The following is a 72089-nucleotide window of genomic DNA, read 5'->3' as shown; positions in this document are numbered from 1 at the left end:
AGTGCAATTTTCAACAGTTCCTGGGGGAGGTAAGTTTTGGTTTGATTTTGCAGGTAAGTAAAACACTTACAGGGTTCAAAGTTGGGTCCAAGGTAGCCCACCGTTGGGGGTTCAGGGCAACCCCAAAGTTACCACACCAGCAGCTCAGGGCCGATCAGATGCAGAGGTCAAAGTGGTGCCCAAAACGCATAGGCTTCAATGGAGAAGTGGGTGCCCCGGTTCCAGTCTGCCAGCAGGTAAGTACCCGTGACTTCGGAGGGCAGACCAGGGGGGTTTTGTAGGGCACCGGGGGGGACACAAGTCAGCACAAAAAGTACACCCTCAGCGGCACAGGGCGGCCGGGTGCAGAGTGCAAACAGGCGTCGGGTTTGCACTTGGTTTCAATGGGAGACCCAGGGGTCTCTTCAGTGAAGCAGGCAGGCAAGGGGGGGGCTCCTTGGGGTAGCCACCACCTGGGCAAGGGAGAGGGCCACCTGGGGGTTGCTTCTGCACTGGAGGTCGGATCCTTCGGGTCCTGGGGGCTGCGGGTGCAGTGTCTTTACCAAGCGCCGGGTTCTTTGAAGCGGGCAGTCGCGGTCAGGGGGAGCCTCTGGATTCCCTCTGCAGGTGTCGCTGTGGGGGCTCAGGGGGGTCAACTCTGGCTACTCACAGGGTTGCAGTCGCCGGGGAGTCCTCCCTGTAGTGTTGTTTCTCCTCAGGTCGAGCCGGGGGCGTCGGGTGTAGAGTGGAAAGTCTCACGCTTCCGGCGGGAAACATGGAGTCCTTTTAAAGTTGTTTCTTTGTTGCAAGTTTCAGTCTTTGTGGAACAGGGCCGCTGTCCTCTGGTGTTCTTGGTCCTTTTAGATGCAGGGTAGTCCTCTGAGGCTTCAGAGGTCGCTGGACCCTGGGGGATGCGTCACTGTTGCAGTTTTTCTCAAAGTGGGGAGACAGGCCGGTAGGTTTGGGGCCAAAGCAGTTGGTGTCTCTGTCTTCTCTGCAGGGCTTGAGGTCAGCAGTCCTTCTTCGTCTTCAGGTTGCAGGAATCTGATTTCCTGGGTTCTGGGGAGCCCCTAAATACTGAATTTAGGGGTGTGTTTAGGTCTGGGAGGGCAGTAGCCAATGGCTACTGTCCTTGAGGGTGGCTACATCCTCTTTGTGCCTCCTCCCTGTGGGGAGGGGGGCACATCCCTAATCCTATTGGGGGAATCCTCCTTCTACAAGATGGAGGATTTCTAAAAGTAAGAGTCACCTCAGCTCAGGACACCTTAGGGGCTGTCCTGACTGGGGGGTGACTCCTCCTTGTTTTTCTCATTATCTCCCCTGGACTTGCCGCCAAAAGTGGGGTCTGTGTCCAGGGGGCGGGCATCTCCACTAGCTGGAGTGCCCTGGGGCATTGTAACACGAATCCTGAGCCTTTGAGGCTCACTGCGAAGTGTTACAGTTCCTGCAGGGGGAGGTGTGAAGCACCTCCACCCAGAGCAGGCTTTTGTTTCTGTCCTCAGAGAGCACAAAGGCCCTCACCACATGGGGTCAGAAACTCGTCTCTCAGCAGCAGGCTGGCACAGACCAGTCAGTCCTGCACTGAACAATTTGGTAAAATACAGGGGGCATCTCTAAGATGCCCTCTGTGTGCATTTTTTATAAATCCAAAACTGGCATCAGTGTGGGTTTATTATTCTGAGAAGTTTGCTACCAAACTTCCCACTATTCAGTGTAGCCATTATGGAGCTGTGGAATTCGTTTTCGACAAACACCCACCATATACTTAATATGGCCACACTGTACTTACAATGTCTAAGAATAGACTTAGGGCCTGATTCTAACTTTGGAGGACGGTGTTAAACCGTCCCAAAAGTGGCGGATATACCACCTACCGTATTACGAGTTCCATAGGATATAATGGACTCGTAATACGGTAAGTGGTATATCCGCCACTTTTGGGACGGTTTAACACCGTCCTCCAATGTTAGAATCAGGCCCTTAGACACTATAGTGGCATATTGCTCATGCAGCTATGCCCTCACCTGTGGTATAGTGCACCCTGCCTTAGGGCTGTAAGGCCTGCTAGAGGGGTGACTTACCTATGCCACAGGCAGCATTTTGTGTGCATGGCATCCTGAGGGGGATGCCATGTCGAGTTTGCCTTTTTCTCCCCACCAACACACACAATCTGCAATGGCAGTGTGCATGTGTTAGGTGAGGGGTCCCTTAGGGTGGCACAACATATGTGGCAGCCCTTAGGGACCTTCCCTCGTCATAGGACCCTGGGTACCACTGGTACCTTTTACAAGGGACTTATCTGTGTGCCAGGGGTGTGCCAATTGTGGAAACAATGGTACATTTTAGGTTAAAGAACACTGGTGCTGGGGCCTGGTTAGCAAGGTCCCAGCACACTTCTCAGTCAAGTCAGCATCAGTATGAAGCAAAAAGTGGGGGGTAACTGCAACAGGGAGCCATTTCCTTACAGACATGCAATGTACACAGCATCCTCAGATGACACATGCAGTCCACCACACACTCCACAACATTGACTGACTCCAAATCCTTAACTATTTCCTACCAGCCATCTACGGTATCATGTACATGTCACTGGGATAACAGCTATCCATTGTTGACCATCAGAGCCCAGAGGTGAGTGGACTACTGCATCCTTGCTCAACATTTGTGTGAACAAACTAGTGAGGATCAAGTGTCCCAACACGTCTAGATACCCTGTGCCGTTGTGAATATGCAGCGCTTTGTATGCAATCCACCACTTTGACACACCTGGTGCTACATCAAGCCTTGCCCAGACATCATGGATGGAAGGTGGGGGTCATCTAATAGGGAGGTGGGAAACTTCCCACTGGCAATACTAACGTTAAGTAAAGCTTCATTCATGTGTCCTGGGCTAAGACCTGCTCTGAGCACGTTACAAGGGGGCACACCATTGCTCATGCTGTGCCCACATTTACAATTAATGCAAAGTACCCATATAGATTGGGCAAACCCTGAACAGCACATCAGAGTTGTCTACAGAATTCGTAACTATTGCCCCCTACCCACAAATTTGAGAAGGGCACAGTTCAGTTGTATTTAAAGGGAGGTAAATCCTTTAGCCAATGGTTGTCGTTGCCCGGTAAGGTTTGAGTCTTTGTTTCTAAATCCAGGATTCGGGTTCCAACCGAGTTAACATCAGCCTGAAGGGAGACGAAGTGGGCATTAATTTCTTATTTAATGGATTCAAGAGAAGCTTTGATATTGGCTTCAAGTTCCTCCCTGAGCTCACTCTTAAACTCCCTGAGAGATGACAAGAGTCCTTTTTTGTTAATGCCATAGTTGCACCTGGTGATGGCACTGTAGTATCTTCTCTGCTCCCTACCGGTGTGAAATAGCTTGACAGTCTATTTAGCTGGGCTTCTTGTGCAACACAGGGGCCTATACAATATGTCCCATATAATTTTGGTGGCTGTGTGCAGTTCCCAGTGGGCCATGAGCGCTGACCCCTCATGTGCAAGGCGAAGGTTCTGGTGCCCCTCTGGTAGCTTTTTCCCCTCGCATCAATCTGCTTTATGCCCAGGGCCCCTCAAGTCTTGAACCAGCGTATTCCATGTAGTGAGTATCGATGATTTCCCCTTCGGGGGCTCCAGCTCCAGTTGGTACTGGAGTACTGCTGCTCCTGATATTAAGCTGCAGAGTGATCTCACAGTTCTATATGGAACTGAACAGAAATGTGTTCATACGGGAGCTTATTCCGTTTGTGCTTCCATTAAGTAATGTATTTAGAAACATCCTCCAGTTTCCATATTAATGGGCACCATCTTAGGGTCAGGCATCTCTGGGATCTCTGCTCATGCATATCTTCTGGGCCCCCACACTTGCACTGATCCACCCCTCCAGGCTCGTCAATTGGAGCTAACCAGGTAGGTGTCCTGGTCTCACCTTCATTTGCGGATGTCATTTGTTCCTCCGAGCATCAGCTGGGTCCGCACCTCTACTGCTTCTAAGGCCTCAACTCCCCAGGCCGACCGCCACACTAGTGGTGGAGGGCTCTGATATGCTTGGCATCCTGGTAACACTATCTATATCTCAGGTGGGCAGCTGTACACCAGAGCTGATTGCTGCTCCTGCCTGGTTCCTGCCTGGCGTGGAGAAGGTTTAGCTTTTCTGCCGTGAAGCATTGGTGTATCGGCCATCTTGCCCTAGCCCTCCGCCATCACAATTGTCACCAGATTTTAAATTCTTTGTACAGGGGTCTCTACAAGGATGTCTTTGGCACCACCTTCTGTTCTGTAAGCAATTGTAGCTGTTGGGCCGTGGATGGCATCCGATGGGTGTATTTTGCCAGGTAAATTAGCGGAGCCTCTGTAGATCACGTCCACGCAGCCATGCTGGCTGGCCATACCCCAGAGAAATATTTGTATTTCTCCTCGTTTTTTCCTCTTTCTATGTGTGCTGCTAAATTCAACACACATAGAAAGAAGACAACACCTCTAAGGACAGTTTTTGTGCAGGAAGGAGCCCCTTCCTCCACAAAAACAATCCTGCATGCAACACAGGCACCCTTGCACCATGGTGAACTGGTGCCTACATTGGTGCTAGGCTGCCGAAACCATGCCAGCACAGAGGGAAAGGACAGAAATACTGCGTATTGCATAAATATGGTGCATTCCTGCTCTTTCACTGTGGCGTAGGGCAATGCTGAACAGCGACTCGCAACGCTGCTCTACGCCAAAACCTCGTAAATAACGGCCAGAGTAATCTGGGAGACGACTCCTAAAGAATGTTTGCCTCTCCATGTGAAGTAGAGGCAGAAAAAAGTTGTACAAAGTTGCCAAGGTTTATCTTCAGTAAACAGTGGGAGGAAAATGTCACTAAAAGTAGGTTTGCAGTAGATGTCGGCCAAAAGCCACGAGAGACTTCCCCTGTAGAAATGTCTTTGGCAGAAAATGCTGTATTGAGTTCAAAAGTATGCAAAATATTTTCCTAACAACAAAAGTGGGTGAAGTTTGAACATACTGGCTTACGCCACAGAAAATGCAAACATACATGGATGAGTAGCCGTGCTTTACAAATACTGATTAATTGATTTATTGATTGAAGGTGAGCCAACATCTCCTAAGAGTGCAGAAAGAAAACTGTTCACCAAAACTGAAGTGAGTAGGAATGGCAAAAGCATGAACAGTATGAGTTCATACCCAGCTGGTGCAGGCTAGGAATTTGTGAGCAAGAGCCTTTAAGTGGCCAACATTAAAGCAACATCCTCCATCTTGAGGGAAGCTCAGGTAGTCACTGACCGGCTTGAAGCCTAAATATCTGAGGCAAAGCTATTTCTGTGATTAATTAGACTATATATTAGTCACATATAGAAAGGGTATTAATGATACCAATCATTTACTGGTGGCGCCACACTAAATTTAAGAATTGTGTTATTAGGTAAGGTGATTTCAGCCCATGCAAAATGCTTATTGTTTGCTGAGATCCTACGAACTACATTTGAGAGAAAATAATTTTAGGGACCACCACCACCAAAAGCCTGGCGGAAACACATCACATAAAAGGAGACACTCACCTCCAGGGACACAGAGGAGACGGCAGCTCCAATTGGAGCCCGAACTGGAAGTCCTGCCGATGCTGTACCATGCAATGGCAGTCCAGGAGCATCAACGCCAAAGAAGATGGTAACGGTGAGTACAGCCACCTAGCACACAAGGGATGGAGGGGAGAGTGATACACACACATGCACAACACACACCAAACACACATACCACACACCGAGAACAATCTGCAGAGTAAATTAACATCAACATAACCCAGGAGCAAAGAAAGCTAGGACACATACCTCTGGTCCAACCACTGTAATAATGTGGGAACAGTGACCTCAAATTAAAATAAATAAATATATACATATGTACAAATATACAGCAAGGGCCATAGGCCAGTCCACAATCAATAAATGGCCACAGGGCAACGTCCAAGGCCCAACTCGACTCCTGACCGCCCAGTCACTCCACTGGGCAGGAGCATCATGGTGATGTTAGGCAGGCCCCTCAGGGGTGGGGGGTTAGGGGTGTTTCTTATTGGGAGCCAGGTCCTTGGGCTTGGGTTTGGGAGGGGTGGGTTTTTACCCTTCTATTTAGGGGGTGGAGGAGTGGGCTTGGGGCCGGGGCCGGAGTGCTACTCTTGTGCCCCTTAGTGGCAGGTGTAGTTTTAGGGGGAGGAACAGGAGTCGACTGGGAGCTGGAGGTAATGGGCTGGGAGGAGGGATCTTTCTCTTACGGGCAGGACGGGGTGAGGGAAGAAGTCAAGGCAGGAAAGAAAAAGCTTCTTAGGACCAATGGGGCGGGTTGTGGGAGGAGGATTGGGAGTGGAGGTATAGGGAGTGGTTGTAGGAGGAGTAGGTGTGCTGGACCTGGGTGCAGGTGCATGGACAGTGTGCGTGTGTGAGGTGGATGGCTGTTGAGTATCTGAGTGGGAGCGTTTATGTGTTATTGGTGGGGGGCCGACAGGGTGGGAGAGGACAAACAGGACATGTGAATGTATGTTGTTGTGGTGTCTGCAAGTGAGGTGAGTGTGCTGCATGAGGTGGTGATAACGGTGATGGTGACTGCGCATGTGGTGTGTGGGGTGCATGTCTGCGTGTCTGCTGTTGTGTTGAGTGTGGGCAAGGCTATACAGGTGGCAGGATCTGGGACTGATGATGCAGTGCATGCAGGTGTGATTATTGATGTGACTGTGAGGGAGGAAGAGGAGGGGGAGACCGTGGAGGTAGTGGCTGTTGTAGTATGTGCATCTGTGTGTTGGCTGTGTGTGTGCTTGTGGAGTGAAGTGTGGTGCCTCTGTTTGTTTGTGCGAGTCCTGTCTGTTGTTTTGGATGCATGCTTGTCAGATTGTGTGCATGGGATGGGTTGTTGGAGAGGGCTTTGGGACTGGGAACAGGTAGTTGGAGGGGGGACGGAAGACCCATGGACACTGGCTACCATCAAAGAATAGGCCAGAGCCTGAAACGATCTCTGTAGGGCCACCAAGCCACCGTGGATGCCATCCAGATAGGCATTTCATTGCTGCATCTGGGATGAGAGCCCCTAGATGGCATTCACTATGGTTGACTACCCTACAGAGATGGATCTCAGGAGGTCAATAGCCTTCTCAGTGAGGACAGCAGGGCTGACTGGGGCAGGGCCTGAGGTGCCTGGGGCGAAGAAGACGCCCAGCCTCCTGGGTGAGCGGGCACTGGCAACTAGGTGGGGGGCTACTGGGAGGGAATCAGAGCCTGTAGTCGTTGCTCCTGTCACCCCTGTGGTGCTCCCCTCACCCTCAAACCCACTGGTCCCCTCCTCCTGGGTCCCATGGGCTGCAGCTCCCCCACTCGCCGGTACCCCTGCTCCTTTGCCAGATGATGCTATTTCACATAAGGACAGGGTGAGAAAAGGAGAGAGGGTGGAGGAGAAAGAAAGGGAGCACAGGGTCAATCACAGCAACAACTGCACATATGGCATACACATCACAGTCACTCACTGGAACCAACACTGTGCAGTATGGACCACAATGACAAACCATTACCTGGGTACAACAGCAGTAAAGAACCCAAACACTACCATCTGCACACCTACTGGGACTCACTATGCCCTGTCTGCCATGGTATGCTAGCTACTTACCAATACCAAATATACATACCACCCTACATATCTAAGCAGGACCACATAGGAAAAGCTAAACCGGCATATTGGGGCATCCACTGACTAGAACCTGGCACCCAAACCCCGTGGCAGACAACTAATATATAATACCACACAGACTGTACTCACCCCCTTGTGGCTGCTGTGCTGCTCTCAAGCACCCATCTAACTCAGAATTCGCCACTGCCGTTATGCGGGCCATTAGGGGGGTCGGGCTTCATCAGGCACCCCTCCCTCATTGGGAGACCGTCCCCAACTGGGCCTCCACGGTCTTCCGGGTTCAGCATCTCAGGTCCTCCCACCTCCCACTGTTTCCTGCAGTGGGTGCTCCGCTGGCTATGGGCCCCCATGGTCCGCACGTCCTTGGCGATGGCCCGCCACAACCCTTTCTTTTGATGGGCACCGACCTGCAGAGGAGACACAGACAGAAGGACACCATGAACTCAACAATCCATTCTGTAACACAAATGGCTTACATACTGCATGTGACCCACATTAAGCACACACGTACCTCTGAATACAGATTGCATTCAGCCAACACCCCCCAAATGACACACTGCTGACCCACACATACATCTTCATGCAGCCATGTTGCATCCAACGTACCCATGATGTACTCACCTGTTGGTCTGGAGGCCCATACAACTGCCCATACAGGGGTAGGACCCCATCCACAAGCTTCTCCAACTCCTCGGATATGAAGGCTGGGGCCCTTTCCCCTGTAGCACAGGCCATCGCAGGTTCCAGACACAATTCACAGCGGCAACCCAGTGGAGATGTTGAACTGTAGAGAGTCAGGAATCAAGTGAAGTGGCACAGAGAAAATGGCGGTCACGTCCACGGCGGTAAACAACGTCACTGCGGCTGTTAATCATCATTGGTTCCTGTACTCCATAGAGCTCCATGTTAGCCAATGAGGTGTTGCACGGCGGTGCAGACCGCATTCCGCCATGACGACAAACGCCGGCAGAGTAAGGTAATTTCCATCTGTCCCTGGCTACAGGACAGGAGGTTGCCATTTCCTAATGTTAATACTCATGATGGACATTTTTATGTGTCATTGGTATCGATTGTACACACCTAGACAATTCCAGTCTTCTACATACATACATGCTCCGAGTACTGTGATATTGTGTGTCCATACTTCCTGTAGTCACTCACATCTAATTGTTGGCTCACCTAGATACCAACCACTGTGGAGGAGGAGGCAAGCATCCGGGTACAGACCCCTAGTGAACTTGGCTACACTGGAGGACCGGTACATCATACTCACCTATTGTCTGGACAGGGCCACAATTACTGAGCTGTGTCAACAATTGGAGCCAGATCTAATTCCTGTTATCCGTAGCACTACAGCAATTCCCCCTGTAGTACAGGTACTCTCACTGCTCCACTTCCTGGTAAGTGGTTCCTTCCTGGTGACAGTGGGTTTGGCTGCAGGAATGTCACAGCCAATGTTTTCGGTTCTGCTTGGAAGGATTTTGGCTGCCTTGCTCAAACACATGAGCAGCAACATCTCATTCCCCCAGAGTGAAGATTTGCCCACTGTGAAGGCTGGATTCTACGCCATGGGACACATATCACATGAGATTGGGGCCATTGACGGGACCCATATTGCCTTGGTCCCTCCCAGGGCAAGTGAGCAGGTCTACAGGAACAGGAAGAGTTTCCACTCAATAAATGTCCAGATGGTGTGCCTTTCTGATCAATACATTTCCCACATCACTGCCAAGTTTCCTGGATCTGTGCATGATGTCTATGTATTGAGGAATAGCAGCGTCCCACAGGTGATGGCAGGACTACAGAGGCACAGAGTGTGGCTCAGAGGTGAGCTTGAGTCTTCACACAGTGTATGTCGGTGTATGCCAACTGGAGTTGTACTCCATGCCATTGTACATGGGTAATGTGTGTCCCTCACTACTTCCAGGTGACTCCGGCTACCCAAACCTGTCCTGGCTGTTGACCGCTGAGAGGAATCCGATAACAGGGGCTGAAAATTGGCCGTACCAGGAGGGTTGTAGAACGCACATTTGGTCTACTGAAAGCCAGGTTCAGTTGCCTCCATTTAACAGGTGGGTCCCTATGCTACACCCCTAAGAAGGTCTGCCAGATTGTGGTGGCCTGCTGCATGCTGCATACTTTGGCCCTCAGATGCCATGTGTCCTACCTGCAGGAAGAGGGGGGAGACAATGCACCTGTGGCAGCAGTGGACACTGAAGACAGTGAGGAGGAGGAGGAGGAGGATGTGGACAACAGGACACATATCATACAGCAGTACTTCCAATGACACTCAGGTGAGACTGTGAATCTGATTATATCTCCTTTTCAGTTAAGTGCTGTGTGCCAACTGTTTTGTGCCAATCACTGCCTTTACATTTCAATTGACTGTCACTTCTGCCTTCCCTTTTTGAGGATGTTGGTGTGGTCACAACTGTGTACTGATGTGATGGCTACAGACTGCTTAAACACATTTGTTGGATGGATTCACACATTACAAGACATTTGCACAGGAAATCCAGTTCAATACATTGCCCATTTCTGTCTGATAAAGCACTAATACTCCAGTTGTGTTCAAGGCTGCTTAGGGATAGTGCAATAGAGTGGGGTGATGGTTGAGGAAAACGTCAGTGTAGTGGCCCAGTTGGTTTGTAGCACAGGCCCAGTGTCCATGGGGCCATGGTAAGGTGAGCAATGGCAGTCCAAAGTGAACAAGGTGACTCAGTGGCACACAAGGGGGACAATCTGGAGAGACTCATTTTCTGGCAGTGGTCTTGGCAACAGTCTCTATTGTCTGTCTGGGTTGCAGGGAATGTTTGTGGGGTGCTTCACCTTCTGCAGGGGGAGGGGTGCTGTTGCCAGTGTTTGGTATTGCAGGTCCTCCTGTCCACTAGCTGCAGCAGATGTTGATGGCCGGTGAGTGGACTGGCTAGAGGAAGTGGGCCGCTGGTGTGCTCTGTTCTCCCGCATAGTGTTGGCCATGTCAACCAGCACCCCTACAATGGAAGCCACATTGGCATTCAGGCCCTGCAACTGCCGCATGACCTCCTGGTGGTGTACCCCCTGCAGCCACTGGTTTTCCTGCATGATGGTGATCACCTGGCCCATCCTGTCCTGGGATTTTTGCTATGCCCCAAGACTTGTGTGAGTGCCTCCTGGGCAGTCGGTTCCCTGGGCCTGGCCTCCCCCTGGGACACAGTAGACCTCCCACTGCCTCTGGCCCCCTGTGCCTGTGTCCCCTGAATGGTGTGCCCACTCCTACTTACACCAGGATCTTCACCGTCTTGCCTGTGTGGTGTTGACTCGGATCCCTGTACAGGTGGGCACACTATTGATCGATGTGTCCTGTGGCCAGGGGTCTGGGGATGTTGACTGGCTGCTGTGGTGTTGGAGTCAGAGGAGGGGGCCTGTGGTGGACTGACTGTGGGATGTGGAAGCCGACTGACCTGTGATCCCATCCAACTCGGGACATCCAGAGTTGCTGTCATCAGTGAGGGCATCTTCTGCTGGAGGACTGGGTTGTCCTGGCAACTCCTCACCGCTTACATTGGCTGGGGCACATGTGAGGATGTAAGTGATTTGTTAGGGTCATTGTCTGTCACATTTTCCGCATTTCTACCCTTCACTATGGGTTTGGTGTTCTCCCACCTTTGGTAGTGTATGGAGATGGATTGTGGGATTGGTAGTTCTATATGCTGTCCATGCATTGCTGGTGGGTGTGCATTCACAGCTGGGAGGGGTGTGCTTGCAGTGGATAGGGTATGCAGGGGTACACATTTAAGTGTGGTCATTAGGGTGGTGCACTGTGTGGTATGGAGTGGGGTGTAGGGAGTCGGGGTAAGGGGGTGACATGCCATCCAGGTATCCGTGAAGGTAGGTTAGTAATGGTGACTTACCAGTGTCCAGCCCTCCAGTGACTTCCTCTTTTCCAATAGCCTTTTCCCTGCCGCTGCCTTTGCCTGCGCCCAACCCCCCAGCCTTCCCATTCGACCAGCCCTCCCTCCTCCTAGCTGCCACTCCCACCCTCCCCTCCTTTTATGGCAGCCGTGGCGCGGTAACGAGGAGCAACCCTTGACTCTGCTTCTGCAGGCAGGTCGCTCCACGCTCCGCCGCCCGCGCCACCTCCTCACCGTCTTTTCCATTTTCCAGTAGCCTTTTTCACGCCACTACGTCTCCTGCAGCCCCTCCCGCCTCCCCCCTCCTCCTCACCATTTTTCCAATAGCCTTTTCCCCGCCACTGCCTTCCCCTGCGGCCCCTCCCACCTCCCCCTCCTCCTCACCGTCTTTTCCAATAGCCATTTCCCCGCTGCTGCCTTCCCCTGCGGCCCCACCCCCCCAGCCTTCCCATTCGACCAGCCCTCCCTCCTCCCAGCTGCCACTCCCACGCTCAGCTCCTTTTATGGCAGCCACTGCGCTGTAACGTAGGAGCAACCCTTGACCCTGCTTCTGCAGGCAGGTCGCTTTCCGCTCCGCCGCCCGCGCCACCTCACCACCGTCCTTTCCATTTTCCAGTAGCCTTTTGTTCCCGCTGCTCCCTTCCCCTGTGGCCCCTCCCGCCTCCCCCCTCCTCCCCACCGTCTTTTCCAATAGCCTTTTCCCCGCCGCTGCCTTCCCCTGCGGCCCCTCCCGCCGCCCCTTCCTCCCCACCGTCTTTTCCAATAGCCTTTTCCCCGCCGCTGCCTTCCCCTGCGGCCCCAGCCTTCCCATTCGACCAGCCCTCCCTCCTCCCAGCTGCCACTCCCACCCTCCCCTTCTTTTATGGCAGCCGCGGCGCGGTAACGAGGAGCAACCCTTGACTCTGCTTCTGCAGACAGGTCGCTCCCCGCTCCACCGCCCGCGCCACCTCCTCACCATCTTTTCCATTTTCCAGTAGCCTCTTTCCTGCCACTGCGTCCCCTGCGACCACTTCCGCCTCCCCCCTCCTCCTCACCGGTTTTTCCAATAGCCTTTTTCCTGCCGCTGCCTTCCCCTGCGGCCCCACCCCCCCAGCCTTCCCATTTGACCAGACCTCCCTCCTCCTAGCTGCCACTCCCACCCTCCCCTCCTTTTATGACAGCCACGGCGCGGTAACGAGGAGCAACCCTTGACCCTGCTTCTGCAGGCAGGTCGCTTCCCGCTCCACCGCCCGCGCCACCTCTCCACCATCTTTTCCATTTTCCAGTAGCCTTTTTTCCCGCCGTTGCCTTCCCCTGCAGCCCCTCCCGCCTCACCCTTCCTCCTCACCGTCTTTTCCAATAGCCTTTTCCCCGCCGCTGCCTTCCCCTGCGGCACCTCCCGCCCCCCTTCCTCCTCACCGTCTTTTCCAATAGCCTTTTCCCCGCCGCTGCCTTCCCCTGCGGCCCCTACCGCCTCCCCTCTCTTCCTCACCGTTTTTTCCAATAGCCTTTTCCCTGCCGCTGCCTTCCTCTGCGGCCCCACCCCCAGACTTCCCATTCGACCAGCCCTCCCTCCTCCTAGCTGCCACTCCCACCCTCCCCTCCTTTTATGGCAGCCGCGGCACAGCCTTGCCGCTGGCGCGCCAAAGGCAAGCCCGTCTGTGCCCGTCCGCACCAAGACCGCGCCCAGCGCCAGTCCCCCTGGCCCTCTCAGACAAACCTACTCCTCCCTTACCCTCCACTCACTCAACCCAGGCCCCCGCCCCACGTGCACCCCTTCCAGCCCCACACACACTCATGCCCCCTTCACCTGCCACACCTGTCATTTCTCTTGCTCCACATCCCTCATACCACACACCAACCATAGCGACCCCCCCTTCAACAAACACAAAACCCCCATCGCAATACTCACCTGCTCTGCCCCCACCCCTACCTACCAACCCCGCCGCACACCAGCCCACAACCAGAACACACCCCGCAACAACACCCTTATGCACCACACCAATACCACCCACACAACCACCTCAACTGTCTGCTCCTCAAAACCCGCTCCCTTCACAAACATGCCATAGAACTCTGGGACCTCATCACACTCACCTGACATCGCCTTCCTCACGGAAACCTGGACCAACCCCTCCTCAGAACTCGACATAGCCATCACCACCCCCAAGGGATGCAAAATCCAACGCAAAGACCGCCTCAACAGGCCAGGTGGTGGCATCGCCATCCTACACAGGGACACCATAAAAGTCACCACCAGCTCCCAAGACACTATCGACAACACAGAACACATGCACTTCCTGATCCACATTAACAACAACTCTCAGAGGTACATTAATCTACAGACCACCAGGACCACGCCTCACCTTCTGCGACACCATCGCCGACACCATCAGCTCGCACGCCCTCACCTCCACAGACTACATCCTCCTCGGTGATTTCAACTTTCACTTGGAAAACCTACAAGAACACAACTCTACCTCCCTCATAGACAACCTCACCAACCTCGGACTCAAACAACTGGTCGCCGCACCCACCCACTCAGCAGGACACACGCTCTACACAATTTTCACCTCAAGCCAACACATAGACTACACCCACACCACCGAACTCCTCTGGACTGACCATCACTGCGCCCACTTATCCTTCACCAAACCCCCCACACACCACCATCAACACACCACACCCTACCACATGTGGGACAAGATTCCCACAGAACGACTAAACTCCCAACTGGCTCACAACCCCCCCCACGCCAACGACCCCAACACAGGAGCACACAACCTCTCCAAATGGATCACCACCTGCGCAGACACACTAGCCCCCCTCAGAAAACACATCACCACCCACAACATAAAGAACGCCCCTTGGTTCACCCCGAACTCCAAGCGCAAATGCCGCCAAGCGGAGAAAATATGGCGACTAGAACCCTCCACAACCAACTTCTCCACCCTCAAAACCACCATTCGCACCCATCACCAACTCATACGCACCACCAAAGAGATCACTACAAGACACGCCTTGACAACAACTCGCAAAACAGCAAAGAACTCATCACCATCATTAATGAACTTGCCAAACCCAAAGCCAGCAACATAGACCCCTCACACACACAGCCCTATGTGACGCCCTCTCCAACCACTTCCACCACAAAATCCTGGACATCCACAACAGCTTCATACCACACACACCCACCGCACACACCCCTCACTCACCCAACCCAACCCCCACTCATGACCCCTCCACCACAGTCACCACCTGGGCCCCCACCATGCACGAAGAAACTGAAAAAAACATGAACTCCATCCACTCCGGATCCCCCTCTGACCCCTGCCCAGACCCCATCTACAACAAAGCCAGCCCAACCATCTCCCCCATACTCCGCAACATAATCAATTCCTCTTTCGACTCCGCCACCTACCCAGACCCCTGGAAGCACGCGGAAATCACTGCTCTCCTAAAAAAAAAACAAAGCCGACCCTGAGATCCTCTCCAACTATTGCCCCATCTCCCTCCTCCCTTTCCCCACCAAGGTTGCCGAGAAACTAGTCAGTGCCCGCCCATACTACTTCCTCAAAGCAAACAACACTCTTGACCCCTCACAATCCGAGTTCCGGGAGAACCGCAGCACGGAAACCGCCCTCATCGCATGCACTTACGACATCAGGACCAAAGTCGACAAAGGGGAGACCGTCGCGCTCATCCTCCTAGACCTCTCCACAGCCTTTGACACCGTCTGCCACCACACACTCCGCGGACGCCTCCACAACATAGGAATTCCCCACAAAGCCTTAGACTGGCTCACCTCCTTCCTCACCAACCGGACCCAGAGAGTCCGCCTTCCACCTTTCCACTCCACCACTACCAAGATCATCTGCGGAGTCCCCCAAGGGTCCTCCCTCAGCCCCACACGCTTCAACATCTACATGATCCCCCTAGCCAACATCCTCTGAGCACACGGAATCCCTATACTCTCCTATGCTGATGACACCCAACTCATCCTCTCCCTCACCGCAACCCCACTACCGCCAAAACCAACCTACATGTTGCTCTCCTCGACACCGCCAACTGGATGACTACTAACCACCTCAAGCTTAACTCCAACAAAACCGAGATCATCATCTTTGGCCCCAACAAAACCACATGGGACTACTCCTGGTGGCCCACCACCCTAGGCCCCGCACCCCCCCTGCAAACCACACACGTAACCTCAGCATCATCCTGGACCCCTTCCTCTCCATAACAAAGCAAATAAATGCCCTAACGTCCTCCTGCTTCCACACACTCCGCACTCTAAAATAATCCTTCAAATGGATTCCTCCAGACACCAGAAAGACAGTCACCCATGCACTCATCAGCAGCAGACTAGACTACGGTAACGCCCTCTACGCCGGCACCACACTCAAACTGAAACGCAAACTCCAGAGAATCCAGAACGCAGCCGCACGCCTCGTCCTTGGCCTCCCCTGCCACAAACGCATCTCACCACACCTCATATCCCTTCACTGGCTACCCATAGACAAGAGAATCACATTCAAGATCCTCATCCACGCTCACAACACCGGCCCAGCCTACCTCAATGAAAGAGTGAACTTCCACACTCCCACATGCAACCTCCGATCAGCCGACCTCGCCCTAGCCACAGTCCCCCTCATCCAACGCACCACCACAGGAGGCAGGTCCTTCTCCTACCTCACCCAAAAACCTGGAACTCCCTCCCCACCAACCTTTGCAAAACCAAAGACCTCCTGCTCTTCAGAAAGAACCTCAAGACATGGTTGTTCGAACAGTGACCCTCCCTGCCCCTCCCTTGTTCCCCCCCCCCAGCGCCTTGAGACCCTCACGGGTGAGTAGCGTGCTCTATAAATTCTTTTATGAATTGATTGATTGAGTGACTCCAGTGAGGCCCTCAGGATGCATGATTGCCAAGACTTGCTCCTCCCATGCTGTCCACTGCGGGGGAGGAGGTGGGGGCCCACCGCCAGTCCTCATGATGGCAACCTGGTGCCTTGATGCAATGGAACGCACCTTCCCCCGTAGGTCGTTCCACCTCTTTCGGATGTCATCCCTTGTGCGTGGATATTGTCCCACAGAGTTCACCCTGTCCACAATCCTGCGCCATAGCTCCACCCTCCTGGCAATGGAGATCTGCTAGACCTGTGCACCAAACAGCTGTGGCTCTACCCTGATGATTTCCTCCACCATCACCCGCAACTCCTCATCTGTGAAACGGGGGTGTTTTGTGGGGACATGCCTATTGTGCGTTGTGTGTGTTGTGCAAAGGGTGTTCAGTGTTGAGGTAGGGTGTGTGGTGTGTGATGCGTGACAGATATATAGGTAGATGTGGGGTGTGTGAACAGTTCTCTAAGGGATTGGCCTGGCAAGGTATAACAGTCTTTTTATGTTTGCAAAGGATTGTGGGTTATGTGGGGGGGGGGTTTATAGTGCGTGTAGGGTGTGTGTATATGTGTCAGGTGTGGGTTTTTTGTTCTGGTCAATGTTGGCTTCAAGTGGTGTTGGGTGCCCAATTCTGCTGCAGCGGTGTGCACCACCAATGGCTGACTGCTGTTGAATGTCCGCTGTGGTGATTCGTGGGCCATAATTTGGGGGGCGGTGTATTGCTGGCATAGCGGTGAGGGTGGTGAGTCCGACAGTTTTTCACCTTCTTTGGGTCTGGCAGACTTGAGGTTGTAGCTGGTTTCTGTCTGTTTTGTGTTTGAGTGTCATTATCTGGTGGGCGGATTACCGCCTCAACAGCGGTCTGTTGGTAACTGTCTCCCCGGCGGTCTTTGGAATTGACCACCAATGTCATAATGACCACCTATGTGTACAAAAAGTGATTGATGGAATGCTAGTTAATCTCAGCCACTAGTATTCACCCAGGATACATACAATCCATGATTATTTTGCACACCATGCCATCTCAATTTGGACCCAGCTGTATGCAAATCAGTCTTGACCCTGCTCCAATGGAAACAGTGGAACCATTATGCCCAGATGTTGTGTATGCAGCACACAAACCAATTTAGAAAACTAAAGTATATTTGAATAAATTATTTGATACCAAAAAGTCACAAGTTCAGGCCAGATGCGATGGAGAGCAGGTTCGCTACAGTAACCAGATTAGACCTGCTAACGTTTTACCTTCTCAAATACGTGCCAAGAATCCTGTTGGCAGTGGATTGGGTTGCGAGGAGCAGGGAGAACATCACAGGAGGATGTCAGAGTAGCATGACAAGCAGGCTGGGCATTGCCGACAGGCTTTGCTGGCACTTTGCACTGATAGCCCCCATGTTCAGTTGATGCTGTAGTGCGAAGTGTCAGGGTGTCTGAACTTTGTGTTGATTCAAGGTGCGAGCAGAGAGGTCTTGATTCAAAAGGGCCCGTTAACGGTCACAAAGAGCCCAAGAGCTTGAATACGGCTCTCTGAGCCACACCAATGGTTCAGGATCTGAGGGCATCACTTGGGGGGCAGGAACTCACTTCAGCTGGGTCAAGGTGCTGGTGTGGGATATTGGGAAGCATTTTATGTCCCCGAGGTTCAGATCAGGAGGCTAGCAGACAAGCTCTTGAAGTCACTCTGATATCCTTGAGTTCAAGATGAAGTTGCACATCAGGTCCTTCTTCCCCAGGGAAGGGGGCAGCGGGGAAGAACGGTTGCAATTCAGCAAGACAGCAGCAGGTCAGCAGGTTAGCAGTCCAGCAGAGTGGCAGTCATTTCAACAGCACAACAGTTCTTTTTCCTGGAAGAGGATCCACAGGTTCAGAACTAAAGAGTTGTGGTTTGAGGTCCCCTATTTATGCCTAGTTGCTTTGGTTCTGAAAGGTGGGTGAAGCTTCTAGATGTGTCTTTGAAGTGCATTGAGTTTCTTGTCTCCCCTGCTCTGGCTAAAAGCTGGCTGCGATGACAATGTGGGGTTGTTAGGCCCTTTGTGTGAACGTAGAGCGTGGACTATTCGGTTCAAAGTGGGACTGAGCTCAGCTCCGCAACCCCATCCTTCCAGCAGATGGCCCGTTCAGGCACACCTAATCCTTCTATTGTGTGACTATCTGGTAGGAATTAACAAAGTCTAACTGTCGTCAGTTACAACCAGCCATGTGGCCCAGGCCAGGTTTCTGGGACAAAAGGGCTAATTGCAAGAAAATGCTAACTTTCTGAAAATGGCATTTTTAAAACTGTAATCAAAAACCCGACTTTACCATTAAACAGTGTTTATCATTACAATATCATAAACACCAAGCATGACAGAGCCGCCTGCTCCCAATTGGAAATTACAGCTTATTAAGTGTAATAGGAATCCCAAATGTAATCATATTGGAGGGATAGGCCTTCAAGTAGTGAAAAACAAATCTTGAAATATTTCACCACCAGGACATGTAAAACCCCAACATACATGTTCAATCTTTTAATTACACAGCATTCTTCCCGGTGGCTACCTAGAGTTTACCATAGGGGTGACATATGCAATAGAAGGACAGTTTAAAACTTGGCAAGAGGGTTTCAATGCTAAGTCGACATGGCAGGTTAATACTGTAATAAGGTTGCGGTGGCAGGCATGGGACTTGTTTTAAAGTACTAATGAGTGGGTAGCACAATAACTGCTGCAGGCTCACTAGTAGCATTTAATTTATAGGCCATGTGTATATGGTATACCACTTCAAAAGGGACTTACAGGTCAATTAAATATGCAAATTGGGTATAATCCAATTTAACAATGTTTTGCGGGGAGAGCACAATAATTTTAACACTGGTTAGGAGTGGTAAAGTGCACAGAGCCCTAAGGCCAACCAAAATTAATTCAGCAAAATGTGGAGGGAAAAAGTCAAAAGGCAAAAGGTTTGAGGGTGACTCTGCACAGACAGCCAGGTACAACATTTATAATAATAATTTTGATTAAAAAAATACTGAGGACAAGTAGACACCTACACAAACTGTGAGCCCTACATTTTGCTAGTTGTTAGGTAATTATTGCAGGAGACTTCAATTTTAAAATGGACTTGGAGCAGTTTGAGTAAGATTACTAACCTCACATGCACCTTTCCAGAAGCTTTCCAATCATCTCTGGCTGAAAGGAGTCAGCTGTTTTAAGCATGTTGTTAAGTGCAATCTTGCAGATGATTATGGACTTATGTTTAGTGCTTTTAAGGCAAACCCTACATTTATTGGGCAGGATCATCCAGCTGTGATTAATTACATTTTTGTGTAAAGCAATCTTTTAGAGATGTGAAATATATGCCTTCCAATGACCACAATCCAATGCTGTTGTTGTTGCAACTATCTGTTGGCTCTGCCTATATATTTGATTTAGTACCACTGGAAGTGGAAATCCAAGATGGTGGCTGCTCAATAAAATGGGACAAGATTCATCCTAATGTAACATTATATATTGTAATTCCGTCTAATAAAAAAGATTTTTAGAATTGTCTGGATTTTATTGAACCCACAGATGTCTTGGTGCTTGACTCTTATAACTGGATCACCAGCCCAATCCACTCTTTGTTAACCAGTATACCTGGCTTAATCATTGAGCCCAAGGGTAATAGATGGTTTGCTGCTGCATGCTCAAAGGGAAACAGAAGCCCAAGAGTAGATCCTCTTAAGTTCCCATGAGATGGAGCTGAAGTGGATGCCTGCAGGAAACCATATAAAGAAGCAATTTGGGCCTCAAAAAACTAATTAAAAGATAAAAATGGTAAGAGGTACTTCAGGCTGCAGATTAAAAAACATGAGCACCTTCTGGAAACTTATCACTTCATCTTTTTTTTTTAACCCAAATAAGTGTCAGCAACAGAATCTGACAATTATGCCAGATGCCTGTATAAAGCATTTCTCGAAAAAGTATGAGGAGGGTGACTAAGTACCAATGCATAGTCCACAAGTGCAGTACCCACTCACTCAAGTACTGAAAAGATATTTAACTACTTAGAAGTGAGAAATGTTATTAACAATAGCCCTACCATGAAGGCAACAGGTCCACATGGTGGCTCCATGGATTTATTTAACTCCTTTGGTGCTCATGAGCGAACCATTCCGTCATGAGCACCGGTGGGCATGTGCTGAGGAAGGAACCATTTCTTCCTCTCACCCCCCTACGGGAGCGATTCTGCTGCCACCCCCATCGGCAATCTGATGACATAGGCATGCTCTTGACATGCCGCCGAGCGTGCCGATTACATCACATGCAGCCGGGGAAGCGCTGGAAGCCATTTGCTTCCAACGTGTCCAGGGAGAGGACGCATTTTGGTAAGTCCTTCTCCCAGGGTTTTGTTTTTTGAGGTTTTACAGAGGCAGGGGGAAAGAACTTTCCCCCTCTGCTCCTGGAAAGAGTTAATTCCTGCTTCACGATCGCTGGTGGTGCCGTGATCGTGGAGCAGGAATACACATCACTGTGCCACTAGGGATTTCTTTGGTGATTGTTGAGGGAGCGACCCCTTAGGCAAGGGTTGTTCACCGTGGGCCATAAAGTGTCTGTGTTTCAGCCCTCCCTAGGGACTGATTCAGCTGATTGTAGGTTGATCATCCCCCTCCCCGGTGGGGTTGAAATCCACTAGAAGCCAGGGAATTTTTATTAGTAATTATTGTGGTGAGCGACCCTTTGGGCAAGGGTCGCTTTCCCTGGGGGGGCATTTTTTATGTATTCCTGCTCCCCCCAGAGGGCAGATCAGCCATTTTTGGATCATCTGCCATCTGTCGTTGGGGAACGGGGGTGGCCAGTAGCCACCAGGGATTTCCTTCTTGTATATTGGGGAGTGCCCCCTTGGACAAGGGTCACTCTCTTTTATTGGGAAAATGTTTTGGTCATTTTCTTCCCCCCACCGGGGAAGATTGGCCATATTTTAGGCCCATCTGCACCATGGGGCGAGAAAGCCAGTAGACATCAGGTATTTATTTTATTTATATGTTGGGGAGTGGCCTTTTGGCAAGGGTTGCTACCTTTGCTTGAGGCATGTATTTTCACTGCTTCAGCCACGTTTGGGGACAGATTGGTCATTTTTACGGGGGGGCAGAAAGCCACTTCACCAGGGAAATTTTCTGTGTGTGTGTGAATTGGAGTACGGCTGATTGTCTGTGTGTGTGGGCTAGCGCTTGGCTGGCAGTGTGCATGGACTGGCGCTTAGCTAGCGGTGTGCGTGGACTGGTGCTAAGCGTGGACTGACGTTTGGCTGACGATGTGTGTGGCTGCCTCTGAATGGTGATGGGCAGACTTCATTTTGTTTTATATTGTTAACTGTTTTGTTTTCATTCATCATTTGTGATCATAATATTTTAGTTCTCCTTTTTTCCATTTCAAAGCTTGTTTTCTTTTGCTGTGACTCCTGCTTGCGGTTTCGGCACTGGTTGATCTGAAGTTGTATGTGTGTGGCAAGAAAACATTTTTTGTATTGTTTAACTCCTTCGCTGCCAGGCCTTTTCCCCTCCTGTGCAGAGCCTTTTTTTGGCTATTTGGGGCAGTTCGCGCTTAGGCCCTCATAACGTTTTGTCCACATAAACTATCCATGCCAAATTTGCGTCCTTTTTTTTCAACATCCTAGGAATTCTAGGGGTACCCAGAGTTTGTGGGTTCCCCTGGAGGAGACCAAGAAATTAGCCAAAATAAAGCAAACATTTAGGGCCAGATGTATCAAGCGATTTTGCATTCGCAAACGGTGCGAATCGCAAAATTCGGCCGTTTGCGAATGCAAAAATGCCTTTCAGACTGTATGAAAGGCATTCGCAGTGCAATTTTAAGGAATCGCTAAAATAGCGATTCCTTAAAATTGCGACCCCATTTAGAGAATCGCAAATTGCGATTCTCTAAATAGGAAATCGCAGATAAGGAATCCTTATTTGCGATTTCTTAAGCACATGTATCAAGCATTTCCTAAATGCGAATTGGGCATTTAGGAAATGCAATTACCACCAACAAAAGTTTGGTGGTAACCATGTGCAAATTTAAAAAATGCATTTTAAATGCATTTTTAAAATTGACATGTAGCGCACACATGCCCCTAAGGCATGTGTGTGCTTCACATGTCCGTAAAAATATTTTTGGGGTGCAGCAGAGGGGGCCTTAGGCCCCCAGCACCCTGGGATTTGCATTTCCTAAATTGCGAATTCCTAACTGGAATTCACAATTTAGGAAATGCAAAATCATTCGCAGCAGGCCCATAGGTGCAAATGGAGTTGGATTCTCTATTTGCGATTCGGTAATAGCATTTGTAAATTTTAAGAAATCGCTATTACCGAATCGCAAAAAATCATACATACCATTTTGTATTTCTTAAATAGCGATTTCTTAAAATTCGCTATTTCAGAAATGCAATTTGTTTTTTTGATGCATCTGGCCCTTAGTTTTTTTCAGAAAATGGGAAAAAAGGGCTGCAGAAGAAGGCTTGTGGTTTTTTCCCTGAAAATGGCATCAACAAAAGGTTTGCAGTGCTAAAATCACCATCTTCCCAGCTTTCAGGAAGAGGCAGATTTGAATCAGAAAACCACACTTTTCAACACAATTTTGGCATTTTATGGGGACATACCCCACTTTTACTATTTTTTGCGCTTTCAGCCTCCTTCCAGTTAGTGACAGAAATGGGTGTGAAACCAATGCTGGATCCCGGAAAGCTAAACATTTTTGAAAAATAATCAAAATTATGAATTCAGCAAGGGGTCATTTATGTAGATCCTACAAAGTTTTCCTACACAAAATAACAACTGAAATAAAACAATAATGAAATTGAGGTGAAAAAAACTGCAATTTTTCTCCACGTTTTACTCTGTAACGTTTTCCTGTGATGTCAGATTTTTAAAAGCAATATACTGTTACGTCTGCTGGACTCTTCTGGTTGTGGGGATATATAGGGCTTGTAGGTTTATCAAGGACCCTAGGTACCCAGAACCAATAAAGTAGCTGCACCTTGCAATGGGTTTTCATTCTATACCGGGTATACGCAATTCATTTGCTGAAATGTAAAGAGTGAAAAATAGGTTTCAAGAAAACCTTTGTATTTCCAAAATGGGCACAAGATAAGGTGTTGAGAAGTAGTGGTTATTTGCACATCTCTGAATTCCGGGGTGCCCATACTAGCATGTGGATTACAGTGCATTTCGCAAATAGTCGTCCTTTTTACACAACGTCTTACATTTGGAAGGAAAAAATTTAGAGAAAGGCAAAGGGCAATAACACTTGTTCTACTATTCTGTGTTCCCCCAAGCCTCTCGATAAAAATGGTACCCCACCTGCGTGAGTAGGCCTAATGCCTGCGACAGGAAATACAACATTGACACATCACATTTTCCCAAAGAAAACTAATGTGTTTTTTCGAAAGTGCCTACCTGTGGATTTTGGCCTCTAGCTCAGGCGGCACCTAAGAAAACCTACCAAACCAGTGCATTTTTAAAAACTAGACACCTAGGGGAATCGAAGATGGGGTGACTTGTGGGGCTCTCACGAGGTTCTGTTACCCAGAATCCTTTGCAAACTTCAAAATGTGGCCCAAAAAACACTTTTTCCTCATATTTCGGGGACAGAAAGTTCTGGAATCTGAGAGGAGCCACAAATTTCCTTCCACCCAGCATTCCCCCAAGTCTCCCGATAAAAATGGTACCTCGCTTGTGTGGGTAGGCCTAGCGGCCGCGACAGCAATTGCCCCAAAACACAACGTGGACACATCACATATTCCCAAAGACAACAGACTTATTTTTTGGAAAGTGCCAAGCTGTGGATTTTGGCCTCTAGCTCAGCTGGCACCTAGGGAAACCTACCAAACCTGTGCATTTTTTTAAACTAGACGCCTAGGGAAATCTAGGATGGGGTGACTTGTGGGGCTCTCGTCAGGTTATGTTACCCATAATCCTCTGCAAACCTCAAAATTTGGCCAAAAACACTTTTTCCTCACATTTCGGTGACAGAAAGTTTTGGAATCTGAGAGGAGCCACATATTTCCTTCCATCCAGCGTTCCCCCAAGTCTCCCAATAAAAATGGTACCTCACTTGTGTGGGTAGGCCTAGTGCTCGTGCCAGGTAATGCCCCATAATATAACATGGACACATCACATTTTCCCAAAGAAAACAGAGCTGTTTTTTTAGAAAGTGCCAAGCTGTGGATTTTGGCCTCTAGCTCAGCCGGCACCTAGGGAAACCTACCAAATCTGTGCATTTTTAGAACTAGACACCTAAGGGAATCCAGGATGGGGTGACTTGTGGGGCTCTCACCAGGTTCTGTTACCCAGAATCCTTTACAAACCTCAAAATTTGGCCAAAAAAAACTTTTTCCTCACATTTCGGTGACAGAAAGTTCTGGAATCTGAGAGGAGCCACAATTTCCTTCTACCCAGCGTCCCCCCAAGTCTCCCAATAAAAATGGTACCTCACTTGTGTGGGTAGGGCTAGTGCCCGTGCCAGGTAATGCCCCAAAATACAACATGGACACATCACATTTTCCCAAAGAAAACAGCAGTTTTTTGCAAAGTGCCAAGCTGTGGATTTTGCCCTCTAGCTCAGCCGGCACCTAGGGAAACCTACCAAACCTGCACATTTTGTAAAACTAGACACCTAGGGGAATCCTTGATAGGGTGACTTGTGGGGCTCTCACCAGGTTCTCTTACCCAGAATCCTTTGCAAACCTCAAAATGTGGCCAAAAAACACTTTTTCCTTACATTTTGGTGACAGAAAGTTCTGAAATCTGAGAGGAGCCACAAATTTCGTTACACCTAGCATTCCCCCAAATCTCCCGGTAAAAATGGTACCTCTTTTGTTCAGTAGGCCTAGCGCCCGTGACAAGAAATGGCCCAAAACACTATGTGGAAATATCAAAATGATCAAGTACTAAACTACCTGTTTTGGAGGGGGTGGGGACCTGCATTTTTGGTCCTGGGCTCAGCAGCCATATAGGGAAACCTACCAAACCCAAACATTTCAGAAAACTAGACACCCGAGGGAATCAAGGGAGGTGTGACTTGCATGGATCCCCCAGTTTTTTCTGACCCAGAATCCTCAGCAGCCCTCAAATTTGGCTAAAAAATCACATTATTCCCACATTTTTTTGTGGGATCACCGCACCGGGATGAATTTCCTGCCACCCAACGTTCTCCTTAGTCTCCCGGTAAAAATGATACCTCACTTGTGTAGGTGGGTCAAGTGCCTGTGACAGGGAAGAGCCAAAAACATGTCAAAATTGAGGGGGAACCAAAGTGGGTGCAAAAGGGTAGTTTGAAAAAAAAAAAGTTTAGGCTGACAAGTGCAGCAGAATTTTTATCGGTGATGATGAGACAATACTGGGTGGTAGGAATTTTGTGGATTCCTGCAGATACCGGAAGGTTCCATCACAAAATGTAAGAAAAATGTGTGATTTCCAGCAAAGTTGGAGGTTTGCAAGGCCTTGTGGGTAAGAAAATGGTGCAGGGTGCATGTGAAGCACACCACCCTGGAATCACCCAGATGTTTAGTTTTCAGATGTGTCCAGGACTTGTGGATTTTAATACATGGCAGCGTCCCAAAGTCCAAAAAGTGCAGCCCTCACTCACGATTCCAAGTGGGACGATTTTGAGAGTTAGCCAAGCTGCCATGGCCCAAATGTAAAACCAAAACCCCAAATAATCAAAAGTCCTCTTGCTTGCCGTGGGATAATATGTTTTAGTGTGTGGGGAGAGCTAAAAGACTGTTACCCCCTTCAGTTGGGGTGGGGGCACAACCAGGCCCATACTGGTTGGTAGCCACCAGCCCACTATTTGTTTTTTCCCTGGCATCTAGTAGACTTTCTGAAGGGTGTGGATTGGGGGTAATTGCCCCTTTTGCCCACTGGTGGGCAGAACAACTTTTGCCCCATTTATGTGGGGTCAGGGTATGGCTGGGTATGGGGTCAGCCTGTGTGATTGCTGTGTCAGGCATGTGGGCGTATGAAAGTGATGGGCCCTTGAATGGCACTTTCTGCTGATGTGAGTGCTGTAATGTGCTAGGTCTGTGGCTGGAGGCGTGAATGTCACGTATGAAAGGTGTGTGAATGGACTGCAAAGCGGTTGGTGCCTTGACGCAGCCTTACAGCTCATGAGCTGTGAGTCATTAGTTCAGTTTTTTGACCTTTGTCCTACCCACACAAGTAAGGTGCCATTTTTATCAGGGGACTTGGGGGAATGCTGGGTGAAAGGAAGTTTGTGGCTCCCCTCAGATTCCTGAACCTTCCATCATACAAATATGAGGACAATGCTTTTTCTTAGACAACATTTGAGGTTTGGAAGGGATTCTGGGTACAAAAATGAGTTCAGAGCCACACAAGTCATGACATCTTGGATTCCCCTAGGTGTCTAGTGTTAACAAATGTACAGGTTTGCTAGGTTTTCCTGGGTGCCAACTGAGGTAGAACCCAAAATCCACAGCTAGGCACATTGTAAAAAATTGAATAGTTTTCAGTGGAAAAATGTGATGTGTCCATGTTGCGTTTTGGGCCGTTTCCTGTTGTGGACACTAAGCCTACCCACACAAGTGAGGTACCATTTTTATCTGGAGACTAGGGGAAATGCTAGGTGAAAGGAAGTTTGTGGCTCCCCTCAGATTCCAGAAGTTTGCATCACAGAAATGTGAAGAAAATGTGCTTTGAGACATATTTTGAAGTTTGCTAGGGATTCTGGATATAAAATGTGGTCAGAGACACACAAGTCACCCCATCCTGGATTTCCTTACATGTCTAGTTTTAAAAAATGTACAGTTTTGCTAGTTTTCCCTAGGTGTCGGCTGAGCTAGAGCCCAAAATTGACAGCTAGGCACATTGTAAAAAAGGGTCCGTTTTTAGTGGAAAAATGTGATGTGTTCAAGTTACATTTTGGCCTGTTTCCTGTTGCGGACGCTAGGCCTACCCACACAAGTGAGGTACCATTTTTATCGGGAGACTTGGGGGAACACAGAAAAGTAGTACAAGTATTATTACCAATTTTCTTTCTCTGCATTTACGCCTTCCAAATGTAATACAGTGTGTAAGAAAGAAGTCTTTCTGAGAAATGCCCTCTAATTCACATGCTTGTATGTGTACCCACAAATTCTGAGATGTGCAAATAACCACTGTGTCTAAACTCCATATTCTGTGCCCATTTCAGAAAAACAGAGGTTTCCTTGATACCTGTTTTTCACTCTTTATATTTTACCCAATGAATTGCTGGGTTCTTGGTGAACCTACAAGCTCTATATACATATCCCTGCAACCTGCAAGTGTCCAGTGGATTAACAGTATATTGCTTTTGAACTTCTGCCATAGCTGGAAAATGTTACAGATGAAAATGTAGATAGAAATGTTTGTTTTTTTCTACTCAATTTTAATATTTTTTTTATTTCAGCTGTTTACAAAAACCTTGAAGGATCTATACAAATGACCACTGGCTGAATTCCCAAATTCAGACTTTTGTGCACTTTACAGAAATGTACAGCTTTCCAGGATCCTCTATTGTTTTCACACCCATTTCTGTCACTGACCGGAACAAGGTTGAAAGCACAAAAAATAGGAAACTGCGGTATGTCCCAGTAAAATGCCAAAACTGTATTGTAAAATTTGTTTTTCTGATTCAAGTCTGCCTTTTCCTGAAGGCTGGGAATGTGGTGATGTTAGCACCACAAACTCTTCATTGATGCCATTTGCAGGGGAAAAACCAGGTGCTTTCTTCTGCAGCACTCTTTTTAAATTTTTCCCCAAAAAACAACATTTCTCCGTCTTCTCAGGGGAATTCACAAACCCTGGGTACCAGGATGTTGAAAAGAAGGATGAAAATGTGGTGGGGATAGCTTATGTGGATATAGTATTATAGGGTCCTAAGCGCAAACTACCCCAAATAGCCAAAAAAAGGCTTAGCATGTGGGGGAGGCCTAGCAGTGAAAGGGGTTAAACAAAATATTGAGATCTGGGAGCCATTATTAGCCCAGGTGCTGAATTTTGCCTGTGCCAATGGGATTCTGGATTCCTGGATGGAACCATTCATTGTTCCAGTATTTAAAAAGAGGAACATAGAAGGTCCATGCTGCTATCACCCAATTTCACTGATTGACTCTGCTGCATAATTGCGGGTAGGGTGATACTGGAACGAGGAGAAGGGAGTGTTTACCTGAAGCTCTCAATGCTTTAACCTTCATCTTTTAGTTGAGAAGTACACGGTTGTTAGAAGGACCTCATTACAACTAGCTTTTATGGACCTCACTTTGGGCTCCAACTGTGTCATTAAGCCGAAGCTGTGGTCCATAGTCACTGATATAGGAGTGGATTTGGGCATAATATCCTTTTACATTATGATTTGATGGCAAAAGTCAGACACAACACCAAGGATAATTGTACCAATTCATTCAAATGAGCTCAGGGAGTCAAACAAGGGTAGGTTTTAGCCCCATATTTTATTCATCTTTTATGTAAATGACTTAAAATTTCACTTACCAGGGGGATACAAAGATGAATCTCAAAGTGATGGTCGTCCCTTTTCAATTTTATTGTATGCAGATGATGCCATCCTGTTGGGAAGGAGGGTCAAAGTTCTTAATGAGCTCTTTGATGGAATTGTATCCAAGATGGACTAAAGGGATCTTACCCTTACAACTATTAACAAGACATTCATCATGGTGTGTGGGAATAAATTGGCAAAGTCTAGAGATTTTAAGTTAAAGGATCCTAGACTTGAATAGATTAAGCTTTTCTAACTAGGCCTGGCATTCGATAGCCGCTCATCATGGAAGGAGCTGTTAAGCAGTAAAAAGAGATCCTTTGCCCATTCCCTTTCAGTGGTCCTTATTTTTGCCCAAACATTGGGAAAACATGTTCCATCATGCTCACTCTTTATCAATCGAAATGTTTTCCTCTTTTTTGTTATGGAGCAGTGGGGTATCCTAATTCCAGCCTTCTACGAATAGAAAAAATTAAGTTTTGCAGACATCTTTCGACTGTGCCCCAGTCCTGCTCACACTATTCTTGGCATGAAGAGTTAGGGATGTCCTACCTGATTGATAGAATCCAACTTGCACCTATTTTATTGTGGATTTCCATCTGGTGCAATACAAGTGCATCTTTGAACAGATTAATAGTTACAGGTCTCTAACTATGGAGGAGAATGGAATGTCCAAATGGCTCAGATATATTGAATCTTTAAGTATTTATTTAGGTGGACCTCACTTATCTAACTCACCAGAAGTACTAACCAAAGTACGAAGACAGGACAAAGAAATCTATGAGTACATTAAATCTATGGTCAAGTCACACAGTGTCAAAAACGACTTGTATCTTAGAACCATATTTGTCAAGTGTGTATGACAAATGGGGCAGGTATTTGCTTACACGGTTCACGTTTGGGACACTACTGTTTGTCCTTCCTTCTAGGCTGAGGCTTTACGGATAGTTCGTGTCGCTGTGATAATGCATCATGACAATGTGCTATGCACTTTAAGGCCCATATTTATACATTTTTAGCGCCGCGTTTGCGTCATATTTTGACGAAAAAACGGCGCAAACTTGCAAAATACATTTCTATTTTGTAAGTTTGCAACGTTTTTGCATGAAAAAGCGGCGCAAATGCGGCGCTAAAAAGGTATAAATATGGGCCTACATTTTTATGTGATATTTGTACAGCACCACAAAGAAAGTATCTTATCCCAATTTTAGAAAGAGTCAGCTTTGTGCAACGTAGACAGCATTATTATGTCTATAGATGCTTGACTCCCCTCTGGTGTGTTTTTGGGGGAGCCGATTTTTATCTTTAGCTATTAGAATTCGGAAAAAAATATATTTTGCTAGTTTATACTTTTTACGTGCACATAGCATTTTATTTGTATCCTTTTGTAAGGTTGCAGAAGGGTTCCAGGACAAATTATTTATGTATTTACCGATTTCAATGCTCCTCGGGTGTAGAGTAATTTACAGAGGTGCATTGCGATGAATTGTGTATATGCTATTTTATGGCCTTACTTTTATTGCTTTTATAACTGAATAAAGATGAATTATGATGATGATGATGTGAGGGAGGAAGGTGCTGAGCAGCTGCCTACAGACCGCAGGGTCCTATGTTCTAGGTAGGCTCACCCAGCTGGTCAGTGGAATTGTTGCCTCCGTCTTCTCCACTGCTCCACTTTTGCTGGTGAGAGGCTGGGCTTCGGGCTGTTACAGAAGCATCTTCTTCTTGGGCCTATGCACACAGAGGCAGCACACTGACCAATCACTGGCAAGCTTACTAGAACCCCCTTGGAGACTGGCCAATGTAGTGCAGGCCCTGAACTGTCAATCACGCTGATATGTGAACAGGCTGGACCTGTTGTGGGTGCACCTACAAACATGCTACAAGGCTGGCAGATTGGTCAACACAGGTGTAAATATGTACATATTGTGTGCTACAGGGCTAGCTGATCAGGACAGTGTTTAACTCGACTGCTTTCATGCACTTGTGGCAGTATGACAGCCTCCAGCCATGAAGGCAGCCAACCAACACCTCAGCCTACCAATCTCCAAGCATCATGGCGATCTGGTGCTTACCACCAGGTGAAGCTGTCGATGAGTGACCAGATAGGCCTTCGCACAACACTGGTCCAGCCTGGAAGCACATGAAGAGATTCTTCTGAGAGGGCATTTGGGCTAGGGAGGAGTCAGTAGCATGTGAGAAACTCTGCCTATGCCCTACTGTGTTCTGATTTTGGGAAGCCATATTATTTCCCAATATGCAAGTCTAGAAGTTTGGTTCTCCTCAGCAGCAGTTGGAAGACTGACTGACCCAGAGGCCTCCCCCCACCTCACCTTTCCTCTCTCCTTATCTCTTGTTGCCTCTATTCTCTTCTGACATTTCTCCAGGTTAAGCCTTGAGTTTAAGTTGTTTGCATTATGCAAGGTCTATGTATTCAATTGCCATAATTGTTGGCATTAAGAGGGTGGACGCCCATGCAAAGCTCATGATATGCATTGCGGTAGAGTTTATCAGTCTCCCAACCCACAGGTAAACCTCACCTCTCCTAGAAACATTTCAGTAAAATGATATTTCCTTAGCTGTAGTTCTACATGAAAGTATGGATGATGTGTGCCCAAGTGTCTCAATGAACATTAAAAATGAAGAACTCATGGGTTTCGTATTTTTCCTGCTTTATTACTCATAGTTTAGCTGTCTTCCTCTTTTAAATGAATTGAATTGAAATGTGTTCTACAAAGAAGATGCCTTAGGTTTTCTAAAGGATCACACCCAGATACATTTTCAGGAAAGTCATACCAAGTGGCACGTTTACTAAATAGTTGTCCTACCAAAGTTTGCTGTCTGTGTTCAGAAAAAGGGAGAAAGCGCAGAGTCATATTTACTGAAAATGGCCTGCTGCCGCTCTCTTTCCAGCGCTGGTGCACTAACAGGCTCTTCAAGGAGTACAGTGCCCTATTAAAGTTACCCTCCCAAGTATCTTTGTCCTTATGATAGATTTTGACTACTAAACATTGAAGTACAAGTGACCCCCACTGTATGCTCTGCATGGTGACTACCCATGGGATTGTTTGTATGACCTTAAAAACCAAGAAGACACTGGTCTCCTCCCAGTTTGTGCAGAGGCTGGTTAACTCTAACAGCAGTCACAGCATCTAGGTGCTCCAGGTCACCTCCCACATCCCAATCCATAACTAATTTGCACACAAATGTCATCTCAGCTTGGAAGCAGCTATATGCAAATCATTCTTGACTCTGCTCCAATGGAAACAATCCAGCCTGGACTACCAGGCCAGGTCCTCCCTGAACTGGAACACAAGCAAATCAGGACCAGTTTCGCCCTTGTTTTAGTATCATTTGTCAGGTATAGCTTGGTTCCAGTGACAGAGAATGCACAGGACCCACATCTGAGCATACCTAACCCATTTAGGGCGACATAATAAAGTATATAAAAAGTGATTAATGGAATGTTTGAATTAATCTCAACCTCTGTTATTTACTCAGGCGGCATTCAAATCCCTAGTTATTTTACATGCCATGTCACGTTAGTTTGGGCTCAGCTATATGCAAATCAGTCTTGACCCTGCTCCAATGGGAACAGTGGGATGGATTTGCCCAGATGTGGGTCCTGTGGATGTGTCACTGGAACTAAGCTGTGATATTTATGCAGCACCTCAAAGTAGCTTATTCCAATTTTTAAAAAAGAGTCAGTTTTGTGAAATGTTGACAGAATTATTATATCTAAAGATGCTTGACTCCCCCTGGTCTGTTTGTGAGCAAGCCCATTTTTATTTTGAGCTGTTAGTATTCAGAGAAAATGTTATTTTCCTAATTATAATTTTTATGTGCACATTATTGTATGCTGTTGTAAGTTGAAATTGTTGCCTCCACCTCCTTCTCTGCTCCCCAGTTGTTGGTGAGAGGCTGGAATTCAGGCTGTTACAGAAGCATATTCTTCCTGGGGCAATGTACACAGAGGCAGCACACTGACCAATCACTGTGCAGCTTACTGGAAGCCTCATGGAGACTGACCAATGTGCTTCAAGTACACTGTCAGTCACGCTGATGTGTGAACAGACTGTACCTGCTGTGGGTACTACCACAAACATGCTACAAGGCTGGCAGATTACTCAGCACAGGCATAAATATGGACATAGCTTGTGCTACAGGACTCCCTGATCAGGACAGTGTTTCGCTTGCTGCTTTCATGCACTTCTGGCAATAGGACAGCTTCCAGCCATGCAGGAAGCCAACCAATACCTCACCCTACAAATCTCGAAGCATCATGGCGATCTGGTGCTTAACACCAAGTGAAGCTGTCAATGAGTGACCTGACAGGCCTTCGTACAGCGCTGGTCCCGCCAGGAAGAAAATGTAGAGATTCCTCTGAGTGTCTGTTAGGTCTGGGGTGGAATCAGCCATATTTTACATTACATCGCATGTGACAAACTCTGCCCAAGCCCTATTGTCTTCTGGTTTTGGGAAGTCCTGATATTTCACAATACAAGAGTCCACAAGTTTGACTCACCAATAAAGCAGCTGGAGAACTGACTGACCCACAGGCCTCCCTCCATCTCAGCTTCCCTCTCTCCTTATCTCTCTTTGCCTCTCTTCTCTTTTGATATTTTCTAGGTCAACACTTGAGTTTAAATTGTTTGCATTATGCAAGTGCTATTAATTCAATTGCCATGATTGTTGGCTTTAAGAGGGTGGACGCCTATGCAAAGTTCATGATATGTATTGTGGTAGAGTTTATCAGTTTCCCAACCCACGGGTAAACCACCACTCCTAGAAACATTGCATTAGAATAATATTTGTTTAACTGCAGTTCTACATGGAAGTATGTATGATGTGTGGCTAACTCTATCAATGAACAGAAAAAAATGCAAGGGTTTTGTCTTTTTCATGTTTTATTACTCATATTTTAACTGGGTTTCTCTTTCAAATGAATTGAATTAAAATGTGTTCGCCAAAGAAGATGCCACAGTTTTTCCAAAGGGCGACATCTGGAGAAATGTTCTGGAAAGTCATGCCAAGGGGCAGATTTTCAAAATATGTGTTAAACCAAAGTTGCTACTCTGAGTTCAGCAAGGGGGAGGAAACGCTGAGCCATATTTATTGAAAATGGCCTGCTGCTGCTCTCTTTCCAATGCTGGTGCACTGAGAGACTGCCTGGTGCAATGCACACACCTTGCCCAATTGTGCAAAGGTGTGTACTTGGGCTCAGGTTTACCATGCAAAGCCACTTTGGTCCTGAATTATACTTTTTGACGCAAACCAGCGTTAGTGCAGGTTTGCGTCAAATAGTTTATCGCAGGCTAGTGCCATTCCTGGACACCAGCAGGGCGTCATATTTAAGGAATGACGCTAGCTGGCGGTATGGCCCGATTAGTGTCAAAATAAATGACGCTAACCAGTTGGGGGAGGTGTAGGAGAAACAAGAGGTTGTGCATCAAAGAATGGCGCTAGTCAGGTTAGAGTCAAAAAAGTGACTCTAACCTGACTAGCGTCATTTTTTTTTGATGCACAAACCGCCCCGGACATGACTCCTGTCTTAGTAAAGACAGGAGTCATGCCCCGCAGCCCAATGGTCATGCCCAGGGGACTTGTGTCCCCTGGGCATGGACCTTTGGGCACAGTGCCATGCATGGGGGCCCAAGTTCGGCCTCCCTATGGCACTGTGAAAGAAAAATTTAAAATACCTACCTGGTCCCCCAATCCTTAGGTGTCCTCCAGGTGTGGGTGGGGTTTGTGTACCTGGGGGCAGGGAAGGGCAGCTGTGGGCTTCTTCCATGGTCTCCGATCATGGAAATGAGCCCACAGGTCCCCTGGCGCCTGCCCTGACCCAAGCGTTAAATAATGGCGTGAAGCAAACTTAGCACCATTATTTAAGGATCTCCTCCTCCCGAGTGTGATTTTTGCATGGGAGGATAAATAAGGCGCAAAGGCCTTAGAGTAATTTTTTTCCCGGCAACGCCTACCCTGCGTCTCATTAACGCAAGGTAGTTTCCTGCAGGCAAAAGATGACGTTAGCTCCAATATTTTGACGCTAGACAGGACTAGCATCAAAATATAAATATGGAGTTAAGTTTGTGCTGGATTTGCGTTAAAAAATAATGACTCAAATCCGGCACAAACAGAGTATAAATATGCCCCTTTGTGTGGTTTAGTAAATACAAATTTACACAACAAAGTGAATACACTGCCTTGCATTACACTGCGTGGTTTGGGCGTTACATGGGGGGAGCATGGGCCTTCCAATGCATTTACCCATGTATTCTGATGCAAACCCAGATTTACAAAGACTTGTAAGCCTGAGTGTTTGCCAGAATGGTTCACCTACCCAACAGAGGCGTAACAGAGAGAAAGATGTTCAGTTCTTCTCAATTCCTCTTTCCATGTGTGCTGCATTATGCAACACATATTCGTGTATGCTGTATTATGCAGCACTATGCAGCACACATGGAAAAAGGAATATGCCTCTAAAGATTGATTTTGTACAGGAAGGTATCACTTCATGCACAAAAACAATCCTGCTCATAATGCAGGCATCCTTGTTCTATGGTTTCTGCGATGGCACTGGGCAGCACAGCATGCTAGTGCAGAGACAGAGCAGAACCATATCTATGTAAACATGGAGCATTTCTGCTCTCTCCTTTTTCGCATAACGCAGCACAGTGCAGCAAGTTTATTTGCTGAGCCACGTTGTGTGAAATGATAGTAAATGTCCCCCTTAAAGTCTTGCATAGGTTTTGTATACCCTTCCAGCAAAACATCCTGTGCCCACACACTTTTTATAACATCCCACTCATTTTATGTGTGCTGTACGGTACAGCACACATACCATATGTGAAATGTTAGACGAAATAAAAACTTTTCTCAACTTTTGCACCTGTTTCATTGAGGCATTATGGCCCAGATTTATACTCTGTTTGCACAGAATGTGCTTCATTTTTTTGATGCAAATTTGGCACAAACCTTACTCCATATTTATACTTTGGCACTAGACCCATCTAGCACCAAAGTTTTGGAGTTAGCGTCATATTGTGCTTGGGGGAAACTACCTTGCATCAGTGAGATGCAAGGTAGGCGTTCCAGTGCAAAAAATGACGATATGGCCTTAGCGCCATATTTGTCCCCAATGATAATTCACGCATGGGGAAAGAGGGACTTAAATAATGGTGCTAAGCTTGCTTAGCACCATTATTTAATGCCTGGGTCAGGGAAGGTGTTAGGGGACCTGTGGGCCTATTTCCATGGTCAGAGACCATGGAATGGGCCCCCAGGTGCCCTTTCCTAGCCCCAGGGATACCCCCACCCACACCAGAGGGGCACCAGAGGATGGAGGGACCCCATCCCAGGTAAGTAAGGTAAGTACAGGTAAGTATTTTCAATTTTTTTTTTAAATGCCATAGGGGGGCCTAAATTGGACCCCCCTACATGGCACTGGGCCCAGGGGACATATGTCCCCTGGGCATGGCCGTTAGGGTGGTAGGCATGACTCCTGTCTTTACTAAGACAGGAGTCATGTCCATGGGGGTTGTACGTCAAAAAATGATGCTAGTCGGAGGCATTTTTATGCCTCTAACCAGACTAGTGTCATCCTTTGACGCACAACCTCCTGTTCTCCCTACGCCTCCCGCACCCAGCTAGCCTTTTTCATGATGCTAGCTGGGCCTTACCACCGGCTACTGTCATTCCTTAAATATGACTCCCGGCCTGTGCCTTGGAATGGCGCTAGCCGGCAGTAAAAAAATTTACGCAAAACTGCGCTAGCGCAGTCTTGAGTGAAAAAGTATAATTCTGGCTCTAGTTTTTGATGCAAAGCCGAGTGTGAAGATTTTAGTAGATTTGCATCAAGAACTAATGGTGCTTGCGCTAATCCTCCCATCTTCAACCCATGAATATTTTATTTTCTTCCATGTCAGCAATATGTAAACTAGTGTCCAGAGGGCTCTGAAAGCTGAAGCAGAGCTTATACATGGCCGGCTGCAAAGGGAACTTGGAGCCGCGGCTGACGCAACCGCTTGCTGTATTTGTTTGAACAGATTCTTAAACTTCTCTGTACATGTGCACCTTTTGTTCATGCTCAGTAGCCATTCCATGATGTGCGTTTTACCCACCAAATACATGACACATTTCCAAAAATAACCAAAAAAGACAAAAAGGTAAGCACTTCCTGCCTGAGAAGGGAGGGGTCTTGTCTGATGGCTCCTCCCTAGGTCTCCATTGGTCTAGTCAAGGGCATGCCTGCACATCATCATGAGACATTTTAAGATATACACTACACCCTTGGCAAACCTGATCTGTTCCTGTGGCTTTTCTGTAATGGCCTATGCCGACGACACGCAGATTGTAGTTTCAATCGTGTGTGACATCGATGAGGTAGCTAAATGGTTCAACAAATGCATGGTGCAGATTGTTGGCTGGATGAAAAATAAGAGGTTCTCCTGTTTGGAAATGATACTTCTTTCTGGACCTCCACCTGGTGGTTTCTAGATCTAGGTCCTCTCCTGTAAAAGAAGTAAAGAACATGGGTGTTCTTTTTGATGGAGAGTTCAACTTTTTCCGACCAAACAATCAGGACACATCTTCATGCTTTTTTTGCCTAAGAACATCAAGATATATCTTCCCCTTTATCCCATTTGACCTTCAAAAGACGGTTATCATCGCTCTAATTAGCTCTAGGATCGACTACTGCAATGTTCATTATGTGGGCATTCAACAACTCTTGCTGAACAAATTGCAGATTCTTCAGAATGCGGCAGCTCAACTTCTGAGGAAAATTCCCAAATTTAAGCCAGTATCCCAAAACATCTACGACCCACAATGACTTACCTTCCGCAAGCGTGTCAGGTTCAAAGCCCTCTGTCTAGACCTCAAAACCCTTCATTTTTTTAAAACTTCATTTATTACTGGTTCTATATACCATACAAAGACAGAAATGTTCTCCCATAATAGGGGTAAAATGGCTTGCGGTTTCATAAGATACACGACAAGAACAAAAATATAACAAGCGTTACTGTATCACCACATCTGTGGTATAATGATAGAGCATGGCAGAGCCTGCAGATTCCTGGGGGTCTGATAACATCAGGTAGTCTCAAAGAGGCTGCCAAGTGTCTTTCAGTCTGGAAGTGGGTGGTTGCAGAGTTGCAAATAATTCACTGTTAGTGTCACAGTATATTAGACTTGTGATCCATGCTGTTGTTGTAGGAGAGTGCTTGCTGCCCTAGTGGATAGCTATTTCTCGTTTGGCTAGGAGTAATGTGATCGCAACATACCAACGCAGTGATCTGGGTATGTCTTGGACGTAACCTAACAGGGCTAGCAATCAGGTGGGTTCAAGTGCAATATGTGTTGTCAGTGTCAGTTTATCAAACACTTCCCTCCAGTATGGCTCAATAGCATTGGAAGTCCATGACATATGGGCAAAGTCAGCAGTCATCGCTCAACAGTTCGGGCACTCAGTGGATCGAGTAGGGTCTATGCGAGCCAGTGCTGTGAAGTATGCCCTGCGCAGGAATTTATAGTGAATGAGCCTATGACAATGATTGAATGATACAAGACATGTCTGTGCACAACAGGGGTACCAAACTCTGCCAGTCAAGAGGTGACTCAGGTCATTTTCCCAGATGGCTTGGAGCCTGGAGTCCCAAGCCAGTAGGAGATCCAGACAAGTGTGATATACTTTGGAGATTAATCTATCTCCCTTGCTGTTGGTGATAATTAATGTCACAGGGATGAACTTGTCGGAGGCCAGTGGGTACAACCGAGTCTGAGCCCCTAGCACATGCTGAAGGCGGCGGAGTACAAATTGATCCATATGGTTGAGGTCTCGGAATCTATCATCCTCTGAGAGGGAAAACACATGCCCACCAGGGAAGAGGTTTCAGATAGTGTATAGGGCAAATTTCGTCAGCATGCATTCGACCGGTCTTTCCTGAGTGATGGGGAGCCAGGGATTGCTCGCCAGTGAGATTGGAGGGGAGTATAATGTCCGTTCACCTAGCATCCATGCCAGTTTCCTCCAGGCCCAACTGGTAGTGGTCAATGGTTGTATGTCCCTTGGATCTAATGGAAGGCCTGCCGGAAGTAAAGCTTTCAGTGGTGTTAGGTCTGCAACATATTTTCCAGGTTTGGAGTAAGGTATACGCACATTGGCATAGAACCAATGACGAGGAAAGTGACATTGTGCAACCAGATAGTACAAATGGAAGTTGGGGACTCCAAACCCCCATACCTTTATGATAGTACCAGGTTGTCCCAGCCTACTTCAGGCTGTTTCCCCGCCCACGTAAGTCACAAGAAAAGTATTGGTAAATGGGATAGGGATGTTTTGAAAAAGGTAAAAAAAACACAAGGGAGCACTATCATTTCGACAAGAGCAATACGTCCCGCCAAGGATAAAGGGAGGTGGATTCAGAGCTCTACCTGGGTAGTTAGCTGATTGTTTGCTGGGCCATAGTTTGAACATATTACCTGTTCCCTGTCCCGGTTACTATGAATGACCAAATACCACACTGGACCATTGCACCAAGACAGGAGAAAGTCAGAATGTACCTGGTTAGTGGCATCTGTGAGGGGAAATAACTCAGATTTAGTTCAATGAATATGTAGGTCAGATTGCAGTCCATACTGAACTATCTCGCAGAGTATCCAATATATGTTTTCATCAGGGTGTCATTCACATATAGTAAAATCAATAGCGGGCCTGGTTTGAATTGTAAGCCCCTGTTTAGATGTTTTGCCTGCAAGTGGCACACTCATGGGTCCATTGTTATTATAAACAGCAGTGGTGAGAGAGGGCAGCCTTAACGCGTCCCCTTGGTGACCGCAAATGAGGATGATAGTGCATCGTTGATCCTAATCTGAGCTGTCGGTTGCATGCATAGTAGAGTGATTAAGAAGGGAAAGTAGTGGGGGAAGCACATTTTGCGGAGTATAGCATGTTGAAATGGCCATTCTAGTGAATCAAAAGTTCTCTCCGCTTTCAACAGTAAAACCTCAGGAGGGGCTGAGTGGGATATTCTATTAAGTCCTGAAAAGTCTGTTCGTAAGTTGAGGGCTGTTGAGCGGTGTGTGACAAAGCCCAATTGGGCCAGGGAGAAGATCTGTTAAATTATGAGTGCAAGTCAGGTTGCCAGTACCTTAGCCAAAATGTTATTGTCAAAATTCAGGAGAGATAGCGGCTGGTAAGATCCACGTTGCTGGAGTCTTTACTTGCTTTCAGGAGTAGTGTAAGCACTGCTTCACATGGTGTGGGTTGAAGCACACCGGCCTCCAGGGTCTCCAAATACATATCAAGGAGGTGCAATGCTAGTAGATGTTTATAGGCCTTAGAAAAAGTGCCTGTGCAGCTATTGAGGCCAGGCACCGTAGAGCTATCCTTTGAATCAATCGCTGCAATGATTTCCTCCGCAGAAATAGGTTCACTAAGGAACTGTTGGTGTGCAGTAGTGAGCCAGACCGTTGAGATATGTCGCCCTTCCAGTGGGACCTTCATTTAGTTGTGTTGAGTAGAGGTTAGGGTAATAGGTAAACAATTTGGTCTGTTTTCCCATGGTGTCCTTAATGCCAGTGCCATGTGTGTATTATAATTGTGAGATAAAGGATGTTCCCCTGGGTGGCTGTAACAGCCTCACTAGTGTTTGTCATGGCCTTTCCCCCTCACCATAGCAAAATGCTTCAGCAGACTTCCCCAAGTACTTGGCTTCTCGTTCCACGAGATCTTGGAACTCAGTTAGTAGAGTAGCTTGGTGATGGGAGTTAGCCCCTATGGATTGGTGGCCTTCTGTGTGATCAAGGTCTCCCAGAGCCTCCTCGACGCTAGACATGCTTCTGCGTATATCATAAAGCACCCCCGAATGTTTAGTCAAACATATGCCCCTGATATAGGCCTTGAAGGCCTCCCACAGTGTAGCCTGGGACCAAATAGAGTCTTTGTTGAGTTCAAAATATTCGATCATGGCAACACAGAGTTCTGTGCAAAACAGTTCATTATGAAGAGCCATGCTAGGGAATTAACACTGGTGTTCAAGACACCCTGCAGCAGGAATGCGCAAAGACATTGTTACCAGGGCGTAGTCCGACAGTGTCTATGGGAGGTGTATAATGGAGTAAAGCAATAGCATGAGCATGACTGATATCAACCAGTAGTCAATTCAAGTCCATATGTTGTGAGGCAATGAGTGGAAGGTATAGGTAGATGTGTTGGTGTGTGGCAGACACCAGGGATCCTTGAGCAGATATGTGTCACAGATATCATGAAGTATGCATAAGGAGTGAGGTTACCCTGCAGGATTCTGAGCTGTAGTATCTATTATGGGGTCTAGAAGCATACTAAAATCTACCCCCAATATAATGTGGTCCATGTCCATGTGGTCTATTTGGGCCTGTAGTATTTAAAAAAATTCCAGGCCATCAGTGTTATGGGCGTAAAAAAAAATAAGCCAGTGATACATGGTGCCCTGCTAAGTGGCCTGCAACCGATACATATCTGCCTTCCTCATTGGCATGAGTGACATAAGGTTGAAAGGGTACACTTTTGTTAACCAATCTGTATACCCCCGTGAATAAGTACTGTAGCTAGAAAAGAATCGCTGGGTGCCCCTTGCATTTGCAAACCTGTGAGAGGGACTAGGTTATAGGCCTAGGTGGGTCTCCTGTAGGAAAGCAATAATAACTTTGTGGAGATGCAGATATTGCAGTACTTGTTTGCACTTATGAGGGTTGTTGAGGCCTCGGATATTCCCAGAAAGAAAGGTGGCATCTGTGAACGGGTGTACACCATTACGTATAGACATGCACAAAAATCATAAATGTACTGAGGTGCATCATGTATGGCATACATGCTTTGTGGTGCATTAATGCAGATAAACAATAACAATCAAACAATCAACCCAATGAAAAGTGTCCCTCCCACCCACACCTGGTGGAGTCATGGCAAGTGAATCCCAATAAACTCCAAAAACAAAAAAAAAACATTTTCTCCAGTTCAACTATGTTATAAAATTGCAGGGTAGTGCAAAGGCCACAGCAGTTGTGCCTTGTTGATAGTGAGAATATGCACATTAATGGGATCAGAGATCAGTCAATGCAATCGTGTTTGTTAGAAGCATCTTTGGTATAGTTACAACAGGAACATGTGGCACTGGGGCACAAGGAGTGCCAAGAACCTAGTCCGTCTTGAAGCAGGCATGCACAGCAGTGACATGTTTCAGTCTGACAGGAAAAGTTCCATGCTGGCGGGGAGTTGTGAGTTGGAAGGGGAACGATCTGATGGTATGTGCTTGGGGAATGTGCAGTTCTGTGCTCGTTGCTTACAGAACGCCAGTGCATCTGTTGAAAAAACTGGCCTTTCCATCAACATCCACACGGGACTGAGCAGGGTACAGGGTACGTCAAGCCTCCTGGAGTGCCATGGTAAAATCAGGAAACAAGGAGACTGCATCACTCTGATACTGGAACGGGCCCAGTTCTCACGTCTGTCGAAGCACCACATCCCGGTCTCTGAAGTTGAGAAGCCTAGAGGCGATTGGTCAAGGTGGCGCCTCAGCACAGGGTGAGGGCCAAGGGAGCGATACACATTCTCTATGACAAATGTAAGAGTATAGTTCTGGTATCTCAGAAGATCGGAGAGCACCTTCTCGACAAATAGGTCAAGGCGGCAGTGTCCGTTGACTCCGCAACCCCCATAATGCGGATATTATTACAGCACCCTCTGACCTCTAAGTCTTCATTCTTGATTGCCACTGCTCTGAGCTGGATTTCCAGCCTTTCCAATCTCTTATTTGCTGTGGCGGTGGTGTCTTCTAGGCCAGGAATGCGTTCTTGAGCTCCCACTATGCGCATGTCCTACAAGTCTAAGCGCGCTGCTATTTGATCCAGGTGATTCGTGGTAGTATCAAAGCGAGAGTTAATAGCCCGAAGCCTGCTCTAAGTTCAGTCATGAAGGCATCCATGCTGGCCGACTACAATGAGTTGCCGGGTCTTCAGTGGGCTTGGATTTTTTCGAAAGGTAGCTTGCATTGTTTTGGGTCGCTGCGGACAATCTCCGCAGCAAGTGAGATCATGTCTCCCAAATGCAAACAGAAGCAGTTGGTGGAAATAAGGTCCAGAGGGCTGGCGGTGTAGAGTCTGTCTCTATTTCTCCAAGCAGTCAGTGGGGCCGCAGGTGTCATCAGGAGTAGTGGCTGGCACTCTGAGGGATATAGGAAGGTTTTATGCAGGTATCAGAGCGCAATGTCAAAGGAGACGCATATAGTTATATCAGCCTCTTGTGGCCTCCTACCATGTGCAGGCATCTTGCTGCCTCACTCTGAGTGGGGCCTCTGCGGAGGCCTCACTGCGCTGCGGATATACATAAAATAGGAGGGTGAATGATGAGTAATAAGCGCTCCCTACTCTACTTCTATACTCTTAGATCCCACTGTGTCTCACGGTGCAGCTGACTAGGGTCACACCCTCTAAAAACCCTGAAACGACAACCACCTATTGTCAAAACATGAAAATAAATTCAATTGCACATGTGACAATAATACAAAAAGAAACCTAGTTTCAATACAGTAATCAAATTATATTATGTACACAAATTATACAAGAGCAAATCAAAATAATACATTTTAGACATCCATCAAATGCTACCCTATTACCTAGGTTTCCCAAAAATCACAACAGAATGTATATTTTTTTTTGTCCTATCCACAGTCCCAAAATTAATGTCCATCAGTCCAAGTTGTGTATCCTTATTTGGTTTGGTTCCAAAGTTGCCAATTTGTATCCTTGTGTGATTAATTTCGAAATTAACAGTTCCATCCAACAGCTTCCTCTTTTCTCCCTTTGTCTTTAGTCCCTTTGTCAACACGTGTTTCATCCAGGGAGTACCCCCAGGACTTCATCAGGACTTCCTATAATGGCATTACGTATATAATTTTGTATAGTAAAATATTATATAATTAAAGTGCTTCACAAATTATTGTATTATAATAACATAACGTGCTTGGTGGTGAGAGTCTATATGTGCACCATAACACTAATTGTGACAAGTTGATAATTTCTATATCACTTCAAAATTCCCAATTCCAATATGTGCAAGCAGTGATTAATTTCCCATAATGTAAATACACCCCCTAACATAATACGTCAGGGAAATGCACATCCCATGCATATATCACCTTGTATTTGTGGAGTATTATTAAAAAAGATGTATCATAAACCAATTCCAAACTTCACCCATCTGATTCCAACTGTACATACCTTCCAAAATTATCAAGTTGTTATAGACGTTCCCCCATATTCCTTATGGCTGTTCCAATTAGATATCTACATACATATTGGTGAGATAACATCACTATTTCAATATTTATGGCTATATAACCTTTTTTTTTTAAATTGTCATTAATATAATATAAATATATATGGCACTCACCTAATGTAACTTTATATGCCATATATCTTCAATTGGTGTAACTCTGTGACATGAATCCCTGTAAATTCGTATTGAAAATGCAGTGTTCAAAAATGTTGATCCTAATATAAGCACCTCGTTCAATTCAAATAGCAAATCTCTCCATATTTTTTATAAGATATCCTTACCGATTGATTATATTCTTTATAACGCGAGTACGCTTGGATGCTTTCTTTATTTTCATCACTGCATATTCTTATCGATAGTGAGTGGAGCTATCATGCTCCGATTTGTATGGACTTCTTTCAGTTTATTCTTCATCGAAATTCTATTAAATGTGCCCCCTCCCTCAACATTTATTTTGGTATATCCTATACCATATGATATACTATTTGACCTCCCTTGGTAATATAAAACGAGTGACTTATTTCATGCACTGAACATTTTTAAATCCACTCCGTGAACCAATTCTTATGATATGTTTCGTAGTGATATGATAAATACATTATATGCTTATATGAATATTTATTGTTTGTTTGTAACCAAAATTCACATGGTCCCATGAGTGTATACCCCTATTTTGCACCGAATTCTATTATTCTAGGACTGACTGTGTGTATTTTAATGCTTGAGTTGTAATACATAAGGCTTATCTCATGAACTCCAAAGAATAATTTAAGGGATGGATTTTCCACCCAAGTCTCTGCTAGATTATTTGTCCCCTAAAAAATATTCCATTTCATGGTCCGTATTTAGACCATGTTCCACTGCTCCCATTCTCATGATCCATTTTGATTCTCTCCTACGTAATTCCAACTCTCTATTCCCTCCCCGTGGATTTATTTCACAGTGATCGAAACCTATAAATTTAAACATTTTGTGAGTACCCTGTGCACTACAGATTTTCATATGGGATGCTATGGGATAGCGTTCATCCCCTTGATTGATTGCCCTCAGATGTTCTAAAATCCTAATTTTTAATGACCGAATCGTACTGCCTATATATACTTTTTTACAAGCACATATAAGCATATAAATAACATATTTTGTATTGCAATCTATATGTGATTTTATGAGTATTTTCTCACCTCTAAAATCCTCCACATCCTTTTTGGGTTGCCATGCCCACTTACATACTGTGCATGACCCACATTTAAAAAAAAACAAATTTCGTTTAGTGAGCCAATCTTTTGTAGTTACATTTGCCAAATAGCTTGGACAGAGAATATTATTGAGGGTATTCCCCCTTCTATACACCACTTCCGGTCTCTTTCCTATGTATTTCCGAAGTATCTCATCCTGACTTAATAGGGACCAATACTTGTTCATAATTTGAATTAATTTTAGAGAATTTTCAGTATAGTCTAAAATGATTCTAATTTTATGATCCCTGTTGCATTTTGCATTCTTACGGCATATGCCTTGATCCAGTGTCTGCCTGCGGGGTATATTCCGCACCTTATGAAACTATTTACGTATGAGTGTCTCTGAATAACCTCTAACTGTAAATCTTTGTCCCATATCTCTAATATGTTCATTAAACTCTGCATTCTTGCTACAGTTCCTCCTCGCTCTGATCATCTCTCCGAATGGTATAGCCTCAATCTGATGTTGAGGGTGAGCACTAGTGGCGTGCAACAGAGTGTTACAAGCGGTTGGTTTGCGATATAGTCTACTCTCAATTGTATCACCCTCTATAAACAATTCTACATCTAGAAATTCCAAGTGAGTCTCACTATATTTATATGTGAACTTGATGTTCACTTCATTTGTATTCAAATATTCACAAAACTCTCGTAATGTTGATTCATCCCCTGTCCATAACATAAAACAATCATCAATGTACCGTCCCCAGTATAAAATATGTGTGTGCCATCTTGCTGCGCCCGGACCCCATAGCCATGTTTCTTCTAGCCACCACATGAACAAGTTAGCATACGAGGGGGAAAATTTGGATCCCATTGCTACTCCCTGTTTTTGTTTGAACCAATCACTCTTAAATAGAAAATAATTGTTGTGCAATATAAATTCAATCAAATTAAGAATCATCTTAGTGTGTTCCAAATACTGCACTGCTCTTTTGTTCAAAAAATGTTCTACCGCTCTTAATCCAAAATCGTGTTGTATAGAAGTGTATAACGCCACTACATCTAGAGTGACCATGATCATGCCTGGTTCCCACTGTATATCTGATAATATACTGAGTATATGTTTCGTATCTTTGATGAAAGATGGTAAATTATAAACAAAAGGTTGTAAAAATATATCAACAAATTCAGAGAGTCTCTCCGTAGGACCCCCTATTCCAGAAACAATAGGTCTCCCAGGAGGAAAAGGTGACTGTTTATGTATTTTAGGTAGGGTGTATATACATGGAAACTTCGGACGATACACACGTAAATACAGAAATTCATTTTCATCCAATAACTCTCTTTCCCTGTACCATTTCAACATATCATTAATTTCTCTGGTTAGAGTCATGATAGGGTTACATTCCACCTTCTCATAACAATTTGTGTCATTTAGTTGTGTACATATTTCTTGCTCATAATCCTTACGATTCATAATTGCTGCGGAGCCTGTCCCAGTCTTCAGCCGGCCATGCCCAGGGAGACGCCGGAGGGCGGCCGCACAGGCGTCAGTGGCAGTAGCTAGCCAGGGGTACATCATGCTGTCTATTTTCCCCTCACCATCAGGTCAGTCTGGATCACCTATTATAAGCATGGGCTATGCCACCCGGCTTGACCGCCCTATGCCACATTCTCACCTGATACCCCTGTTGCCTCGGGCCCATGAGGCACAACGAATTGCTGGGTCGTAATTCCACTTCCTGGCTCATCCTCAGGTTTGGCAGCATACAGGTTTGGCCCCTGTGGCCACAAAACATTATAAAAGGGTTTTGTGGCCCGTGTAGTGCATCGCAGAACCATCTGACTGTGTTTTCAAGCATATGATCGCCGGACTGCCAGTACAACATCCCACATCTGGCTGGAGCCACAGGCAAGTAGCAACCACCGTGGTATTTAAGAAGTTCTAATGCTGTGCAACACAGCTCAACCTCACAGGAGTGAAAGCCTAATAACTAGCTTGTGGTGTCTGTCTGTGGGTTTCTAAGACTTCTGAAATGCTGCCCAATCTGACCTGTAGATTGGGTCTACTCAGGGGATCTGCGACTACCTTCAAAATTAAATAACATTAACAAAGCAACAGTGTATATAAATAAAGAAACAGAATGTAAAATTTAAATTCTTAGAATGTCTGTAAATATGAATGGATTTGCAAATGGTAGCTCAAAAATGAAGTTTGTATCCTCATACTGATTTAAGAGTATTGCAAGAGCATCAGACAGAATGTATGAGGCTGGCCTGGCTTATAGTGGGTACCTTGTGGTACTTACACCTTGTGCCAGGTCCAGTTATCCATTATTAGTAGATTAGAGGTGTTCTACCAGCTTAGGCTGATAGAGGTAGCTATAGCAGAGGAGCTTAGGCTGAATTAGGAGACATGCAAAGCTCCTACCATACCACTTATATCACTTAGCACTATATCATAAGAAAACACAATACTCAGAGTCACTCAAAATAAAGGTACTGTATTTTAGTGACAATATGCCAAACGTTTCTCAGATGATATACTCACTTAGGAGGTAAGTAAAATACACAAAATATACACACAAACCAAAATCAGGTAAGTAAACAGTTAGAAAAGTAGTGCAAACACTGTAGAACACAATAGAATGCAATAGGAGACAATAGGCCTAGGGGCAACACAAACCATGTACTCCAAAAGTGGAATGCAAACCACAAATGGACCCCAGGCCTAGTGTAGTGTGTAGAGGGTCACTGGGAGTGTAAGAAAACACTAACGGTGTCCAAGATACCCAACCCGAGACCCTGAAAAGTAGGATTAAAGTTGCCCTACTACCCCAGAAAGACAGAAAAGTCGAGATAGGGGATTCTGCAAAGACAACAACTGACTGCAAAGCACTGAAGACGGATTCCTGGACCTGAGGACCTGTAAAGGAAGGGGACCAAGTCCAAGAGTCATGCAAGTGTCCGGGGGGGCAGGAGCCCACTAAACCCCGGATGAAGGTGCAAAAGTGCTTCCTCTGGGTGGAAGAAGTCAATGATTCTGCAACAACAGAAGGTGCCAGGAACTTCTCCTTTGGTCAGAAGATGTCCCACGGCATGCTGGAGGACGCAGAGTTGTTTGCACACAGAAAGACCACAAACAAGCCTTGCTATCTGCAAAAGTCGCGGTTGAGGATTTTAGGTGCTGCCAGGGCCCAGGAAGAACCAGGAGGTCGCCCCTTGGAGGAGGAGACAGGGGGGGTGCTCAGCAACACAGAGAGCCCATACAAAAGCAGGCAGCACCCGCAGAAGCACCTGAACAGGCATTCAGAAGATCTGAGCATGATGGTCAACTCAGCACAACAAAAGAGGATCCCACGAAGTTAGAGTCCAACTCAGCGAGTTGGGCAATGCAGGACGGAGTGCTGGGGACGTGGGCTAGTCTGTGAACAAAGGAAGTCTTGCAAAACTGCACAGAAGCCCTAGCAGCTGCAGTTCAGGCAGTACACAGGATTACTGTCTGGTGTGGGAAGGCAAGGACTTACCTCCACCAAATTTGGACAGAAGGGCCACTGGACTGTCGGGGATACTTGGATCCAGCTCCTGTGTTCCAGGGACCATGCTCGTCAAGATGAGAGGGGACCCAGAGGACCGGTGATGCAGAAGTTTGGTGCCTGCATTGGCAGGGGGAAGATTCCGTCGACCCACAGGAGATTTCTTCTTGGCTTTCAGTGCAGGGTGAAGGCAGACAGCCCTCAGAGCATGCACCACCAGGAAACAGTAGAGAAAGCCGGCAGGATGAGGCGCTACAATGTTGCTGGTAGTCTTCTTGCTACTTTGTTGCATTTTTGCAAGCGTCCTGGAGCAGTCAGCGGTCGATCCTTGGCAGAAGTCGAAGAGAGAAGTGCAGAGGAACTCTGGTGAGCTCTTGCATTCGTTATCTGACGAGAGACCCACAGGAGAGACCCTAAATAGCCCTCAAAGGAGGATTGGCTACAGAGAAAGGTAAGCACCTATCAGGAGGGGTCTCTGACGTCACCTGCTGGCACTGGCCACTCAGAGATGTCCATTGTTCCCTCACACCTCTGCATCCAAGATGGCAGAGGACTGGGACACACTGGAGGAGCGAGGGCACCTCCCCTTGGGAGGTGCTGTTGGGGGAGTGGTCACTCCCCTTTCCTTTGTCCAGTTTCGTGCCAGAGCAGGGCTGGGGGGATCCCTGAACCGGTGTAGACTGGCTTATGCAAGGAGGGCACCATCTGTGCCCTTCAAAGCATTTCCAGAGGCCAGGAAAGGCTACTCCTCTCAGGCCCTTAACACCTATTTCCAAAGGGAGAGGGTGTAACACCCTCTCTCAGAGGAAATCCTTTGTTCTGCCTTCCTGGGACTGGGCTGCCCAGGCCCCAGGGGGGCAGAAACCTGTCTGAGGTTTGGCAGCAGCGGTAGCTGCACAGAAAAACCCGGAAAGTTAGTTTGGCAGTAGCCAGGCTCTATGCTGGAGCCCCGGGGTTGCATGGAATTGTCCCCCTAATACCAGAATGGTATTGGGGGGACAATTCCATGATCCTAGACATGTTACATGGCCACGTTCCGAGTTACCATTGTGACACTACATATAGGTATTGACCTATATGTAGTGCACGCGTGTCATGGTGTCCAGGCACTCACAAAGTCCAGACAAATTGCCCTGAACAATGTGGGGGCACCTTGGCTAGAGCCAGGGTGCCCTCACACTAAGTAACTTTGCACCTAACCTTCACTAAGTGAGGGTTAGACATATAGGTGACTTATAAGTTACTTAAGTGCAGTGTAAAATGGCTGTGAAATAACATGGACGTATAAGAATTGTCTGAGCTCCCTATGTGTGGCAAAGGAAATGCTGCAGCCCTTAGGGATCTCCTGGAACCCCAATACCCTGGGGACCTAGGTACCATATACTAGGGAATTATAAGGGTGTTCCAGTGTGCCAATCAGAATTGGTAAAATTAGTCACTAGCCTGCAGTGACAATTTTAAAAGCAGAGAGAGCATAAACACTGAGGTCCTGGTTAGCAGAGCCTCAGTGATACAGTTAGGCACCACACAGGGAACATATATAGGCCACAAACATATGAGCACTGGGGTCCTGGCTAGCAGGATCCCAGTGACACATACCAAACACACTGACAACATAGGGTTTCCACTATGAGTACTGGGGCCCTGGCTAGCAGGATCCCAGTGAGACAGTAAAAACACCCTGACATATACTCACAAACAGGCCAAAAGTGGGGGTAACAAGGCTAGAAAGAGGCTACCTTCCTACACAGAATATACTACAGCCAATAGGTGGCCTCAGTTGAATTTCAAAAGGCTCCAACCTTCCCATGAAATTAAAATGTAGATTATTTTTATATTTATATATTTGTTTGATGAATAGTTGTTCTTTTGTGTATTATGTTGCAGTTCAAATCATCGAAAGTTCTTAGGTCATACTTCCTGGCTTCCATTACTGACTCTGTGAGGGTCCCTTGATTCCTATAATGATTCACTGGGGGTCCCTGGATTACATTAATAATTAAGCAGGGGTCCATAGAGGTCAAAAGGTTAAGAACCACTGCCCTAAGCAACCTCACACCTGTGCCATGTTGGATTCTTTGATCTACTGCTCCACAATGTAGTTACTGGAATCAGCTGCCTGCTGCCATGACTGTCAATGAGTCCCTCTGTCTTGTGCCACTGCTCTGAAGTAGCATGTCTCCAGATGGATTGTCTTAGTCATTTTCAGTATGTATGTTTATGTGTGTGTTTGGGTGTGTGTGTGCGCACACACATATGCTTGTGTGTCCATGCGTGTGTGTGTGTGTCAAAGAATCCAGTCTGGGAAGCACAGTTGTCACCATCTTCTCCAGTGTGGTCTTCATGCAGGTGACCCTCTCTATTCATCCGCTTCATGTCACTCCCACAAAGAACCATGGACTGGTGATCATGCAGGTGTTTGGCATAAAAGATGTTTGAATATTACAAGTGTGGGTTGACTGCCTCAGCCAGGCAATTGATGATAAGTATTTGTGACACTTTTGCAACCAAATTATCTTTCTCACGGTATGCAAGTGGAGGTCTTGCTTTTAAACATTTGTTTCAGGGAATTCAGCTGGAGGGGATGGTATAGCACGTTGTTTGGCACCCTCCTTTGTAGTATAACCTCGATCATCACAGTTCAACTTGGACCCATGTCTCAGGTGGATGGATGTGGTTGTTTACTTAGAAGTAGTTGTCACCTGAATTCTGATCTACAACTTGGGTCCTGATGTGTTGTTTGCCTCGTTTTAGACCTCAAGGCTTTATTACCTTGCCCTACACATACATACCACCAGGGGCATAACTTCAGGGGAGGTGTTTGGATGCTACACCCCCCTAATAAATGTATTTTGTGATAAATAGTTGGGTACAGATGCTTTCAGCTGGGTATGATGCGGTGTGAGTTGGATTTCACCGGGAATTTTTACACACACAGACAAAAACATGCACATTCACATTCACCCTCTGTTTTGGAAAGACTTCAAAAATATTAGTTATTTCACAAAATAATGTACTTTTTCTCACTTAGTACCCCTTCCAATCCACATTCCTCTCCCTTTCTGCTGCTGAGGAGTGAACCCTGCTCAAGCAACAGCCATAATCCCTTTGCAGGGTGAAGCACACAATTAACAAATGCTTAATCCTGCTTAGGTTGCCACAAAAAGCAGTTAGGCTTACCTTTGAGGATATGTGTAAAGTACTTATGCAGCACATACATTTAGAAAAATATTTTTTTTTAAATTATTTGGAGCAAAAATGACAAAAATACAATCAGTAGAACTGGAATCATGAATGTTTGAAGTTTTGTTGCTCAAATGAGATTTTACCTTAAAAACCAAGAGAGAAGAGGCATCTGGCAAAACAGGAAATGGTTTGTTTAATGAAATATTGTAGCTAGGAGAGCAGTTACAGTCCTGGTGTTTGAAGACTGTCTATCATAGAACATCGATAAACAAGCAATAAACACATAAACATTATTTTCCTGGTGAAATATGCAAACTACTGACAGAGTCACATATAGAATTTCCAGATAAGGAATGCAGGTGGACCTTGAACTGATGTGGATACCATATGGGCCAGTGAGTATGTGTCCAGATGTCCGGCCTGAGGGGCACGTAGTCACTGCATGTGCTGTGTGTGCTGTGTCCTGATTGGCTGAATGTACCTAACTGTGAGTAGCATCTTACTTTATGGTGTTTTGGTAATAAATACATGTTTCCCTCTGGCCATTTGTGCTTTATTGGGCCCAATCTCCAGGGGCCATTGAAGTGCTGCTGCTTATATGTGGAATGTGATCTGAGCTTGTGTGTTTGACTGTCAGCTAAGTGTTACCCCACCTGTGACGTGTCAGTCATTAACTTTCAGGCCTGGGCCGCAGGGCGTGCCTGACCACGTACCCACGTGCTGGGGTTGAGGGAGAGTTCATGACGGGAGAATCCAACAGGGGTGATGTAACTTAGTTTGTATATGAAAATGTATTGTTTGTGTATAAAGTTGTTTGTTGTCATGTGTATTGATTGATCAACAACAATGGTAACATTCCTCCTTCTAGTTGAATTTTTAACTACACCATCAAGCCCATATGTTACAGTGTTGACACTTTGTTGTTTCACCTCTCTCACTACTTGTACCCTACCCAGTTTGGAGGCTGCTTTTTTACAGCAGGAAACCCCCAATTATAGGAAACTACACAAAAACAGTAACATGATGAAAATGGGCAACAATAGTGTACACAAACCGATCAGCCACCGGGGGAGTCAGGAGAACCAGCTTGTGAACCACTCCTCAGGAGCACCTCCCTCCTCACACTTGTTCTCTGCAGTCGGGGCAATGCTGGAATGGTAAGTGTCAAAGTTCCATTGTCCATATCATTGCCAGTTATATAGGTGCAGCAGGATGCAGCAATCTTGCCACACACCCCGCCCTCCATTGAGGTCATCAAGTCTAAGACATACTGATGTTGCATCACCATGAGGCCACTGGCTCTCAGTTCATCTTTAATGGCATTAAGGCCGAGCTCAGTACTGTTCATTATTTTGAGCACCTCCCACTGTGTTATCGGCAACCAGCGGGCATTTGCTTTTGTGTGGAAGGTGAAGAAGCGTATAGACCCTCCCGCTGATACTTGAGCGTCAGTGAACAGTCTAAACTTCTCAGGAATGTCCTTGTACTAAGCCCACCCAAAATAATCAGCAGTTCTTCTCCTTCGAGCCTGATACAACAATGTTGTTTCCTTCCTCAACGGGTGTTGGAACAGTTCAGACAGATCTTCTCCTGGGATGACCAGGGTTGGGGTGTGTATGATGATGAGGGAGCAGAGGCCACGCCATCCAGGGAAGAGCTGGGTATAAGCAAACCTGCTGCACTGCCAGTAGGTGTCCATCAGCATCGAGGTGCCCATTTGCAGATCCGGAATGTGCAGTATTGTGCTACAATTCTTGTTCATGCCCAGTTGAATGGTTCCTTTGCCTCTGAAACATAAGGAATATAATGTGAGTTTCTGTACAATTCGGGGTTGCCCCTACCCTTCTATCCATGTGTACCTGTCTACCTCAGTATCCCAGATCTCCTGACACAAGGTGTCAATGCTGTTGTTTGTCCCTCCCCTGTGAGATCCATTTCCCTTCATGTCATTGAGGTGGATGGCCAGCACTGATATTCCACATCTGTGGTCCATTTGTTGTTAATGAAGACAGCCCCAGACATGCTAAGGGTTACCCTGGGACTGCAGAAGGAACCGGGAGTGGACATGTTTATGCACCGGTTAGGTTGTTTTGCTACCTCCAAGAATCTATTCTTGTGAGAAGCACGGGGCCAAACGGTATCCTCCCCTATAGCACCCTTCCTGCACATCCTATCTAGCCCAGCTTGGATGTTGTTAGGCTCGGTGAAAAGGTATTGTGCTGTAGGATTGGTCTCATAATGGGTCATGTTTACTACTATGAGGCTCTACTCTATTAGGTTGCATTGCAGCCCTAATTCTACACAGGTACAGATGGAGGAAGCATTTTGCTTTTTCAGGGGCTACCTCTTGGGATATGTACAATCTATCTGTGCCTACTGCATGTGGTATGAGCAAACAGACATAACATGACCCGGCTGATGTCTTAGTGCCTAAGGCAGTTATGTGCTGATACCACATGTTGTGTAAAAGAGCGATGTGTAGTATGTGTGGGATGCTAGTGTTGGATGCAGTGTAATTAAAGGTAATGTGAGTGAAGTCCCTTTGTATGCTTGACAACTCTTGAATAGACTCCATTAGATCAGACTGTTTGTTGGAAATTCATTGTTGCAGTAGCATCCCTAGCAACCGGAGGATGTATAAAACACATAACGTAGTCATCATTGTAGTTCTTGAAGTGTTTCTGGCTGAGATGTCTTGCGGTTTTCTCAGTGACGGGGACAAACGGTTAAAAAAAACAGTTTGGAAAGTGTCCTTGGGCCAAGGTGTGGTACGGGATCCCTTTTGGGGTATGGATGTTAATGTCCTCGGGTGTGTTGTGGCTCTTAATCCTGTGGGATGTGAGATTTCTTTGGAATGGTCTGTGGCTCTTGATCTTGCTGGGCATTCAGGTGTGGAAGCTGAGAAGATGGTGATCCAGTGTAGCGGTGGTGAACTTCACAGCTCAACTGCAGACCTGTTGAGCAAGAGCTACGTTTTGTCAGTATGAAAGAAAAACAGTGCCTATCTGTACGTTGCCACTTGACCCTTAAGAATTTCTGTGCACTTCATGTATTTTGTTGTGGCACCGGTGGGGGCCTCAATTGAGATACCTGGCTCTGAACGAAATGAGTTATATAAAAAACATTTCACTTTTACACATCATTGGGTCTCCCTCCCTCTCCATGCTTTACTGAGTATAAGTTTGGATGGTGTGTCTTGCGGAGTTATTCTTATGTAAAAGGTAATTGTTTTTAACCTTCTAATTGGTCCTATGTTTGCGTTGCGAGCCCTTCGGTGCCCTGTTGTGTGCATGGAGCAGTGCCCATGGCTCTAGGTGATATTTCTAACCTATGCATGTAGGAGGGATGCAAAAAAGGGGAAAGTTGGTGGGTAAACACAAAGTTCCATGAGGTCACATGTTCACCACTCTAGTCACAGTATGTTTCACGCTACATGACCCTACCAAGTGGCTCCAGGTGTCCTAGCTATGCCCCTTTTTCTCAACGTTTCCTTTGGGCTAGCTTTGGGCTCCTTCATTCTGTTCTTGGGCACTTCCCCGGGCATTCAATCATTTATTCTCGTGTGCTGGTGGTCGGAGTGTGGCTCTGTGGCCCCCATTTCTCTGATCTGCGGAATGGACTCATTGCTTCCTTCGAGCAATAAGAGGCCTTGTGTGTCATCCTATTGCTAATTCTGCTGCGGGTGTGAGCTTACTCCTACATTCTGATCTGCTCAGAGCTGCGGCAGAAGTTTTAGACTCCCCTCCCTAGCCCCCTCTTCCTTACTGCTATTTAGGAAGCCCTGAGGGCCAGGAGAAGGCAAAAGACATCACTATGTGTGGAGTCTGGAGCAAGGCAGGTAACTTGATGGAAATTTTGCCCGCATTATGGTGATGGACTTAAGTGGCTAGATGTCCCAACGAACCCCCTATCTGGTGCTTCAAAACCATGTGGTGCTACCTTGGAGTGCGCTGTGAGCGCTTTATGGTCTTCACTTCCCTGAGCACACAGAAGCCCTGGCTCGCAACACTGGAGGACAGTTTTGTTTTGGGAAAAAATGGAGGCCCCCATTTGCCAGGGGGCTGTTGAGGATGCTATTGCTGCTAGGGCTACATGACAAAGGCACTTTAGTCCCGGCTGGGGGGCCCGAGAATGGGAACCTTCTGACTTGATAATAGGAACCCATCCCACATGACAAACTCCGGTGTGGATTCCCGATCAGCCACACAGCAGCCCCGGATGGTGAAAACTAGGAAGGACACCATGTCAACAGCCAAGCAACAACCCTGAGTGTCTCAAGTACAAATTAAAGATTGAAATCTCTAATCTTACCATCATTTGCCTTTAATTCGAACCCTATTGCAATGAGTTTTAAGGTGCGCTCAAAATATATACTTTGTATCAGGTGTGCTAAGGCTTAAGGCCGACTGCACATTTGGATTCTGAGCACATTTGGAAGCCTTGCTTCCCTAAACCGTTACCCCTCCTTGCTGCGGCTGTGGCCCGATCCATGATGAGCCTGGTTCACCAGCTGGTGCTGCCGTGTGTTGGCCCAATTTCCTGACCCCTGCTGAGGTGGTGTGGCAGTGTACTTATTTCTGTGTGGCTGAGGATAAGGTGCTGTCTCATTTCCAGGGGCCTGATTCTGAGTTTGGGAGTTCTGCAGGGCCTGGCCTTGGCTCGTTGACTTCTGCATGTGATGTGCTCTTAGCCGGCATCTGTCTGCCATGTGGCAAATTCTATTGCAGTAGTTGCATTGTATGGGGTTTTGCTACTGCCAGCCACTCTGGTCTCCATTGCTATAGCCATTTTGAAACTCTCAGGGGTCCTACGTGGAGCTTCCTTCATGATTGGTGCCATTTGCATGCTTGCTGCCAACATGGCCCCTTTGAGGGCGGTCTTTTTTGGCTTATGTTGGAACAACTTAGTATTGTCCCTCTGGGCCTGTTTCAACTTCTCCTTATCTTTCTATTATTTCCTCTTGTAGAAGTGCAGTAGGTGTGCTTGTATTTGTTGCCAGGATTTAGTTTCTAGCCCTACTACGTTGTCTAGGCTGACTTGTATGTTATAAAAGAAAATGACTTGAGCCCTGTGTCTGTCCACAGCTGTCCTGTCTCCTGTCCCCACTATCCTCTCATCCTATCTAGGAAGTCTATTATGGTCTTCCCAGGACTCATGGTTTCTGTCATTAACCCACTAACATCTGGGCAAACAGAGAATATTTTCCTCAGGGTCATCCATGTATGGTGAAAGTGTGAATTAAGTGCAGCTCTGAGTTGGTCAACATGACCGTCGGGATGCGAACAGGGATAAACACTGTGTTGGTCTGCTCACTGATAATGCTACTAAGCAGACTCTTAACATCACCTATTGCTAGAGTGATCCCTGTGGTGTTCTTCTCAAAACATAAGATCCATTTCCTGGCACCATCCAACAAAGGCAGCAGTTTGGCTCTTGCCCCTCCTTATCCATTACAGCCCATGGCACATAGATGATCCCTGATGTGCTCTTCTGCAGTAACGACTTTTTCTCACTCCAGACATCTCTACTGGTTTTTCCTTTGCATAGCATTCCCATCTCCTCAGACATCCATGTAAGGGAAGTTCCACTTGGGACCGTAGACCCTTCTTGGCAAAACAAAGCGATGCCTAATCTCTGGGATCCCAATCGTTCTAGTACCCTAACATCCAAATTCCCCCTATGTCATACCCAGGGATTATGCATACCATTTGTGTCATGCCCCAGCAGTCCAAGGGAAGCACACCTCTCACTTCTTTCAAATGCCACCAGTGTTAAGAAACTAATAGCACTTAGGAAACCAGGATAGCCTAATAAGATCGAGATGAGGGCTCTATATCACACCCAGAGCCTATATGTTCCGACTGCATCACGCCCAGTGGTCCAAGCGAAGGCACCTCTTAAAACAGAGAGCTGGCCTTATGTCACAGCAAAAGCCTTATGCATATCATCTGTGTCATGCCCTGTGGTCCAAGCAGCCAGCAACCCAAAAACCCTGTACTACACCCAGGGCTCAAGTGTTCCGAGTGTGTTACGCCCAGAGGTCAAAACGATCACCCTTCCCGAAGCTGACAATCAAGAAACTGACTTCCGCAGATTATAATTTTCCTAGCTTGCCACAAGCCAAATGTTAGAACTAAGGCTCTGATGTAGTCTCTTATCTTTAGGACGGCGGCCTGGGCCACAGAGCCTACCTGACCACATACATACATGCTGGGGTTGACAGAGAGTTCATGACTGAGGAATCCAACAGGGGTGATGTGACATTGTTCGTGTATGAAAATGTATTGTTCGTGTATAAAGGTGTTTGGTTGTCATCTGTATTGAGTGATCCAATGTCAACACAGATGTAAACAGTGTAAGGATCAAATATCAAAGCGCCAACTGCAGACATTTAGTCGCCAGAGACCAGGTTAAAGCTGAAAGTGAAGGCCAACCGTGATGGACCGCGGTTCAGGTAAAAGAAGTGGATTGGGCCCGTTCGGTGCTTACCTTCGGACTTGAAAAAATATCTGAAGAAAGCTGTCCGAGAAGGTAAATGTTAGCCAATACACAAAAAACAAACGTTGGCTATACCGCCTAGTTGTATGAGGAATTCCTCTACCAAGGGTGGGGTATGAACTCCTGGTGTGCCACCATTAGGCTACACTGGGAATTTGCTAAAAAAGAACGGAATGTCCTCACACAACACTCGGGTCTCATGCTTCATCATCGACTATTCCGCAATTGCCATAGCATACTCAAATGGTGGGCGGGCAGGCCTTCATCATGAGACTGAGGGGGAAATCTAGGGAAAATCAGAGAAAGGAAAATATCCAAATAAAAATCCCTACCACCTACCAAAAGTGCAATCCTAATTATATTAAGGGGTGGAGCAGGGATGGTTAAAATACACAGCAGGACAAGTGAGAGCAAATGATGATGCCCTTGTTCACTTTGGGTTGACTTGTTTCAGCCCTTACTTGGTCCCCCAAGGGATCAGGGGCTTTCTTCAGGACCAAACAGACCATATATGACTGTTTCCCTATTCACAATACACATACACACTCATTGTGTACATGCAGACAATACCAGATCTCTCATTTTTAGTTGCTTAATTCAGGAAAATGTTCCTTCTTAGAAAGAGGTCCCTGAATTAGGGATATTCATACCACATGGAGGAGCGGAGGGGGGAAACCTTGTAGTCACACATTTGTCAAAGTTCACTCCCACAGAATCACATATTTTATTTTCCTTTCTCCTCCCAATGTGTCCCTAAGTCTGCCATGGATTCCTATCCACCACAACGGCGCCATAGGAAATAGTGACTGAACACTCTGTTGTGGTGGTCTGCGGCTCAGCCGCAATACATCTGAATATGGCGGGTAGAACACCATTGCCTTGGCAGTCTTCGGGGGTTTGCCGTCACAGCATTTTGGCGGTCAGACAGTTAAGAACTAAATCAGGCTCTTAGTTGCCGAAATGTATGTTGAAAAACTCCAGTTGGGAGAACGAAGCTGAGGGCTGTAGATGAAGACACTTCCACAGGGTCAGATGCCCCTTTGGTGAACAACCACTGAAACAGATTTGGTTCTCTGGAGAAGAACGTAGTGGGAGAAGCTGGAAAGTTCATCTGACTGGCTATGTACCTCAGGCAGATAGGCGAACAGGTTGGTCCCGGTCTCCTCCTGGTTCTCCAAGCACTTTTTTGTCAAATTTTAGTCCTCAGTTTTGGAAATTGGCCATCTGGACACCTTTAGCATGACAACCAATGTCCAGGGCTGATGGGACACCTCTGGGGGGTTCAGCACTCACTCTGGCTGGGTCCAGGTGCGTGTTCAAGATGGTGGAAGCCTGTTATCTTCCTTTGGCTGTGAACAGGAAGCCAGAAAACCTGCCCTTAAAGTCTCTTCTGCTAGTCCTAAATGCTAGTGTCAACAGTAGGGCTAGGCTCTGAGGTTTCGCAGCAGGCTCCAGGCAGCAAAGCAGTCCTTCCAGGTATAGCAGCAGTCTGGCAGAGTTCAAGGCATGGTCACAGCAGCAGGCCGTACTCTGAGGGTCCTTCTACAGGTCCAGTAGTAAACTGAAGACTGGGTCTGAAGGGTCTCTTTTGATACCATAGTGCCCTTCATATGGAAGGTGGGAGAAGCTTCTAGAAAGGGTTGTTGAACTGCATGGAATTTCCTGACTCCCCTGCCCAGGCTCCAAGTTGGCTGCACTGACAATACAGGGCCATTAAGCCCCTTGTGTGAAGGCAGTGCACAGGCTATTCAAGTGTATGTGGGGCTGTGCTCCACTTTGCTCCCCTCCCTCAAACCTGCCAGCAGATGGCCCATTCAGGCACATCTAATGCCTCTGTGAAAGCGAACTCAACTCTGCTCAGCTCAGAAACCAAAGACCAGCCTGCTCTTGAGTTAAGATAAAGTAATTTATTACGTGCACTTGGAGACTGATCAGTCTGAGAGACCAATCCCAAACAGTCCAAAAAACTGTTCTTTTATTCTATCAAACCACAATAGAAGTTCGTACATTTCATTGGTTCTTGACATTTACGTATGACCATTTCTTCAACATTGCAAAAGTTATTATCTTTAATTCTTCCTAACGCACCATGTATAGTAAAATGAAGCATAGTAAGGAAATTACAGAATATCTCCTACCTGTCTAATATTGCGTGATACATTTTTTACAGAACTGAGAACAGCACGTATACAGGATGGTACGTTTCTAAAGAAAGATTGCTTCAGCTAGCATGCAATGATATCTCATGGAGGCTGTACTAATAGCATGCCCTGCAACATAATGCATCCTGTGCAACAGTAAAATTTCTGTAAAATATCACTAACCATAGTTCATGTAGGTCATTAGTTGTTCAACAGAAACAGGCCTAGTTGTCACTGGGTATCACAGCGCACAACAGGCCCAAAATGGGTCCCGGGGATATGCAATTCGACACCTCTATTGTTTAACTGTCCGTGAGGAACTCAGAAAGTCTGTCAGTTACACCCAGTATTGTGACACATGACAGGCTTCATCCATATGAAAAGAAGAGAGAGCGGGTTTGCCCATAACTCTACATACCCTGGGTAAAAAAAAACAGAACCGTTGGGTTCATGCACCATCAGCATGCTGATCGCTCACAGTGGGTGTGGTTCTGTCTAGGCATGATACATTCTTCTGGCACTATTTCCGGAACACCTGGTCTCTGATCTGTCTATATAATAGTGACTCCTATTAGTCATTGAATGGTTGTATGATTTTACCTTATGTTTTCATTCCTTGTTATTCCTGGCCCAGAGGAGGCTTTAGAGGTTTATAGACCGAAATGCATTGACTTCTTGAGACAGAAGGAACTACCAGTCGAGTTATAAGGAGAAAGAGAAGGGTGCACTGTACTCCTTACTTTTAGTGCAACCTCTTGGTGGTACAACATTTGGACTTGTACGATTGAACCACCTCTGTAAAAAATAAGAAGGGATCAAGAAGGAACTGTTCTTCACATTAAAGAAGAATACATAGGAGGATTTATTACACTCCTGAGGATATGAGTGTATGTACATAACATTGTACTATTTATATTTCAATGTCATTTTTGTATTATGGAAATAGTAGTATGTTTATTTTAATATTTTTTGTAATGTGATGTTGTGCTGTCAGAATCAGAGATCTTAAAAATCTAATAACTCTGCTAAAATAAAGCACTGGACAGCAGGATGGTTCAAGCTTTTTAATCCACCAACAGAGACACAGTTTTAAGACTTCCTTCTGCTTCAACAGCTGTCACCACTTGCGGAACACTTCCTCTAGTGACATTCCAAGGACAAGCCACAGCACATCTTCCCCTTTATAAAAATTAAGACACCATTAAGACAATTCCCAAAGCTGAGAATGATACAACAGAATCATTGAATATAAAATATTCATAAAAACTGCTCAACTTAAAACATTCTAACATTTGTGGAAAAACCCCAACAACATATCAGCACTCCTTTGGTAATATAAGGATAAAAAGACAAAATACTTCAGCCACAGTTATACACAAAAAAAAGTGTGCTGCTCCAGTGAACAACTATGGTACAAGTCCAATGATCAGCTCTTTCTTTTGTACATAAATTACAGCCCAACATATAGGAGGGTGTCTTCTTAAGATGGAGACTGTAACAATTCCCTTTCAGTAGTCTTCCCAGCGGCTTCATCAGCTGAATTAGTATTGTAGCCACCATTGACACTCCCCTCCCACCTTGCCAATCTGAACATACTCAAACCACTACCATCACACAAACCACAACAATCTTCTTTACCAAACGATATGATTTGGACCCCAATATTCAGATTTCCTTTTGGTTGTCCATCTGGGCTTCTTCACAAATACGTAATCACCCATGTGCCACTCTCTCTTATTCGCATTATGTTTATTATCAAACTGCTGTTTGTATTTCACCTGATGTCTCTCCACTTCACTTGAATCAATCACCTTCATCCACTCCTCCTCGCACTTCAACCAAACAGGATTAAGTATGTAACCCGCAAGCCTTCCCCTTAAACATTTGGAAGGAGATAGTTTGGTTACAATGTTGGGTGTATTTCGGTGTGCCCACAGTTTCTCCCCGAGTACTGCTATCATAGGAACTCCTTTTTTCACAGCCAACTGGGCTGATGCCTTAACTAACTTGTTCATACATTCTACCAGTCCATTGGCCTGAAGTTAGTAGAGAGCCATGCATAAATGACTGGTACCCAGGGGCTTATTTACAAGGAGCTTGCGCTGCCATCGCGTCATTATTTCTGATGCAGTAGTGGCACTGTGCTAGCTTCATATTTACAGCATGATGCACTTGGCCAAATGTGTCACTTTTCGTGGCCCTGCGTAAAAAAAAAAAACCTGTGCGTGATACAGCTGCATCACGTTTAATTTAAATTTATTGCAAAATGGGGATTACATCAGAAAATGAACGCAGTGATATTTACAACATTTTCCTCTTTTGGCGCTTATTCAAGATGTGTCACGTTTAGCCTGCAATGTGTCAGTATTCCTGTGCCTCCAAAACCTAGGTGTAGGGACTGACGCAGTGGCTTTAAACCAGGAATCTGGCCATTTGAAGTCACTTCACATTCTGGAAGATATCTGTTTTTTACATTCCCACTAGTTGCAGTAGGTCTACACATGTGAAACTCATGTTCTAGGACCCCTGCACCAACCTGGGACCATGGCACCTATGATGTCATCATCCACTGCAGCAGGCTATGTGATGTTGTGTACTTTTTGTAAGAGACAGGCCAGGGTTGTCACTTCTCTATGGAGGAAAGGGGTCCCCATGTCCAGGCCTGCATATTCAAAAAGACAAAAGGTAAGTGCACAACTAAGGTAGGTAACACATATATTGCCACGTCATATTCCAGAACATGCTTCTATTCACTCATACTGTCACTCACGATGTCAACCATACTCGGGTATGTACATACACATCAGTAGACTATATCCATCGTAATGTAACACATATCCATACTTCATACATTACCTCTGACATCTAGGACCAATGTAAAAGTGCAGTAGGTGATATCTCACCGTTTTATGGTCTTTTACATTGGTTCTCACATATTAGGCTCCATGCATCAATCTGAACTAACGCATCATCTCAGATATTTTTATGCATTGCTGACTGCAACTTTAGTAATGCGTCGGTTATTGAGTGGATGCGTTGCAGCATCCTTCCCACAATGCATCAGTATTTCTGACGCATTATAGGAGCTTAATGCCATGGAGCGCCATATTGTAAATATGACACATCCATGGGGTTGCAAACATTTTTCGGCAGCACACTTTTTTTGACATACCTCTGCCACAATGCAGCAATGTGTCCGTTCTTGTAAATGAGGCCCCTAGTTCTTCCAAAAATTCCTTCATTTCTCCTGAAACAAATTGAACACCATTGTCTGTGACAATAGTCTTAGGAATCCCTTCTGAAGCCAACACATCTCTGAGGAATTCCAAAACTGTTCATCACTGTGCTTACACAACATGCTGCAAACCATTTTGAAGTGTAGTTGACAAATACCAACACAAATCTTCTCCTGGTGATAGCAGGTTCCTCAGGAACCATTACTGGTGACAACGGAGCTGTCCTAGTCATTTTGAACTTGTCACTAGCTGCATCCCTCACTACTTTCTCTATTTGACAGTCCAACCCTGGCCACCAGTATCGTTCTCTAGCCCTTGCCTCAGTTAGGTTCCTTCCTAAGTGGCCTTTGTGCAAGATTTATGATTTTGCCCCACAAGCCTAAAGGGGGCAAGATCCGATTGTCTCAGAAAAGATTGCCATCTTCAATACAAAGTTCTTCCCTAGCATTGCAAAAAACCCTCGCCTCCACCATGAGATCCTTGAAACTCGGCCACCCTGAAACTACCAAACATTTTACCACATTTCTCACTTCATCTTTTGCCTCTTCACTGTCCCACTCAACCCTGCTGATTGCCGCTTCTTTTACCCACATAACTGGCTCAGACACCACTTCCCCCTTGACCGATGAAATTAGTAGGCAAACGTGACAAGAAGTCAGCTGGGATGTTCTTGATGCCCAGTAGATATATGACCTGGAAATTGAATTCCATTAAGCCCTCTACCCATCTCTGTATGAGAGGAGAAACATTATCTACACACCTGCATGCCAGCAATTGCACAGGAGTTCTAAGATCTGTCCTTAGTACAAATGGCAGATCCCACAGACAGAATTTTAAATGGTATCACCCAAGCACAACCAATGCTTCACTCTCAATAACCTAGTATCTCTCTTCAGCACCTTTTACCATGCGTGAAGCGAAATCTATCATCTTTTCATCTGCGATAAAACTGCTCCAGGTCCCTTTAAACTGGCATCTGTAGTTAGCAACATCTTCTTTGTGACACCAAAATGACCTATTGTTGGCTTTTTTGCAATCTCTCCCTTGACAAACTTGAAAGCTTCCTCCACTTCCACCGTTCACTCAAACTGAACTCCCTTTTTAAGCTGCATGCAAATAGGCTGCACCACACTGGCAAAGTTCTTGACAAATTTGGAGTAATATTCCACAATTCCTAAAAATGACATGATCTTATCCTTGTTGGAAGGTGACGGCGTATCAATTATAGAGCTAGCTAACTCAAATTTGGGACTGGTGCCTTCTCCAGAAATGGTACGTCCCCAGTACTCAACTAACCCTACCCCAAAACTGCACTTTTCCTTCTCTAGGGTCAACTCCTTGTCCTTTACCCTGGTCAACACTTGCTGCAGCACTTCATCATGCTGCTGCCTATCCTTTCCATGCCCCAGGAAATACATTGCTAACTCAATACCCTGCAAACTAGCTTCATCAGCCTTTGGAAGAATGCTGCTGCCGAGGCCAGTCCAAATGGCAGCCTGTTGAACCTATATCCTTCCAAAGAGGTGAAGACTATGTAGTCCTTGTGCAGCATCAGCTGCTTATTGGCGGCAGATATATTCGTCACACTGAACACTGTGGCACCCTTAAGTGTGATAAGGGCCTCTATGATGTTAGGCAAGGGTTGAAGGTGCTCACAGATGCATTGGTTGAGGTCCCTATAATCAACATACATCTAAATTGTAGTCCCATTGTCCTTCAGGGCACGACTACTGGGGCCAACAATTCTGAGAACTCTATTTCCTCAATAAAGTCACTTTGTCTCAATCTGTTTAATTCTCCCTGAAAAGGTCTAATCATTAAATTTGGTACTTTCCCTGTCTTGTGCACCACAGGCTTAGCATGCTTTTTAAATGATTTTGTGCTCTAAACCTTTGAGTTGTTCCAATTTATCATTAAAAAATGTCTGGAAACTCATTCACCCAGCTAACCTCCACTCCCATGGTTGCCACCATCATAACTTGGCTGGGAGCATTTGGGTTAAAATTATTCCCAAATCCCTTTGGTGCCTCCACCCCAAAACGTTGTCTCCTTTCCTGGCCACATACATTTTACCTACAGTCCCCCTTTCTTAAAAAATTATCAAGATCACTATGAAGCACTCTAGATCTATTTTTATCCGTCCATATCCTTCAGGACTGATGTCAGGTGGCAACAAGTAATGCCACTTCTGCCATATACCTTCTCCCAATTCTTGTCTTTCACCAACGTGAACAGGGATCCTAAATCAGCCAAAACTATCTCCACTTTGCATTCAGGCATTGTTATAGGATCACTGTCAACCACCTCCTCAACTTGCTTAACCTCTGTGGAAGAGGATCCAATTTGCAGGACTACACTCTGACTCTCCTCAAGCACATCTACCACCTCATGTACCTTCACAGTTTTGCACACAGATTGACAAAATTGCCCTTTTTTCTGCTACTGTGACATACGTCATTCCTGGCCATGCAATAAGGACTATTTGAAAGATGATAGGAGCTACCACTTTTGAAACATTTGTATTTGGGATCCTTCTCAACACCAGCTCCCACAGCACCATCACCACCCCTAACTTTCTGGGGGATGGTCTTCTGGTTGCCACTTGTAATTTTGTCACCTGACAATTTATTATAATTTGCTTTATTTGGAAAAGTAGACTCCCAGTCCACATAACAAGCATTTCCTTGACCCAGCCTGCCGCATGCTTCATAACCTCCACAATCTCAATAGCTTGTTTTAGCGACAGGTTCTCTGGCAAGAATTTTTCTTGGACGTTAGGGTCATATGTGCAACGTACCAACTGGTTCCTGAATAGGGAATCAGCCAACTCGCCAAACTCACAAGTTTGCACAAGGTTCCTTAGGGAAGCTACCCAGTTGGCTACTTGTTCGTCCTTAGTTTGTATCCTCATAAAAAAAAATGTGTGTCTCTTCATTACCATAATAATGTGTGGCCCAAAATGTTTTTCCAACATGGTGAGAGACATTTTAAAAACATCTCTTTGTTCATCTTCCCTATTCCCTATTCCCTGTGTAAATTTCTTTCAGGCTCTCGTTAAATGTTGTGTCCTTCATTCCCTAATCTATACAGCAGAACTGCCTGCTTCCTAGCCGCCAAATGTGAGTCAGACAGGAGCTCCTACCCCTTCCAGGTATTGTTGGTTCTCCTGACTCTCATAAAAATTGAGGGGGATGTGACATGTGACATGTTTGCCACAGCCATATCTGGTACTTGTAAAGCAACTAAATATAACAAACTGAAAGGATTCACCATTGTCACAAGTTTTTGGTACACACGATGGCAGCAGGGCAGAATGGCAATTCAACTTCAAGACGTTGCAGTGTTAACTTCCATGACAGTCAAATGCTTGTTGCTACCAATCTAATACAAGTCGTATTGGTGTTACAGGTGTGCACTTGGCGTTTTATTAGCATTGTCGGACTCATGAACTAATGCTCCCCGTAGACCGGCACACAGTAGCCAATTACGTTCTTTGCATGGTGTGCACCAATCAACAAGTGACTCAGGCCAGCCAATGAAAGTCCTCCTTGCTGATGACTCGCATACGTCATACAATGCACACACATCACACGTCTCCTTCGCACTATGCTGATCACGTGCCACCGTGCTGCTTATGCCTCACCACAGTGCCAAAGGTCACAACGGTAACATCTAGAAATATCAATGGTCCAGAAACAGGGCAGGCATGTGAACAGACATCATAGATTGGAGGAGGACAGAGCGACTGTCATACATGTGGTAGCGACTCCTACCCAAGACCAGAGCAGGGACAAATCCAGATCACCGTTGAAACCCTCGGCTACAGAAACTTGATTTTAACCCCCCTCTTTTTCCAGCCTGCCCATGTCTGCCCCACTGGATCCATTGGCAATGGGTCATCCAGCGGCTGCTGTCCGTCAACCAGATGAGTACTCTATTAATTACTGTTTAATGTTACTGCATGTTTGTTCACTTTTGGTAGGCCTGTTCTGCTTACTTTATAATTTTTGGGAGACTTGGGAGACACAATTGGGCCTCTTTCTTTGGTATAACCATAAGGCCCTCGCATAATACTGACGTATTATTCTGGCCTTATGCTCCACTATAGCTCATGGACGCCCTGCTTATAGGGACATGCCTTATTGTTGGGGCATAACAAGGATGGGATGGTTTACTCATTTTGCAAGAATGTTGGGGATCCCCCTGCTAGTTTGTCAGTGTTTACTGTCATTCGTCATGCAGATCTTCCATACTGTTTCTCCCCCTCTGGGCTAAGCTGATGTCCATCTGCGAGGACCTCAGGATGCTTCTTTTATCCGTACCCCCAGACTGACCCCTGTTAGCCCCCCCTTTTTTACAGGTCTAGAGTCACCTCTTTACCCTGCACCTTTCCGACTGCCTTCACTGCCCCTCTACATGGATTCCCGTCTGTCAGTACAGGGAATTGCCCTCCTGTGTTGTCCTTAATTGTAGGACCACTACCTAACACTGGATCCCAGGATTGTCTTCTTCAGGTGCCCCTCCCTGGCCCCGTCTTAGCAGAGACTTTATTCCCTAGGGCTCCCCCTTTCTCCTACATCATTTTCTCCCGTACCCTGGTGTTCTCTGGCAATGCAGTGGCCTATACGGCCACCCAGGTTGACCAGGCCTCGCTGCCTTTCCTCTTTACTCTCTGTGGTTTCCCCAATCATACTTACCCCCATTGAGCACTGTGGCTTAGCACATACCCACACATACCCACACAGGGGCAAAACCAGGGAAGTCACGGGTGCCACTCCTTCCTCAACTGGCGATATTCTGATGTGATTTTTAGCACTCGAGGGACGGGCATGTCCTCTATCAACACCCCTGAGGAATGGTCGCCTGGCGACCTCTTCTTTTCTATTCTGTCCATTGAATAACTCTATGCTTATATCATGCTAAATCCCATGATGGCCTAGCATCGATCGCATGAGATTCCCTCCGCTTATCCTAGAGAATAAGAAGCTTTTTAGAGGGATCCCCCCTCTAACTGCCTGCCCATATGAGTGTATGTTCACATGTGTGGGCTTGGGTTGCAAATTGTAGTCCCTTATGGACTTCATTATCCCACCCATGTGTTTCACATTTATCAGGTTGCACCCACAATTCTAGGCATAATTCTTTGTGCCCTTAGCAGCAGTTCTACTTGTGCATAGTCCATCCTTCTCTCATGTTCAGATGCTATGGATGGGGCCTTACGTCTCATATGCACCTGCCAGGCTTTATCCATGTGTATGTGGATGGGTATGTCTATTTGATCATTACAGTTCCCGTTTGCCCCACTCGTCTTTTCCCACGACACACATAACTCCTCACACGCAGGTTGCAAGTATATACATCTCCTCCCCTGCTCTGCATTCATCCTGGCTGTTTATTTACCATTACAAGCTGCCTGTCACCTCCTTCACCCCTCCTAAGTCATGGGTGGGGACCTCCAGCGCGCTAGCAGTACAAATTTAGACCCACAGTTAAAAGTTTTTGGACTCGTGTCAGGGCTTCCCCTCCCAACCTCAGAGTCACTTTTTGCTCCTTTTGTCCCTTATTCCCTTCCCTCTCTCTTCCCCTTCGTTTCCATTTCCCTCTCCTTTTCTTCTCTGCTGGTAGCCACGCCATCTCCCCTTTCCCATACTCAATGTCAATGGACGTCGGTACCATCCCCCGTGACCAGGAGCCTCTCACTTAGCCTACCCTCCTATACTTCCTTCCCCCTCTCCTACCAGCTTTTCACTTAGGCATCTCCCATTGTCGTTACCGGCTCACACGCACCATTCCACTAAGGGCATACTCAAAAGGGCTTACGGCCATGTCCATGCTATCTCTGATATCTTGGAATGTTAATAGCCTCACTCACTACATTAAAAGGAAAAAGGTACTTAATTATTTACAATCCCAGAAGATAGACATAGCTGTTCTACAGGAAACCTACCTCTCCTCTTCCGAATCAGAAATGTTGCAATGTGACTGGGTAGGATGAGAACCCATAGCAGTTGCCCAACACTTTTGACCCCATACTGAGATGTATCCTGGAAATGTGCGCAGCGATCCTCATAGGCAGATCTCTATCCTTTACCATCCTTAAAACTTAGACGGATCCGAATGGTCACTACGCACATGTTAAACTAAAGATTGGTCATTCTGTGCTATGTGTAAGATCTGTTTATGCCCCGGTTTGGACCAAACTGTCCTTCTTCCTACAGGTCAATCGTCTTCTTACAGAAATTGGGTCTGTTCATTGTAGAAAAGTACTCTCTTTCTGGCATGTTTACCCCCACTTTTTGCCTGATATCATTGTGTTTTGACTGTGTTTACTGGGATCCTGCTCTCTCCCTTTAAACTTGGTTGCTTGGACCAAACACACCCCACCTTTGGCATACTGGTACCCCCATAAAAGTCCCTAGTATATGGTACCCAGGTACGCAGGGCATAGGGGTACCAAAGGTCCCCTAAGAGCTGCAGCATGTATTATGCCACCCATGGGGAGCCGATGAAAAGTGTATCTGCAGGCCTGCCACTGCAGCCTGCGTGAAAGGGTGCATGCATCCTTTTCACTATTGGCCACTGCACCAGGTCACTGTAAGTCACTCTTATGGTAGGCCATACTAGCCCAGCGGGCAGGGTGCAGGTAGCTGTGTGTGAGGGCACACCTGCATAAGCAGAGGTGCCTCCACAAACTCCAGCTCCATTTTCATAGATGTCATGAATGCAGGGACGCCATTTAAGGTGTGTACTGGACATAGGTCACTACCAATGTCCAGCTACATAATGCTAACTCTGAACCTATGTTTGGTATCAAACATGTCGGAATCATACCACAATATTGTTGCCACTATTGGAAGTATGATTCCATGCACTATGGGGGCTCCTTAGAGGACCCCCAGCATTGCTCCTACCTGCTTTCTGGGGTTTTCTGGGCATCCCAAGCCGCTGCCACCCCTCAGACAGATTTCTACCCTCCTGCTGCCCCTTTGGGGGAAGGGAGCAACACCCTCTCCCTTTGGAAATAGGTGTTACATGGCTTGGGAGGGGTAGCCTCACCAATCCACTGGTATGCTTCAAAGGGCACATTTGGTGCCCTCCTTGCATAAACCAGTCTGCACTGGTTCAGGGACCTCCAGTCCCTTCTCTGGTGAGAAACTGGACAATGGAAAGGGGAGTGACCACTCCCCTGTCCATCACCACCCCAGGGGTGCTGTCCAGAGCTCCTACAGAGGGCTCCTTGACTCTGCCATCTTGAATCCAAGGTGGGCAGAGGCCTTTGGGACAAACTGAGAGAGCCCCTCCCTGATAGGTGGTCACCTGGCTAGGTTACCAATCCCCCTTCCAGGGCTATATAGGGTCTCTCTCTTCGTGGGTCCTCAGATTCCACTTGCAAGATTCCAGCAGGACTCCTCTGGAACTTCTACTTTGACTTCTGGTCACTGGAACTGCGACTGGACCCTCCAGGAGCCGACGATCTGCATACCAGATGAAGACTCTGCTTGCAACATTGTTTACACTGCTCCTTCCAGCTTCTACAACATTTCCCCAGCTGTGCATCCTCTGAGGGCAGCAAGTCTTCGGACTGCATGAGAATGAAAAATGAATCTCCCTTGGAGTGAAGGAGTCACTCCCCTGCATCCGCAGGCACAAACAGCAATGATGACTGGCTGCGTGGCTATCCTCACATTCTGAACTGCGTGGATCCTGCACAGGTGGTGGTCTGGAGTAGTCCCCTTGGCCTTCTCTGCCAGCTGTCCAACTTTGGTGAAGGTAAGCCTTTGCCTTCCCACACAGGAGAGTACCCCCAGGCACTGTGTCTCTTGCAGCTACCAAACGTGTTGGCATCTCCTCCAAGGAATCTTCAGGCTCCGTGTAGCCCCAGCACTCTTCCCTGCGATGCACAGCCCTCTGCGTGCTTCTCCTGCGGCGTGGTACACTTCTTCAATTGTGCTGAGTGGGTCCTCTTCTAGTGGGTCTCATGTGGGGGCTGCCTTTTCTTCTGTGGACTCTCTGCCTCCCTGAGAGTCCCCTGAGACTCCCCCCATGGCTTGAGTCCTCCTGGACCTTGCTGGTCACAGGGAGCTTCACTTTTCTTCTACCAC

This window comes from Pleurodeles waltl, chromosome 5 (assembly GCF_031143425.1).
Source record: "Pleurodeles waltl isolate 20211129_DDA chromosome 5, aPleWal1.hap1.20221129, whole genome shotgun sequence".
NCBI classification, from domain to species: Eukaryota; Metazoa; Chordata; class Amphibia; order Caudata; family Salamandridae; genus Pleurodeles; species Pleurodeles waltl.
Note: the sequence above shows the minus strand (reverse complement) of the source record.